Genomic DNA, 72,089 nt, shown 5'->3' with positions numbered 1-72,089 from the left:
TTGTGATATCTACAGGACAATGAGCATTGTGTTACTCCTTTCTTTTTTATCAATTATTTTCCATTTTCCAACAATGAAGATCAGTTTACATACAAACATATCCTTCTCATCGTAGAAGAACAGGTAAGTTTGAGGAAGTATAGCAATTACATTGGTACAAAATACATTACCATAGAACTAACATCATAAACATTAGAAACTTCTTATGGACACAAGCAGTCAGGTCCACAAAGCACTATACGTTCAAGGTCCAATGGCTTGCATAGGGTCACATGTCCAATCAGTCCTTCAAGAAAGAGATGGTTATGGACCAATTCCAGAGCATAAGTACTGAGTCCCGTGTTTTGGAAAGTACAGTGTCTGCTGTGCGCTTTACGAATTAACAAGAATTAAGTGCCTTTAGAATACCAACAGTGTTGGTGCAATACTTCTTCACCAATATAAGGGACCAACATGTAAGCATAAAGACTAGAGAGGCGAAGAACAGGGAGCATTGTCTTTCTCTTGGACATGTGTGGTGATTTCTTCTTTCTCTATCTTCTATTCTACTGGTCCTCAGTAATAGAGATTCCTTACATTGTCTACATAAAAGATCAGTCTGTTGCCCTTCAGCTTCTGCAAAATTACAAATTTCATGTATACCCTGGTAGCCTGTAGCTATAAATTTCTAGGCAGCCATTGAAGAGCTCTTGTTTTAACCATGCGTGATCCAGTCTAAACATCAACATTGTAAGATTACTTTATGTCACCAGTGAACTCAGAACTTGTCTTGTGCAAAATAAGAACGGGATATTTTTTTCTAAGATAAAAGACTCTCCAAACTTTTCTCTTCTCATACGTTGCTGTTTCTGAGTTATTTTGGTTTTCTGATCAGGTCTTTAGGTGGAATCAACATAGAAAATTGAACAGTTATTCCATCCAGTCTCCTCCTCACTTTAGTGATTCATGAACCATCAACTAACTAGAGTTCCATGTGGTGGTCTTCCATCTGCAGTCATGAAGGTGATTGATTCCTGTAAGTCCAGAACGATTGAAACAATGTTCCTCCTCGTGTTCTAAGGGCCATAGCGATTTTATTTTTCCACCTACAGGGCTAGTTGGGGTGTCATTTTTTTGGCGCCATGATCTCTAGATTTTATTGGTATCATACTGGTGTGAAAACTTTTGACAGTTTTTATAATTTTTATATATAATTAAAAAAAATCAGCATTCCTGGTGTTTTTTCCCCCGCTTTTCATTTACACTGTTTACCTACGGGAAGAATATTGTTATAGTTAAATAGCTACGTTAAAAGCCGCGATTGTTATGCATTGCAGCGTTTAAGGGGGTTAAAGACAGACAGCTGGGGGACCGCCTGGGTCTGGGGACAGTAATGTGTGCATTGCCGATCGCATTGAAACTGCCCTACACACATTAAAACCCCTTTTCAGTCAGGAATGTTTATATATGTTCCTGCTGGGCGGGGCATGTGCAACAGGAACATATATAGCCATACGGCTGACGTGAAGGGCTTAAACTTTATCTCTCAGCAAGCTTTGACTGCCATTGGTTGTGAGCGAATCGTCCGTCTAAACGAAGCGAAGGGCTTGGTTTGATCGGTAATCAGCCTGCTGCTTTTCAACTCTTTTATGCTCCTCTCCGGGTGTTGGGAAAAGCTGGATACAGTCCTAGGTAACAAATAGTAATATATGTGGATAGGATCAGTAATCCGGGCTCTGTATCATGCTCTAGTCGGTGAGGTACCTGTTTTTGTTTTTCCCCAGAATGCTTTTATTCACCACAAATCTTCTCCTGAACTTTTAGGTAAACCAAACGACTTGTGCACAGAAAAATAACCCAAAGCAGAATCTTCTACTTTATATGTTCCATGATCTGTGAGTTACCAAGACCATTACTAAGACATTGGCAGTCATAGTCCTGGGATCTCTGATGATATGGATGTGAAGAACCAATCCTGTATAAGCTTCACTCTTCTGGGCCTATCAGAGAAGCCAAATCTCCGACTGCCCCTTTTCTTTTTTTTCATGGGTGTCTACATTCTCTGTGTTATAGGCAATGTGCTTATCCTCATGCTCACCTCATCCCAATCGCGGCTCCACACCCCAATGTACTTCTTGTTGGGGAGTCTTTCCATTGTAGATGTTTGCTTCACATCTGTCACCATTCCTCGTACTCTTTACAGCCTCATCTCCCAGGACTTGTCTATCTCATTTCATGGTTGTTTCATTCAACTCTTCCTGTTCCTTTTGGCAGGTAACATGGACAGCTTTTTGCTGGCCATCATGGCCCTAGACAGATATGCTGCCATCTGTCAGCCATTGCATTACAGAGCCATCATGAGTAAGAGGACGTGCACCTGTCTGCTGATTTTTTCCTTCATTCTAGTGTGCTTTCATGCAACCCTGTGGACCATCATAACCTCTACTCTTCCCTACTGCGGTTGGGTTATCCACCACTATTTCTGTGAAGTTCCAGTCCTGCTCTCACTCTCCTGCACTGACACATCTTCTCAGCAAATGGCCAACTTCATTGAAGGTTCAGTAATAGTCATGGTACCCGTGTTATTCATCCTGGGCTCCTATGTTCTCATCATTGGAGCCGTGTTGAAACAACGTACATCCAAAGGCCGAACCTTCTCCACATGTTCCTCCCACTTGACTGTTGTCTTCTTATTTTACAGCTCAATTATTTTTATGTACTTTCGTCCAAGTTCCCTTTATTCCATAACCTACGATCGGGTGTTAAGTGTGGTGTACGGCATCATAATACCAACACTCAACCCATTTATATATACCCTGAGGAACAAGGAAGTAAGAAACGCAGTGAAGAAAATAATGCAATGTGGTAGTGAAGATGGTCGGACATGGAAGAAGGAAGCAGAAGATGAGGACTGAGAATATATCTGTGGAATACTTTTAATTAATTAGTATTTACAATGGTGAAATGTATGATTTGTCTGACCAGAACAGATATCGCAACAGTCCAGGTACAGTGTATGAAACTACCAATAAAATAGTCTTTATATGATGGTGCTGGTATGTCTAAGAGTCAACAGGATCTTTATGTCTCCTTGTTCAGACATACATGTTGGAGATGTTCTAGTTCTTATTCAGTTTATTAATCCCTTTTTACAGCACAGTCAAAATTGAGCAGACAGTGATTGTTGACCCGCCATGCTATATGGGTCACACCAGGGAACAGAGACTAAGAATCCTCTACGTATTCACCCTTTATCCCACTCCAGGGAACAGGACTACTGTGGCTAGAGCACAGAGACCAGACAAGGTTGTTGCGAGGCACCAGAGGAGAGATTGAGTAAACATAGACAGACGAAGGATCAGGACAGGCAGCTTGCAAGTCAGGAAACCTGAGTTGACTACAAGAGAGGCAGATGGTACAAATGAGGATCAGTCAGGAAGCATAAGAGGAAGAACAGTAACAGGTAAGGATACACGAGATATCAGTAGAATCGCAGAACACACCTTTGCGTGCAATACCAGAATCCAACAAAGCTCAAGCAAGGAGGAGTAGATGGAGCAATTTTAGAAATGAATTGGTAAAATGGAATAGCAGATGGAGACACGCTGGCCCTTTTAAGCCAAAGTAGGTGGCTGTGTGCACCATAGTGGCCAGGGGGTTAATTGAAGAAGCAGACAATGGGAGACAGGAGCGTGATGATAAGCAGAAGTTGGACCAAAAAAATTATTTTAAAACTGTAAAAGAACACACACAGGTAAGGATACATGAAAGATACACGGGATATCGGTACAATTACAGAACATAGCTTTGCTTAGAAAACCAGAATTACTGTATTTTGTAAATCCGTTTCTGTAAAAGGAAGCAATCAAAAAGTCATATATGATTAAAAAATGGTGTCAACAAAAATGAAACATAAGTCACCAGGCCCAGAAGGTATCCATCCTAGAGTTTTGCAAGAATTAAATACTGTATTAGACAGACCGATATTCCTAATATTTAAAGATTCTATAATGACAGGGATTGTTCCACAGGACTGGTGCATAGCTTATGTGGTACCAATATTCAAGAAGGGGTCAAAGAGTGATCCTGGAAACTACAGGCCCGTAAGTCTAACATCTATAGAAGGTAAAGTATTTGAGGGGTTTGTAAGAGATGCTATACTGGAGTATCTTAATGAAAATAATCTTATGACGCAGCACCAGCATGGATTTATGAGGGATCGGTCCTGTCAGACTAATCTGTACAGTACCAGGACAGGTTATCAAGCTTGCGGTTACTTACGCTAGAAAAAAGACATCTTAGGTGCAATCTGATCACAATGTACAAATATATGAATGGACAGTACAGAGATCTTTGTAGTGGTCTTTTTACTCCTAGGTCTGTAACCATGACAAGGGGGCATCCTCTACGTCTAGAGGAAAGAAGATTTCATCATCAGCATCGACGCAGGTTCTTTACTGTACGAGTGGTAAGACTGTGGAACTCTCTGCCACATGATGTTGTCATGGACGATTCATTAAATAAGTTTAAGGGAGGCCTGGATGCTTTTCTTGAACAACATAATATTACAAGTTATGGGCATTAGATTTCCGGTGATACGTTGATCCGGGGATTGTTCTGGTTGCCATTGGAGTCGGAAGGGAGTTTACTCTCTGTGATGGGGCAATTGTCGTCTGCCTCATAGGGGTTTTTGCCTTCCCTGGATCAACACAGTAGGATTTCCCTAGGTTGAACCTGATGGTCTCTTGTCTTCTTTCAACCTTATTTACTATGTTACTAAGTCCACACCAAGCTCTATCAAGAAAAAAAATAAGAAAGCTAGGGATTCTGTAATGGGGGTAATTTGGGGGAAGGTTTATTTTTCTTCCAGAAAAACAGTTTCTAAGTAAAATAAAAAATTGGTTTCACTGTAATCGTAATGACTCAAAGAACATTATATACTTAGGAGGCAACAATGAAAAAAAATTAAAAATATTTGTATGAGCTCTGTCACCACCACGAGATCTGGCTCCTTTGGATCAGTTTCTTTTTTTGTTTTTCACTTCTGTTTTTTAGAATTTCCAAACAGTTCACGTAATATAGCAAAGAATGGAGCAAAAAAAGCAGATTGTTTTTTTTCTTCTTCAGTTTTTAGGTTTCTCATGATGGTTCTGATGGGTTTGAAGTGACAACTTAATTGTAAGAGCATCTTTGGATGTGAATAGGGTAAAAATTGGTGTTTTATGACATTGTATGCAATTTTAAACATTTGGGCTATGTTCATACAACGTTTTTGTGGCAAAAAATACAGCCAGGTTTTTAAAATTATGACCATAAATAATGATCACGCTCTTTATTTATGGACATAAACATAAAAAAGGCCATATTTTCATCTCAAAAAACATTGTGTAGACATAGCCTTAAAGGGGTTGTCCGGCGATAAAAAATTATTCACAGAATAACACACATTACAAAGTTATACAACTTTGTAATGTATGTTATGTCTGTGAATGGCCCCCTTCCCCGTGTTTCCCCCTACCCACGCTAGACCCGGAAGTGTGGTGCATTATACTCACCGCATCTCGTGTCGTCCACGGTCTCCGATCCTCAGCAGTGACGTCTTCTTCGGGAGGCCGGCGGATCTTCCCGAGTGCCGGCCACCCTCTGCCGCGTCATCAGCCGCTCAGCCGCGATTGGCTGAGCACAGTTATGCTCAGCCAATCGCGGCTGAGCTTCGGATGACGCTGCAGAGGGCGGCCGGCACTCGGGAAGATCCGCCGGCCTCCCGAAGAAGACGTCACTGCTGAGGATCGGAGACCGTGGTCGGCACGTGACAGGTAATGTATAGCGCACCACACTTCCGGGTACACTGGTGGGGGTGGTGGGACACGGGGAAGGGGGCCATTCACAGACATAACATACATTACAAAGTTGTATAAATTTGTAATGTGTGTTATTCTGTGAATAATTTTTTATCGCCGGACAACCCCTTTAACCCTTAGAGGACCGGGCCAATTTCAATTTTAGCATTTTCGTTTTTTCCTCCTTGTGCTTAAAAGGCCATAGCAGTTGCATTTTTCACCTAGAAACCCACATGAGCACTTTTACACTTATACTAGAAGCCCCCATGGGGGACTTCTAGTATAAGTACACTGATCTCTCATTACAATCTATGCTGCATAGTGATACAGCATAGATCGATGTAATAGGCACTCGATTGCTTCCGGCTGCTGCAGCCGGAAGCAACCGATTGCCGAGCCGGGATCAGCGCCATTACGGCGCAGACCCCGGCGGGTGAAGACACGGGGATCGCTCCTCCGAGACAACGTCCCGGGGCGGCGATCTCCGCCACTAGACACCAGGGAACGGCTGCAACAGGTAATTGGATGCATCTGTCAACACCTGTGGGCGACCTAAGGGTTAAAGTAAAGCTGTCTCCAGGTCAATAAGACCTTTTCTGTACCAAGAAAATAGCTCTTAGCAATAATAAGTAAGTCTTCAAATGTCTTGTTGACTGAAACAATTATAAAGGCATTATATACTAAAGAAAACTGGGTCTAAAATGTCTGTGAGATTTTATTTTCAGGAAAAAAGTGCAGCCAATGTAATGTATGTAAATTGATGTAAACTTTCAAAAATGTATCTAATAAAAACTAGAGGTTATAAGTGTTACTATTGGTAATAAATGCATTGATCAATTGAGTCACCGTCTAAACCACAATAGGTTTTCTCCTAGTGTGGCTTTCATGGTCGTTAAACTAAAACTAAAAGTACAATGATTTCAAAAAGAGAAGTCAAACAATATATAATAAAGTAGAAGCGCAATCTCATTGTTAAAAAAAAACGTCCAGCAAGAGCAAACATGGCAATCACCAACGCTTGATGCACATAGAAATTGTATTCCATTATAAGGTCAGTGTACAAATTGTAGGAGGACAAACAGGCGGCGATCGTTTCTCCTGCTTACCCGCAAACTTCCTGTTAGCCTGTTAATTATTGGCCAGTAAAATTAGGATATTGTTGCATTATGTTCATGTGCAAAATAACTAATAGTTAATGGTAAACTATTATTTCATAATCTAAAAAGGGAACAGCTTTAACATATCAAATAAATATCGTACTGTTGTAAGGTCCCCTTCTTCTTCCACCCTAAATTTTATAGTTTTTTTTCTCCCACTGTCCCCTTCCAGTTCCTTGAACCTTCTTTCCCATATGGTCCCTTCCAAGCAATGTCACTCACTTGGCTTCCCCTCTCACCTTTGACACACTCTGGTTCTCACCCCACTCCCCGCACAGATCCCTGTTCAAGCTTTTTGCATATATACAGTAACAGAACCAAGCCGACTGCATATATATGTTAACAGAACCAAGTTTATTACATAGCTACAGTTAGAGAGCCAAGCTTACCACATGGATATAATAACAATGTTTCACAGAAACAATAATATAAATCTTTATCTCCTCTTGCTACATAATGTGTCCCCTCATACACGTAAATACAGTGTTGGCCCAATGCTCCGGGAAAACTATTTTTAGGCTCTTTGGAGGCCAGGCTCTTTGGAGTGTTTAAGGCCTTACTGTAGCTATGAGTGATTTGTACAGATAGATATTTTTTTCCAGATGCATCGGGGAGTAGTAGGGACTTGGTGTGGTGTTCCCCTCTATATCTTTTGTGCACATGGTTGTGCTGTATACATGAGGGTTACATTTCTCAGGTTTTATCACATGGCTGTATTGGCCTTAAGCTAAGGGTAGATGAGAAACGAGGGTGAGCAGTATAGATATATGTACTTACTCCATGGTCTTCTGCCTTATTATCCGATTTCTGGAAATATAAATTTCCTGTATTGGAGTCGTAGGATACGAAGAGACAAAACTTTTACCTTCCATTTTGTATAGGTTACCATTAATAATTGATTGCTGTAAACCTTTGGTCATTATAAAAAAATTATTGTGTAAAATATATTAATCCATGAATTTCAAAATTTAATGGGTAATTTGTTCTATTCCCAAAGCCGCATATTGGTAATTGGTCGGTATGTGAGATGTCGTATCCTCTGGAGTCACTCGGTGCTAATATATCTAGATGTGATTCCGACAGGACGGGATTCATGATCCATGATCGATGTGCGACTTGTGACATCTACAGGACAATGAGCATTGTGTTACTCCTTTACTTTTTATCAATTATTTAGCATTTTCCAACAATGAAGATCAGTTTACATACAAACCTATCCTTCTCATCGTAGAAGAACAGGTAAGTGTGAAGAAGCATAGCTATTCCATTGGTACAAAGTATGTTAGCATAGAACTAACATCATAAACATTAGCAACTTCTTATGGACACAAGCAGTCAGGTCCAAGGAGCACTATACATTCACGGTCCAGTGGCTTCCATAGGGGTCACATGTCCAATCAGTCCATCGAGAAAGAGATGGTTATGGACCAATTCCAGAGCATAAGTACTGAATCCCGTGTATTGAAAAGTACAGTGTCTACTGTTCGCTTTACACAGGGGTTACACAGGGGTTAAGTGCTTTTAGAATACCAGCAGTCTTTGTGCAATACTTCTTTAATCATATAAAGGACCAACATGTAAACATAAAGAAAATGAGAGATGAGACACGAAAAAGGGGGGGGGGGGCATTGTGTAACTCTTGGACATGTGTGATGATTTATTATTATTATTATTCTTTCTTTCTTTTATTCTACTGGTCCTTGGTGGTAGAGATTCTTTACATGGTCCACATAAAGGATCGCCAGTCTGTTGCCTTTCAGCTGCTACAAAATTACAATTTCCTGTATACCCTGATAACCTGTACCTATAAATTTTCAGGCAGCCATTGAAGAGTTCCTGTTAAAACCATGTGTGATCCAGTCTAAACATCATCCTTGTAAAATTACTTTATGTCACCGGTGAACTCAGAAAATCAGGAACTGGATGTTTTTTTTTCTAAGATAAGAGACTCTCCACACTTTTCTCTTCTTCTCATACGTCTCAGCTGTTTCTGTGTTATTTTGGTTTCTTGAACAGGTCTTTAGGTGGAAACTACATAGAAAACCATATAAAATTGCAGTTATTCCATCCAGTCTCCTCCTCACTTTAGTTTTAAAATGTTATTCATGAACCAGCAACTAACTACAGTTCCATGTGGTGGTCTTTCATTTGCGGTTATTTCATCATCGAAGGATGCATGGATGTCCAGGTCAAATTGAAGCAATGTTTCTCCTCGTCTTCTAAGCGCCATAGCACTTTTATTTTTTCACCTACAGGGCTGGTTGGGGTGTCATTTTTTGCCACATGATCTCGAGTTTTTATTGATATCATATTGCTGTAAGAGAAAAATTTTGACTGTTTTTATAAATTATTTTCCAATATATGATTTAAAAAGAAATCAGCAATCCTGGTGTCTCTCTCCCCCCCCCCCCCCTTACTTTTTATTTCCGCTGTTCACTGTGCAGGAACAACACTGTTATAGTTTAATAGATTGTACAATTTTGCACACTATGATATCTAAAATGTTTATTTTTTATATTTCTTTATATTTTTTATTTTTATAATGGGAAAGGGGGCGAAATAATTCTTTATTGGGGCATTTTATTAGGGTTCTTTTAAAAATATGTTTTAAAGCTTTTATTTATTTATTTTTACAAATTTTATATTGCATATATATGTCCCTTAGGGGACTTATATATGCAGTGGTCTGATTGCATATACTGATCTATGCTATGCCATAGCATAGTATACATTAATATTATCGATGGTCTGTGCATAGAGTCTGCCTGAGAGCAGACTCCATGCACAGATCGAAGATCTAACCAGGACGGAGGTAAGTGTCTTACCCCCGTCTGCTGGTACAAGTGACCAGGTCCCGCTTGGTCAGTGACAGGTGCTTATTCTGTGATTGACTACCTTAAACGCCACGATCACTGTGCATTGCAGCATTTAAGGGGGTTAAAAACAGGCAGCTGCGAGACCGTGGCTGCCTTTCATTATGCCTGGGTCTGGAGACAGTAATGTGTGCAGGGCCGAGCGCCTTGAAACAGCCCTGCACAGATTAAAACCCCTTCACAGTCAGGAATGTTTATATATGTTCCTGCTGCACGGGGCATGTGCAGCAGGAATGTATAAAACCATATGGCTGACTTGAAGGGGTTAAACTACAACTTTCAACATGCTTTGGCTGCCATAGGTTGTGAGCAAATCACTCATCTAAACTAAGCAAAGGGCTTGGTTTGATCAGCTGCTTGCTACCAGCATGCTGCCTTTCAACTTTTTTTTCGCTCCCTGAGACTCCACCCCAGGTATCAGGAAAAGCTGCATGCAGTCCTGGGAAACTGGGAGAAGTTTTTTCCTGACACCCAGGGAGGAGCGTCAGGGAGCGGAACAGAGTTAAAAGGCAGCAGGCTGATAAGCCACTTGCTGATCAATTGAAGCACAAAGCTTTGTTAAGATGGGGTGTTTCACTCATCTCTAATCTGAACTGTAGCTTTCTAACTGCTTGGAGCCATTGTGTGAGGACAGAAACCAATAGTAATATATGTGGATAGGATCAGTAATCCAGACTCTGTCTGACGCTCTAGTCGGTGAGGTACCTGTTCCTGACTGGTTTTCCCCAGGATGCTTTTATTCACCACGAATCTTCTCCTGAACTTTTAGGTAAACCAAATGTCTTTTGCACGGAAAAATAACCCAAAGCAGGTTTTTCACTTTAAGGTTCTTCTACATTATATGTTCCATGATCTGTGAGTTACCAAGACCATTACTAAGACTTCAGCAGTCATAGTCCTGAGATCTCTGATGATATGGATCTGAAGAACCAATCCTTAATGAGTTTCACTCTTCTGGGCCTCTCAGAGAAGCCAAATCTCCGACTGCCCCTTTTCTCTTTTTTCATGGGCGTCTACATTCTCTGTGTTATGGGCAATGTGCTTATCCTCATGCTCATCTCATCCCAGTCTAGGCTCCACACCCCAATGTACTTCTTGTTGGGGAGCCTTTCCTTTGTAGATGTTTGCTTCACATCTGTCACCATTCCCCGTACTCTTTACAGCCTCATCTCCCAGGACTTGTCCATCTCCTTTCATGGTTGTTTCATCCAGCTCTTCCTGTTCCTTTTGGCAGGTAACATGGACAGCTTTTTGCTGGCCATCATGGCCCTAGACAGATATGCTGCAATCTGTCAGCCATTACATTACAGAGCCATCATGAGTAAGAGGACGTGCATCTGTCTGCTGATTTTTTCATTTGTTCTAGTGTGCTTTCATGGAACTCTGTGGACCACCATAACCTCTACTCTTCCCTACTGCAGTTGGGTCATCCACCACTATTTCTGTGAGGTTCCAGTCCTGCTCTTACTCTCCTGCACTGACACATCTGCTCAGCAAATGGTCACCTTCATTGGTGGTTCAGTAATAGTCATGGTACCCATGTTATTCACCCTGGGCTCCTATGTTCTCATCATTAAAGCTGTGTTGAAACAACGTATATCCAAAGGCCGAACCTTCTCCACATGTTCCTCTCACTTGACTGTTGTCTTCTTATTTTACAGCTCAATTATTTTCATGTACTTTCGTCCAAGTTCTTTTTATTCCATAACCTACGATCGGGTCATAAGTGTGGTGTACGGCATCATAATACCAACACTCAACCCATTTATATATACCCTGAGGAACAAGGAAGTAAGAAACGCAGTGAAGAAGGTAATGCGATGTGGTAGCAAAGATGGTCGGAAATGGATGAAGGAAGCAGAAGATAAGGACTGAGAATATATTTGTGGAATGTTTTTAATTAATTAGAATTTACTCTTGTTTTTCCAAATAAGCTTATTACAAAGAGATAATATTTGGCAAAACACCTAATATCCTAGTCATTTCGAATCTTAATAGCCAGGGGTTCAATTGCCAAGTCAAACAAGAGTAGAGACAAGGGGCAGCCTTGTCTAGTTCCTCTCAATAGTGGGAAGGACTGCGATAATGAAGAATTAATAAGAATATGTGCCCCAGGGTCTGTAAACAACATCTTTAGCCATCGCATAAAATTCATACCAAATCCAATACGTTTCAACACAACCCATAAATAAGTCCACTCAACGCGGTCAAAAGCCTTGACCGCATTGAGTGAAACCAAGGCCCTACCACTAGGGGTAGCTCTGCCCTCCTGTATGTTGTCATAGGCTCTCTGTATGTTATAGTGTACCCCCCTCTCCTGTACAAAGCCTGATTGATTGTCATTTACCAGGGAACCCATTACTCTAGCCAATCTCTTTGCCGAAATTCTAGCCAGTATCTTGGCGTCTGCATTGACCAATTATATGGGTCTATATGACTCCGGGCTCAGCGGATCCCTTCCCTCCTTAAGAATTACCACTGTAACCGCTTCTCTCATTGAGTCGGGTAGACAATTTTCAGAATGAAAGGAGTTTAACATCTCCAAAAATTCCATATAGAAACTGTCTCCCATGTTTTTGTAAATCTCAATAGGCAGTCCATCTGGGCCCGGAGCCTTACCCTCACGCATCTCCATCACAGCCCTCTTAAGTTCTAATAATGTAATGGGTTCCTCTAATTCGCAGACCTGCTCTCCTGAAAGACAAGGTAAAGGAATATCATCCAAAAGGTTTCTATTTCAATTTTCTCATACCTTAACTCTGGAGTATATAGTATCTTATAATAGTTTCTAAATCCTTCTATAATCTCTTGTTGAGGTTACTACCCTCTCTCAAACTCTAATGGCTGCTATTCCTTTCTTACTTTGCTGCTGACTGATGACCCTAGATAAATATCTGCCCGGTCCTTCACCCTCTATACCCCCCTTAGCAATCAAAAACTGATCTCTGATTTCTTCCCTATATAATAATTCATCATCTAACATTTCCTTTTCCAACACAAATGGAAAGAGGAGTTGGGGGTGGACAAAATAGACTGGTCTGTAGTCTTATCAGCTGCTGGGAAATGTAGTCCCTGTCCTAATCACATAATTTCACAATTATTTATAATTTATAGGCGTTATTATACCCCCTCGAAGTTAGTTAAGATGAAAGTAAGGAGTCTAGACGTGTGTAAAAGGTGTCAGGTGAGAGAGGAGACTTAGGGGGACATTTATCAAACTAATTGCGCCTGTTTTTAGTCTAATATATCTAGTTTGCGCTCAAAATAAATCTAATATGAATTTATGAAGCTTTTTTAGACAAGACTATCCAAATTAGATGCAACTTTTTGAATTAGATTTTTTGTTGTTAATTAGATCGAAAGTGCCCAGAATTCTTTTTTAGCTAAATATATTAACTGCTCAATTTTTAAAAAAGTCGCATATATTGGCGCATCGCTACGTCTGCTCCGAACCAAGTGTATTTATTAGACTAATTAAAAGACCATTATTTTGAAGACACATTTACTATGCTATTAGACAATTTACATAAATTTGACTAAACACATTAGATTGGAAATTATGTCAAAACATCTTTGACAAAATCGTGTTTTTAGATTTTTTAGTAAATATCCCCCTTAGTGTATATGTTGTGGAGATGTCCAAAACTTTTTAGATATTGGAAAGGAATAGTGGCTGAATTAGAAAAAAATTACAAAAATAAAAATATGCCTGGAGCCGCTTATTTGTATACTTGGAGACCTTACAGGGTTAGATGGTCCTCCACAAGGGCAACGGTTGCTAAATCACTGTTTATGGGACAGAACTGTATCTTGAAATATTGGATCCAATCTAGGCCCCCCGATATAAAAGAATGGGAAAAGGGTATGAAACAAATGGAGTATTTACGAGCCAAAAAGTGCAATAATATCTTGATGTTCAAAAAGATATGGGCGCTTTGGCCATTGGGACAGCGCCTGTTATATTCTGATGGGATGGGGGGGGGGGGGGGTGAGAGAGAGTTAGGTGTTTTTTTTTTGTTTTTTTAGGGGGGTAGGAGGATGGATTAGGGGGAGGGAAGGAGAACTAGTAAGGAGTTTAAGAGTATGGGAAGGTGAGATAAATAGAAGCAGTTATGATGTAAGAAAGGCATTGGCATCATAGTAATACGGGGTATTTGGAATACTCTGAATCATCAACAAAAGCACTGGTTTGTAGAGCTATTGTAAAGTTTGATTTGTAAACGGGGTTCCTGTTCCCCTGGCGCCATATCATTGAATATGAGGGGTTTGGTAATCTGCTCTTTCCTTTTTTTTTGGTTCTCTGTTTCTACTCTTTTAAGGTGGGGATTCCGTACCGTCCGGCCTGTGCAGTGGGTGATGGACCGGTGGGCCCAGAAGTATGATGTAAATAAAATAAAATCTTATGTTGCAAGTGGATTTAGAAAGACATGGAAAGCATAATATGCACAAAAATAGCATATTTTGATACAATTTAACACAATTCTATGCAAATAGGCTATATTAAGAAACCCTTTTGTACCAATTGAACCAGGAATGAATGTACAACAACCGGATGCTCATGGTGGAGCTGACCGATCATAATATGTGGTCTTGAATGTTTTTGTGGTGAAAATACAGCCATGTTTTCATAATAAAGAGCGTAAATAATGATCATGCTCTTTATTTATGGACATAAAGATAAAAATACGGCCGTATTTTCACTTAAATTGTGTGTACATAACCTTAAAGCAAAGCTATGTCTCCAGCTCAATTAGACCTTTTCTGTACCAAGAAAATAACTCTTAGCAACAATAAGTAAGTCTTAAAATAATAAATAAGTCTTAAAATGTTGTCTAGTTGACTAAAACAATTATAAAGGCATTATACGTATATTGAAAACTGGGTCTGAAATTTCTGTGAGATTTTATTTTCCGAAAAAGTGCAACCCACGTAAGCCAGTGATATAAACTTTACAAAAAATTTATATAATAAAAACTAGAGGTTATAAGTGTTACTATGGGTAATAAATGCATTGATCAGTTGAGTCACCGTATACACCACAATAGGTTTTATCCTAGTGTAGCTTACATGGTCTTTAAGCTAAAACTAAAAGTCCAATGATTCTAAAAAGAGAAGTCAAACATATAACAATACATAATAAAGTAGAGGTGCAATTTCATTGTTAAAAAAAGTCCAGCAAGAGCAAACATGGCACTCACCAATGCTTGATGCACATAGAAATTGTATTCAATTATAAAGGTAAGTGTACGGATGTAGGAGGACAAACAGGCGACAATCAGTTCCCCTGGACACTTCCTGTTAGCCTGTTGTGGGGAATTATTGGCCAGTAAAATTACGATATTGCGTCATGTTCCTGTGCAAAATAACTAAAGTAAATGGTAAACTAATAATCTAAAAAAGGAAAAGGTAACAGCTTTCAAATATTGAATGAATATCTTTGACATCAGACTCTTGTAGCATCTCCTCCCTCTTCCACCCTAAGTTTTGCAGGTTTTGTCCTCCCCTTCCCCATCCAGTTACTTGAACCTTCTTTCCCATGACCTTTTCCAAGTAATTTCACTTACTTGCACTGCCCCTCTCCCCTTTGCCTCTCACACCCCTGCTCCCCACACTAGAGATGAGCGAACTGGGTTCGAGTCGATCCGAACATGAACGTTCGGTATTTGATTAGCTGGGCCTGCTGAACTTGGATAAAGCTCTAAGGTTGTCTGGAAAACATGGATACAGCCAATGACCATATCCATGTTTTCCAGATAGCATTAGGGCTTTATCCAAGTTCAGCAGCCACCGCTAATCAAATGCCGAAAGTTCGGGTTCAGATCAACTCGAGCATGCTCGAAGTTCGCTCATCTCTAGCCCACACAGATCCCTGTTCAATTACACAAGGACTCATCAAGCTTATTGTATATATACATCAACAGAACCAAGCTCACTACTACATAGGCACAGTAACAAAACTGAGACTATAAAGATACAGGAATAGAACCAAGTGTATAACATAAATATGGTATACAGTAGCATAAGGAAACAAGAAACTTCTTCCAGCACTCCAAAAAAATGAGGTAAAAGCAATCCTTTAATTTATAAATATTAAAAAGTTTTACTCCCCTTGAGAGAACCGTACCAACGCATTTCACACTTCTAGTGCTTAATCATGGTGTATTCGGTAAGATGCACAACTAGTGATTTAAAAACATGTTACTCACCGCACAACAACGCCCCAATTCCAGTGACGTTTGATCACATGATTGTGTTATGTCACCTGCATGGAAGAAGGGGGTGGGAGGACCCATACCAAGAAAAACAACCATATATGCATATTATCATGCAGAAAAGAAAAAAGGTTATATATACTCATACATAATGTTAATGGTAGTGATAATACGGTTAGTCACTTACGTATATAAACCATAATAAAATGTTTGTGATACATAACAAAGAAATCATGTCCACGTCATTCAATATACATAGTGATTAGAGATGAGCGAACCGGGTTTGGGTTCGAGTCGATCCGAACCCGAACGTTCGGTGCTTGATTAGCGGGGGCTGCTGAACTTGGAAAAAGCTCTAAGGTTAGATACAGACCCACCACAGACATGAAAATAATTAAAAGCAGCCCCCCCAACTGCCAAAGAACTTCCACAAAAATAATGAGTCTCTTGGTTACTATTTGCAAACAGTGTAAACTGCCTCACCACAGTAAGGTGGACTCATATCGAGGCAGACCCTACACTGTAATGGCCTCTCCATGGCATGTAATACGCCTATGCTCTGGGCATGCAAGATCCGTCTAATACCTGCAAAAATGATTGCACCTTCTGGGTGAGGCAGTTTACACTGTTTGCAAATAGTAACCAAGAGATTCATTATTTTTGTGGAAGTTTTTTGGGCAGTTGGGGGGCTGCTTTTAATTATTTTCATGTCTGTGGTGGGTCTGTATCTTGCTGTTGCGGTGAGCTGTTGCATTTTTCTGTGTTTTTGTGTGTTTGCAATTTCAGCCATGGCAACGTGCTCCTGCCTAGTGTGAACGGTGTTCTAGGAGAGCTGACCAATTTTTTCTTTTTTTCTGTGTTCCAGTTGGGGGAGTGGCTGCCTCTATTTGGTTGTGCACTCCACCTGTCTCACCCAGGTGGTGCAATCATTTTTGCAGGTATTAGACGGATCTTGCATGCCCAGAGCATAGGCGTATTACATGCCATGGAGAGGCCATTACAGTGTAGGGTCTGCCTCGATATGAGCCCACCTTATCGTGGTGAGGCAGTTTACGCTGTTTGCAAATAGTAACCAAGAGACTCATTATTTTTGTGAAAGTTTTTTTGGCAGTTGGGGGGGCTGCTTTTAATTATTTTCATGTCTGTGGTGGGTCTGTATCTTGCTGTTGCGGTGAGCTGTTGCATTTTTCTGTGTTTGCAATTTCAGCCATGGCAACGTGCTCCTGCCTAGTGTGAACGGTGTTCTAGGAGAGCTGACCAATTTTTTCTTTTTTTCAAAGCTCTAAGGTTGTCTGGAAAACATGGATACAGCCAATGACTATATCCATGTTTTCCAGATAGCCTTAGGGCTTTATCCAAGTTCAGCAGCCACCGCTAATCAAATGCCGAAAGCTCGGGTTCGGATCGACTCGAGCATGCTCGAGGTTCGCTCATCTCTAATAGTGATACAACAGATCGTTTTTATAATTCAGGCCATGTGGAAAGCGAGTATTTAGCCTGAAGATACTTTCTGCTTCAGGGTACAAACCCACACACCGTATACGCAGCAAATACGCAACAAATACGCAGCAAATACGCAGCAGTTTGATGGTGAAGATTTAATGCTGAGTTCAGTTATTTAGATCTAATCTGCTGCGTTTTTGTTGCGTATTTGTTGCGTTTTTGCTGCGTATTCGCTGCGTATCGCAGCAGTAAATACGCTGTGTATACGGTGTGTGGGTTTATACCCTCAATGTGTAACAGCTTGTCTCATTAGCTTCCCCCGCGTATGGGTCTCTCCACTTTCTTTATGCAATAAAAGCAGAAATTGGTAACATCACCCCTATGTACATCTGAAAAATGTTTAGCGGCTCTGGAGGACTTCGAGAAACCCATTTTTTGTGCTTCCGATAAGTGTTCTCTTATTCGGGTTTTCAACTTACGGCTTGTGCATTCCACTTATAAAAGATGACATGATTTACACTCAATGATGTATATGACGTATTTGCTGTTGCAATTGATGAAGTCCTTAATGCTGTAGTTCTCTGTTTTGTTGCTATTAGTGTACTCCTTTGTCTTTTTTGCAAATGCACACGCTCCGCATCTGTTTTGGCTGCACTTGAAAAAACCTTTTGGAGTGCTTTGCGTTACCGCAACTTCAGTATTTTTCAACATACTGGGTGATAGTATGTCTTTCAGGGAGCGACCTCGCCTTGATACACACCTGTATCCTTTATCAATAACTTGTGACAGGATTGCATCCTGTCTTAAAATAGGTAGTTTTTTTTTTTTTATGAGATTGACAATAGAGTAATATTCTGGAGAATACTGTGTGGAAAAGGTTATGATTGATTGTTGTGTGTTTTTATCTTTATTTTTGCTCTTGTTTTTTTCTTTTAAAAGATCCGTCCTTTTATTTTTGGTGATGTGGTATGCTCTTTTTAAGACCTTATTTTTGTATCCCCGTTCCTTTAAACAAATTGCTGTTTTTTGTAATTGTATTTCACAGTCTTTTTTGTCTGAGCAGGTTCTTATTACTCTTGTGTATTCTCCTACCGGGATCGCTAATTTTTTTGGAGTGCTGGAAGAAGTTTTTTGTTTCCCTCTGCATTATTGGCACTGCAACGCTGAGCCGGCGTCTCAAAAGACTCAAGTCCATGAATATATGAAGGAAAAAAAAAAGGTGAGCTGAATTGCGCATTTTTGGTCGCATCAAATCCAGAAAAAGTGTAATAAAATGATTCATATGCGCAATCAAGGTACCGATAGAAAGTACAGATCATGGTGCAAAAAATGACACCTCACACAGCCCAATAGACCAAAGGATAAAAGCGCTATAAGCCTGGGAATAGAGCGAAAGAACATGTTTTTTTTTTTTTTAAATGTTTTAATTTTTTAAAAGCCATGAATTAAGTTACACAAGTTACATATCGTTGTAATCGTATTAACTTGAGGAACATTTTATACACAATAGTTCCAATGGACATACAAATTTCTACCGCGGTCTCTATCTAGCAGAGTTAATTAACCGTATAGTAAATGTCCAAAACACAATATCACATTATAGCCCCTATACCATATAATTAAACACCACAAGGCTATAGTTTTAAAAATGATGCAAATTTTATTAACATGATTAAAAATCTCAGATTAATTTAATAAAGTGCAAAGGAATCTAGAAATAGCGACAACCAGCAGCCACAATCTCAACATGCAATGATCACCTATATAGGTAATAGTAAACATATAGCGAGTCAGTACTTGTATGCATGTGGTGTACCCACATGGCCTCCTAGGTCTATAAAGCATAAATACACATAACCTCATATATGAGCCCAAATCACAGCATTAATTACCCATATTGGAGTATGGTGTCTGCAACCCCGACGCGCGTTTCGCGTGTGTTGGCTTTCTCAAGGGGCGTGTCTTAACCTCCTGTTTCTTAAACTATTTATGCTGCAAATCAGGATTCCTTCTGGGGGGGGGGGGATGGGCGACGCAGGTCACAGGAGGAGCCAGGAATCACGCTACTTCCTCTAGGTCTATGTCTAATAGGGGGCCATGTTCTCTGTGCGCATGCCCGCTTGCCTTCCACCAGCGGGCGTGCATTCCAGTGACGTAGGCCTAGAGGAAGTAGCGTGATTCCTGGCTCCTCCTGTGACCTGCGTCGCGCCCCAGAAGGAATCCTGATTTGCACCACATGCGTACAAGTACTGACTCGTGATCATTGCATATTGAGATTGTGGCTGCTGGTTGTCGCCATTTATGGATTCCTTTGCACTTTATTGAATTAATCTGATATTTTTAATCATGTTAATAAAATTTGCATAATTTTTAAAACTATAGCCTTAGCCTTGTGTAATTAAAGGGGTTATCCAGCGCTACAAAAACATGGACACTTTCCCCCTACTGTTGTCTCCAGATTGGGTGGGGTTTTGAAACTCAGTTCCATTGAAGTAAATGGAGCTTAATTGCAAACTGCACCTGAACTGGAGACAACAGTAGGGTGAAAAGTGGCCATGTTTTTGTAGCGCTGGATAACCCCTTTAAATTGAGGAACATGTATAATAAGTCAGTTTTAGCGTAGGGCGAATGGCGTAAACACGAAACCGTCGTTTAGCTGTCTGGCCTCCCCTTAGTGCAATGACAGCTGCTGGTACATTATTCTAGTTTGGGGTTACTAATTGGCCTTTGGGTCAGTATTCAATTGAAAAGTCCATTAAAAACGGTGAAAGGAAGGTGAAAACAGGAAAACAAAAAAAAAGTCCACTGTTCACAATAGACGTGGGAAAATAATTGACATGATCATTATTTTGACGTCCGCGTAGACAGGGTCTATTATTTTATACATTGTGTACATTGGACATACATCATCCCATTGACTTTACTGCATTGAATTGAAGTCAATTAACCCCTTGCCTCCGCAGCCTGTTTTGGCCTTAAAGACCGGGGCCTCTTTTGCAAATCTGACCTGTGTCTCTTTATGTAGTAATAACTCTGCGGTGCTTTTAGCTATTGCGGTTATTCTGAGATTGTTTTTTTCGTGACATATTCCTCTTTATGTTTGTGGTATACTTTGGTTGATAAACTCAGTAGTTTTTTGTAAAAATCACAACATTTGCGCAAAAATTAGAAAAATTTACAATCCTTTATATTCAAAATTCTCTTTTTCTGAGAAAGATAGTCATGCCACATGAACTAATTATTACTGCAACATCTACAACATGTCTTCTTTATAGTGACGTCATTTGGTGAACGTCCGTTTATTTTTTATGATGTTAGAGGGCTTCCAATTCTGCAGCGATTTTTCAAATTTTCAGGAAAATTTTAAATTCAGACTTGAGACCAGTTCATTTCTGAAGTGGATTTGTGGGGCCTGTATGTTAGTTACCCCCATAAATCTCTCCACTGTAAAAACTGCACCCCTCAAAGTATTCAAAGTAACATTTCATAAGTTTATTAACCCTTTAGGTGTTTTGCAGAAATTTAAGCAAGTTGGAGGGGAAATGTAAAATTTTCATTTTTATGGCAGATATTACATTTTAATTTATTTTTTTCCTCTAACACAGCAAATACTAACTGCGAAATACCACTCACTATTTATTCCCCTTATTCCAATGTTTCTATAAATGCCCCCTATGTGGCCGCAGTGCGTCACCTGACTGAACCACAGGCCACAGAAATGACAGAGAACTGGTGAATTTTGGGGCCTGTCTTTATTTCAGGTTTTTTTAGCCATTATACCATGTCACAGAGGCCTTGCGGTGCCAAAATATTTGTGTAAGACAAGTTGACGTTTCCATCGGTACCATTCGGAGGAACATGTGATACCCTGATAATTTTTTATAAAAATTTTTATGAGGTGTTATGAATAAAAAACACAATTTCGCAACAGTTTTTCACCATTTTTTGTACGCCTTTTACTATACGTCACATATGACATGTTATCCTTATTCGTCAGGTCGGTACGATTACAATGATATCCATTTTATATAGCTTTTGTTATAGTTTATGGCATTTATACTTTATATACTGTTTGTGTCTTGCATATTGTAAGAGCAGTAATATTTTAATTTTGGAGTTAATGTGGGGGCTTTTTTTTTTGCAGCATAAGCTGGCGTTCTTAGTGGTACACCTTTTGGGTACATGTGACATTCTGATAGCTTTTTTCTATATTTTTTAGGGGGCGGGATTAACGAAAAATTGTCATTTCGGTTAGTTGTTTTTTATTTATTTTTTGAATGGCGTTAATCGGGTGGTATAATTAATGTAACGGGTTAATAGATGGGGTCATAACGGACGCAACAATACTAAATATGTGTATCTTATTTATAGGGGATCATTTATAAAGGGGGATGGGGAATGTGTATATATTTATTTTAATTAATTAAATGTATTTATTTATGTATTTATTTAATTAATTTATTTGCTTTAAAGGACAACTCCCACAAAAAATTTTTTTTGCTCATTTAACACACATTACAAAGTTATATAACTTTGTAATGTGGTTAAATACCCGGCCTGGCCCCCTTCCCCCACTTTCGGACCCCCGACCCCCCACCCCGGAAGTTAAGGAATGTATACATTACCTATTACGATCGTCACGGTCCTCTTCTCCGGGGCGGCATCTGGTGACGACGACGTCAGAGCCGAGGGGCGGTCCGGGTCTTCTTCCTCCTCGGCGTCTTCATGCAAAGTGAATGGGGATGCGCACCAGCAGCCTTTTCATTGGCTGGAGCGCATCACATGGCTTCCAGCTTGCTCAGCCCTGATTGGCTGAGCTTGCTGGAAGCCATGTGATGCTCTCCAGCCAATGAAAAGGCTGCCGGTGCGCAAGCGCACTGGCAGCCTTTTCCATCCCCTGGACCCGGAAGTTGGAGACATCGCTGGATGGCGGAAGGCGGCGACGGAGAGGCGGACGGCGGGCGAATCGAGTGGCGATCGTCACCGGAGAGATGGTGAGTATGGTGTCTGTGTGTGTCTGTGTTTTTTTTTTTTTTTGGGGTCCCGCGGGAGTTGTCCTTTAATTATTTATTTATTTATGTATTGTGTGTGTTTGTGTCTTTACTTTTGCAGGTACATATATAATGCATTACAGCACATAATCAGTGCTGTAATGCATTATAGAGTGAATGAGTGTCAGTGTTACACACTGACACTCATTCAAACGATCAGGTCCCTGCAGCTGATTCAAGCGATCAGTGCAGGGACCTGATCGTATAGCAGCACAGGGTGAGTGTGCCGAATCCGGGGGGGGGGGGGGAAGGGGAGCTGACAGGGGGGAGCACGGAGGGAGCTGGATCGGTGCGGGGGTGAGCTGACAGGGGGGAGCACGGAGGGAGCGTGATCAGGGCAGGGGGGAACTGACAGGGGGGAGCTGGATCGGGGCAGGGGGGAGCTGACAGGGGGGAGCACGGAGGGAGCTGGATCGGGGCAGGGGGGAGCTGACAGGGGGGAGCACGGAGGGAGCTGGATCGGTGCGGGGGTGAGCTGAGAGGAGGGAGCTGGATCGGGGCAGGGTGAGCCCGGACACTACACCAGGAAGGAAGCGGGGCCTAGGGGGAGCATTACAGCAGTGGCGGCAGGAGGAGGCAACGTGCCGCAGCCTCCTTCTGCCGCCCGATCACCAGGACATATCAAATCCTCCCATGGACGCTGCGGTCGCAACGACCGCAGCGTTTATGGGGTTAAATGCCCGGGGGGAGCACGGCTCCCCTCCAGGCAGTGGCAGCAGGAGGAGGCTGAGTGACACAGCCTCCTCCTGCTTCCCGATCTCAAATAGGGACAGTGGGGGGAGGCAGGGAAACCATGACGTCCAGGGACATCATGATGCGTTCTGGCACTGCTTTTCATGACATCCCTGGACGTCATATTGGGGGAAGGGGTTAAATCAGTACAACAACGGACGTCTTTTTAAATAAGAAAAGCGGACGCCTTTTTTTTCACTTTATGACGTTGTGTGAACATAGCCTTTGAGTCCGGGGATACGGAGAGACTGAAGCTTTCCCTTTCTCTCTGTATAGGTCACTATGAATCTTTGGTCTCTTTAAACCCAGACTTCTCATTATGTAAAACAAACAAATCCACGAATTAATTAAAATTACCCATTTTAATCTAATCGTAATTTGTTTTATTCCCAAAGCCGCATATTGGTAAATGGTCGGTATGTGAAATGTTGTATCCTCTGGAGTCACTTGGTGCTGGTATATTTAGGTGTGATTCAGATAGGACGGGATTCATGATACATATGAGGATCGGGGAGTATGTGCAACTTGTGACTCCTATGTCTCAGCATGAAAGGTTTGTGCACAGGACAATGAGCTTCGTTACTCCTGGCCATGTGCGGTCATCCATCTTTCTTCTACCTGTCCCTAGTAGTAGACATTCTTTACTTCGTCTACATAAGAGATCTCCAGCCCATTGCTCTTCAGCTGCTGCAAAACTACCATTCCCTCTCTACCCCGGCAGTCTGTAGCTATAAATGTATAAACTTTATAAACATTATTATCCTAAAATTACTTTGTCACCAATGAAATAAGAACTTGTGTTGTGCAAACTGATACATCTGGGGGGGTTTTCTACTTAGGTAAGAAAAAGTTTTCTTCTTGCATTTTTCTTTGCTGTTTCTATGTAATCTTGCTTTCCTAAAAAGGTCTGTAGATGGCAACTTTTTTCTCCACTATTAGGATATGTTCACACTAAGGAATAGGCGAGAAATTTCAAGTGGAATCTGTGCTTAATTTTATGCGTACTCCACTTTAAATTCCACTAACATATGTACAGAGCAATGTCTCTTTGTGTTCAATGGGATTTTCACCGTGTTGTTTACACAGTGGAATTTACGTACGGAAGGTTGCGCCGCGGATCCTCTTTCTGCCCAAAGAATTGACATGTCAATGTCTTCGGGCAAATTACGCTAAAGAAATCCCATAGGCTTTGATTTCCTTTTGGACATTGCTCTCTAAATATTTTACAAGCAGAATTTGAAGCGGAATACGCATAAAATTGAGACTTTGAATTTCCGCTTTGCGCTTGAATTCTGCTCGAATTCCGCTCCTATTATGCCCTTATTCAATGCATTGTTTGAATCAACGGCTATTAATTACAAAGATTTCAATGGAAATCATTGAAGACTGAAAACAACATCTGTTATTGTATATAAAATTCAAGCAAAAAAGACCATGACTTTAAATCGAATCTGTTAGGGCCAAACCAGGTACAGAACTAAAGACATAGGCAGATAGGGAGATAAAACAAATGATGCCTTTGTCTTTGCTGATGGACATTTGCAGAGTTATAAAATATCATGTTTCCTTGGAAGCTGACGTGCCATGGAAGTGATGCTGAACCACAGCATGCATGCCTCCTTCCCCACAACCTCCCTGTCTTGACTGATTGACATACAAGGCTGAGCCACCAGTCCTATACATCAATTAGCCAAGGCAGAAAGAGGTAGGGGAAGGAGGAGGCATGCATGCTGTGGTTCAGCATCATTTCCATGGCGCTTCAGCTTCCAAGGAAACATGATATTTTATATGGAGCTCTGTGCCTGGCATTGACCTGACAGATTTCATAGAAGTACACTATGTGGATATGATCAGTAAGCCAGGCTTTATCTGATGCTCTAGTCGGTGAGGTACCTGCTTCTGACTGTTTTGCCCCAGAATGCTCTTCTTCACCACAAATCTTTTCCTGAACTTTTAGGTTAACCCTTAGACGACCCTGGACGTAGGGTTACGTCATGGAAGTCTGTCCCCAGACGACCCATGACGTAACCTTACGTCCTGGGTGTTTCTCCCGCTATGAAGCGTGCTCCGGAGCGGAGCGCGCTTCATAGCAGGTGGGGGCCGGCTGCAATCAGCAGCCGGGACCTCACCGGCAATGACACGCTGCAGCGATCGCGCTGCCGCGTGTCATTAACCCCTTAAACGCCGCGATCACGGCGCGACCGCAGCGTTTAAGTGTAAGTGACAGGGGGAGTCCCCTGTCACTTACCGATCGGGACCCCCGCAGTGTGACTGCGGGGGTCCCGATCGTTGAAACGGACTGCCGGAGGTCTCTCACCTGCCTCCGTGTGGTCCGATCGGCGATCTGCTACACTGAGCCTGCACAGGCAGGCTCAATGAGCAGATCGCCGATAACACTGATCAATGCTATGCCTATGGCATAGCATTCATCAGTGTAGAAATCTAAGTATTGTATGTACAAGTCCCCCAAAGGGACTTCAAAAGTGTAAAAAAAAAAAGTTCAAAACACTAACACACTACCCCAAAGCCCCTCCCCCAATAAAAGTCTAAATCACCCCCCTTTCCCATTATATAAATAAAACATATAAAAATGAATAAATAGATAAACATATAATATACCGTAGCGTGCGGAATTGTCCGATCTATTAAAATATAACAAGCGTCATTGTGACCGGTAAACGGCGTACACGAAAAGAGGGGAAAAAGTGCGCAGATTACCGATTTTATGTTACATTATATATTAAAAAAAAATCAATAAAAAGTGATCAAAACGTCCGATCTTCACAAATATGGTATTAATAAAAACTAGAGATCATGGCGGAAAAAATGACACCACATACAGCCCCGTAGGTGAAAAAATAAAACCGTTATAAGCGTCACAATAAGCCCATTTTATTAATATTTAATTGGCAAAAAAAAGGATTTCATAAAAAAAAATATATATAACATTAGAGAATCTGTGTAACCTGCATATGGTTGTGTTCGGACTGACCTATAGAATAATAGTGTCATGTCACTGTTACCATTACGTAGACACAGGAACCCCCCAAACATTACCATATTGCATTCTTTTTTACGATTTCACCTATTTATATCTTCATAAATAATATATTTGGAATTCCATCATACATGTTATGGTAAAATGAATGACGCCATTACAAAGTACAACTATTCCTGTAAAAAACAAGCACTTACATGGCTTGTAGATAGAAAACTGAGAGTCCTAGAGCTCTTAGAAGGGGAGGAGGGAAAAACGGAAACACTAAGATCAAAATTTGCGCGGTCCACTGGGTCATTTTGGGCCTGGTCCTCAAAGGGTTAAACAATAAGTTTTATGCAGGGAAAAATAATCGGGTTCTTCTCTTCAAGGTTCTTCTACTTTAGATGCTCCATGATCTTCGGGATATAAAGCCCCTCAGCACTGATCAGTACAGAGTTCTTGCTCCTACGAAGACTCTCTATTGCATACAGCATTACGAATAATCCTGAGCTCTCTAATGATATGGATTTGAAGAACCAATCCTTAATGAGTTTCACTCTTCTGGGCCTCTCAGAGAAGCCAAATTTCCGACTTCCCCTTTTCTCTTTTTTCATGGGCATCTACATTCTCTGTGTTATAGGCAATGTGCTTATCCTCATGCTCATCTCATCCCAGTCTCGGCTCCACACCCCAATGTACTTCTTGTTGGGGAGTCTTTCCTTTGTAGATGTCTGCTTCACATCTGTCACAATTCCTCGTACTCTTTACAGTCTCATGTCCCAGGACTTGTCCATCTCATTTCATGGTTGTTTCATCCAGCTCTTCCTGTTCCACATGGCAGGTAACATGGACAGCTTTTTGCTGGCCATCATGGCCCTAGACAGATATGCTGCAATCTGCAAACCATTACATTACAGAGCCATCATGAGTAAGAGGACGTGCACCTGTCTGCTGACCGCGTCCTTCTTTATAGTGAGCTATAATGCAACTCTGTTCACCGTCATGACTTTTACTCTTCCCTACTGTGGTTGGGTCATCCACCACTATTTCTGTGATGTTCCAGCCATGCTCTTACTCTCCTGCAGAGACACATCTGCTCAGCAAATGGTTGTCTTCATTGAAGGTACAATATTAGTAATGGGACCCATGTTGTTCATCTTGGGCTCCTATGTTCTCATCATTAGAGCTGTGTTGAAACTATGTACATCCAAAGGCCGAACCTTCTCCACATGTTCCTCCCACTTGACTGTTGTCTTCTTCTTCTACAGCACAGTTATTTTCATGTACTTTCGCCCCAGTTCCCTTTATTCAATAACCTACGATCGGGTCATAAGTGTGGTGTACGGCATCATAATACCAATGCTTAACCCATTTATATATACCCTGAGGAACAAGGAAGTCAGAAATGCTGTAAAAAAGGTAATGCAACGTAGACAGAGAGATGGTCAGGCGTCGAAAAAAGAAGCAGAATATGAGGACTGAGAATATTTTTGTGGAATGTTTTGAAGGGGTACTCTATTGACTAAAATATATATATTGCTAATATATTGCTTCAATAAAATATCACTTGATTGAAATAAATGTATAGTTTTTGCCTTATACATTATAAATATTTTTGGCTATACAGCGCCTACCTAAAGACTGACCTGCTTATGTAAAAATGAATAAGCATAGGTAGGCATGACCGAAGGAGGCGGGTTGGGCTGAACAGTGTTCTGGGGGGGTTGAGGAATGCCCCCAGTGCTTCTAACAAACTAATTTACATATTCCTGTTTGATTGAATTATTGAAAATAGCAGGACCGACTAACGGGAGAAAACCTACTGGGCAAGTAAGGTCTAAATAAATGTTACACCTGTCTGTCTTTTGCTTTGTAAGGTCTCAGGTCCACTACTTTCCTCTTCCCACAGTAATACTATGTAAGGGTTTGTTCACATGGTTATTAAAAAACACCATTTTTTTTTTTTGAGGTGGTTTTTCAGATAAAGCCCTTTTTAATGCCTGGAACATGTACAAATGCTCCTAAGAAGTGATATGTCACTTCATTTTAAGAGGCTTTTAAACTTTCTAGCTTCTTCCATTGAAATCAATTGGACATTGAGGGGGAGATTTATAAAACCTGCCGTAACCCCAGCTTGGTTTGTTTGAAGGGGTTGTTCAACTATCAGCAAAAAAATTTAAAAAATTTAAAATTGCAGGTGTTATGTCTAAAGCTTATCTAAATATCCATGCCAAGTTTCGCTGCTATATGATCTTTTTTGTGGCTTCTGTGGAGCTGTTCTCTACCATCCGTATTGACTTCACTTCCTGTTTCATATTGTGTTTGCCTGTGAGGTCTAAAACTACTGAGGCCAGCATTCCTTGTGTGCAAGCCAGCCCCCGCAGTAACGCCCACCGCTGCTAAGCCAGCACTCTCAGTAACACCCACTGTTGCTAAGCCAGCCCTCTCAGTAACACCCACTGTTGCTAAGCCAGCCCTCTCAGTAACACCCACTGTTGCTAAGCCAGCCCTCTCAGTAACACCCACTGTTGCTAAGCCAGCCCTCCCAGTAACACCCACTGTTGCTAAGCCAGCCCCCTCAGTAACACCCACTGCTGCTAAGCCAGCCCCCTCAGTAACGCCCACCGCTGCTAAGCCAGCCCTCTCAGTAACACCCACTGCTGCTAAGCCAGCCCCTCAGTAACGCCCACCGCTACTAAGCTAGCCCCCTCAGTAACGCCCACCACTGCTAAGCCAGCCCTCTCAGTAACACCCACTGTTGCAAAGCCAGCCCCCACAGTAACGCCCACCGCTGCTAAGCCAGCCCCCTCAGTAACGCCCACCGTTAAGCCAACCCACTCAGTAACGCCCACCACTGCTAAGCCAGCCCTCTCAGAAACACCCACTGTTGCAAAGCCAGCCCCCACAGTAACGCCCACCGCTGCTAAGCCAGCCCCCTCAGTAACGCCCACCGTTAAGCCAACCCACTCAGTAACGCCCACTGCTGCAAAGCCAGGCCCCTCTGTAATGCCCACTGCTGCTAAGCCAGCCCCCTCAGTATGCAGAGGCAAGGCAGGAGCAGGGCTCGGCACTTTGGAGAGGGGGGGTTGGATGTGGAGGGATGGCCCCTCACACACACACAACAGACAAGCTGGCAGGACGCTATACAGTGCAGACAAGAAGCGCCCCTCCCCCACCTCTCAGTTCCTCACATAGCCTCGGCCTCCTGCACTGAATAGTGCAGCTTTGTGTCGGGACATAGGAGGAGGGGAGACTGTCTGCAGCTGGGAGCAGGTCCTGGAGCAGAAGACTTATTTCATTATGTGGACCCCCCTGCAGTAACGGTTAGTCTGTATGTGTGTGTACAAAAAGTATGCATGTCAGTATGTATTGTCTATGTGTGTGTGTACTGTATGTATATATTTATGTATGTAAGTATGTGAGTGACTCTGTATTGTTCATGTGTGTACTATGTATGTGTGTGTTTGTGCGTTTCTATCCGTGTATATCAATGTAATGTGCATATTTGAATAATATATACAGTGGCCTAGCTATCATAAAGGCAGGGTACACGGCAGGGTACACAGCCGGGGGGGGGGGAATCCTCCCCATGGCAAAGCGTGGCCTGCCTCCATGATGCTAGGACACGCATCTCAGGGCCTCCCCAACTCCCACCCCCCAGGACTTCATCTCCCAGCATGGTATGTGGTAATGTATAGGACTACATCTCCCAGCATGGTGTGTGTGTAGTAAATTACAGGACTACATCAACCAGCATGGTGTGTGTGGTAATATACAGGACTACATCTCCCAGCATGGTGTGTGTGGTAATATACAGGACTACATTGGAAAAAATTTTCCAGGGACACTTTAGCATTGGTAAGGGGTGTGACTTATTGTGGGTGTGGTCTGTGTGGCCTACAGTGGGTGTGGTTTGCGGGGTGTGGCTTTTCATCAGTAGTTTATTATGATGTTCTGCCGCAGCTGTGCTATATGCTGGAATTTGTAGTACGAAAACTACAGCTAAAAGATGATGTCTGTAAGTAAGTGTCTGTACTGTGAACGGTGCTACACTGACATCATAATACACATAGAACATCATAACACACACCTCAGCTGCTGCAGCACATCATATGCTCCAGCTACTGAAGAACCTCATAACACACTTTAGCTGCTGCAGAACCTCACAACACACCCCAGTTGCTGCAGAACCTGATAATAGGTCTCAGCTGCTGCAACACATTGTAATACACACCTCAGCTGCTGCAGAACCTCATAACACACCTCAGCTGCTGCAGAACCTCACAACACACCCCAGCTGCTGCAGAACCTCATAATACGCCTCAGCTGCTGCAGAACCTCATAACAAATCCCAGCTTCTGCCGCACATCATAATACAAGGTGAAGATATGTCTGCACCTAGGAAAGCAGGATGATGTACAATGAGCTCTAACACCTCACTCTGTCTCTTTCTCTCACACTTCCCCCTCACCCCATTCTCTGTCTCCATTTCCTGCTATCTCTGTATATCTCCCCCCTTCTGTCTCCATTTCCTGCTATCTCTGTATATCTCCCACTTCTCTGTCTCTCCTGCTCAGTATATCTCCCCTTCTCTGTCTCTCCTGCTATCTCTGTATATCTCCCCCTTCTCTGTCTCTCCTGCTCAGTATATCTCCCCTTCTCTGTCTCTCCTGCTATCTCTGTATATCTCCCCCTTCTCTGTCTCTCCTGCTCAGTATATCTCCCCTTCTCTGTCTCTCCTGCTATCTCTGTATATCTCCCCCTTCTCTGTCTCTCCTGCTATCTCTGTATATCTCCCCTTCTCTGTCTTTCCTGCTATCTCTGTATATCTCCCCCTTCTCTGTCTTTCCTGCTATCTCTTTATATCTCCCCCTTCTCTGTCTCCATTTCCTGCTATCTCTGTATATCTCCCCCTTCTGTCTCTCCTGCTATCTCTGTATATCTCTCCTGCTATCTCTCTATATCTCCCCCTTCTCTGTCTCTCCTGCTATCTCTGTATATCTCCCCCTTCTCTGTCTCTCCTGCTATCTCTGTATATCTCCCCTTCTGTGTCTCTCCTGCTATCTCTGTATATCTCCCCTTCTGTGTCTCTCCTGCTATCTCTGTATATCTCCCCCTTCTCTGTCTCTCCTGCTATCTCTGTATATCTCCCCCTCCTCTTTCTCTCCTGCTATCTCTGTATATCTCCCCCTTCTCTGTCTCTCCTGCTATCTCTGTATATCTCCCCCTCCTCTTTCTCTCCTGCTATCTCTGTATATCTCCCCCTTCTCTGTCTCTCCTGCTATCTCTGTATATCTCCCCCTTCTCTGTCTCTCCTGCTATCTCTGTATATCTCCCCCTTCTCTGTCTCTCCTGCTATCTCTGTATATCTCCCCCTTCTCTGTCTCTCCTGCTATCTCTGTATATCTCCCCCTTCTCTGTCTCTCCTGCTATCTCTGTATATCTCCCCCTTCTCTGTCTCTCCTGCTATCTCTGTATATCTCCCCCTTCTCTGTCTCTCCTGCTATCTCTGTATATCTCCCCCCTTCTCTGTCTCTCCTGCTATCTCTGTATATCTCCCCCTTCTCTGTCACTCCTGCTATCTCTGTATATCTCCCCCTTCTCTGTCTCTCCTGCTATCTCTGTATATCTCCCCCTTCTCTGTCTTTCCTGCTATCTCTGTATATCTCCCCCTCTCTGTCTCTCCTGCTATCTCTGTATACCTCCCCATTCTCTGTCTCTTCTGCTATCTCTGTATATCTCCTCCCTTCTCTGTCTCTCCTGCTATCTCTGTATATCTCCCCCTTCTCTGTCTCTCCTGCTATCTCTGTATACCTCCCCATTCTCTGTCTCTTCTGCTATCTCTGTATATCTCCCCATTCTCTGTCTCTCCTGCTATCTCTGTATATCTCCTCCCTTCTCTGTCTCTCCTGCTATCTCTGTATATCTCCTCCCTTCTCTGTCTCTCCTGCTATCTCTGTATATCTCCCCCTTCTCTGTCTCTCCTGCTATCTCTGTATATCTCCCCCTTCTGTCTCTCCTGCTATCTCTGTATATCTCCCCCTCTCTGTCTCTCCTGCTATCTCTATATATCTCCCCCTTCTCTGTCTCTCCTGCTATCTCTATATATCTCCCCTTTCTCTGTCTCTCCTGCTATCTCTGTATATCTCCCCCTTCTCTGTCTCTCCTGCTATCTCTGTATATCTCCCCCTTCTGTCTCTCCTGCTATCTCTGTATATCTCCCCATTCTCTGTCTCTCCTGCTATCTCTGTATATCTCCCCCTTCTCTGTCTCTCCTGCTATCTCTGTATATCTCCCCCTCTCTGTCTCTCCTGCTATCTCTGTATATCTCCCCCTCTCTGTCTCTCCTGCTATCTCTGTATATCTCCCCCTCTCTGTCTCTCCTGCTATCTCTGTATATCTCCTCCCTTCTCAGTCTCTCCTGCTATCTCTGTATATCTCCCCCTTCTCTGTCTCTCCTGCTATCTCTGTATATCTCCTCCCTTCTCAGTCTCTCCTGCTATCTCTGTATATCTCCCCCTTCTCTGTCTCTCCTGCTATCTCTGTATATCTCCCCCTTCTCTGTCTTTCCTGCTATCTCTGTATATCTCCCCCTCTCTGTCTCTCCTGCTATCTCTATATATCTCCCCTTTCTCTGTCTCTCCTGCTATCTCTGTATATCTCCCCCTTCTCTGTCTCTCCTGCTATCTCTGTATATCTCCCCCTTCTGTCTCTCCTGCTATCTCTATATATCTCCCCCTTCTCTGTCTCTCCTGCTATCTCTATATATCTCCCCTTTCTCTGTCTCTCCTGCTATCTCTGTATATCTCCCCCTTCTCTGTCTCTCCTGCTATCTCTGTATATCTCCCCCTTCTGTCTCTCCTGCTATCTCTGTATATCTCCCCATTCTCTGTCTCTCCTGCTATCTCTGTATATCTCCCCCTTCTCTGTCTCTCCTGCTATCTCTGTATATCTCCCCCTCTCTGTCTCTCCTGCTATCTCTGTATATCTCCCCCTTCTCTGTCACTCCTGCTATCTCTGTATATCTCCCCCTTCTCTGTCTCTCCTGCTATCTCTGTATATCTCCCCCTTCTCTGTCTTTCCTGCTATCTCTGTATATCTCCCCCTCTCTGTCTCTCCTGCTATCTCTGTATACCTCCCCATTCTCTGTCTCTTCTGCTATCTCTGTATATCTCCTCCCTTCTCTGTCTCTCCTGCTATCTCTGTATATCTCCCCCTTCTCTGTCTCTCCTGCTATCTCTGTATACCTCCCCATTCTCTGTCTCTTCTGCTATCTCTGTATATCTCCCCATTCTCTGTCTCTCCTGCTATCTCTGTATACCTCCCCTCAGCACACATTGTTATGTGATGACATGAAGCCTGAGCAGGAATAACATATACACTTCTGCCCCTCAGTCTGAGTCACACATACAAGCACCCAGCTTTCCCAGGTAGCAGAGCTGTGTATATAACAATCAGTAATAGACAGATATATGTGTGAGGTAATCCCACTGGCCTATAAGAAAGTAGAGGACTTGCCTGTGTGAGGAAAGAAGGCGCACAGCCATTACTGACATCTATATAGGAGAGATTCCCTCAGCATGGTCATGTGATCAGTATCCCAGCCTGCCTGCTTATTGGCCAGCAAACACCATGTGACTAGCAGGCCAATCAGAAGTGACAGGACAACTGATGCAAATTAGCCATTAGGAAGGGGAATTGTTTACAAGCCAGGACAGAGAATCCCCAGCCCAGAGCAGTGACTGCACACTGACAGGCTGACACAATGACTGCACACTGACAGGCTGACACAAAATGGCTGCACACTGACAGGCTGACACAATGACTGCACACTGACAGGCTGACACAAAATGGCTGCACACTGACAGGCTGACACAAAATGGCTGCACACTAACAGGCTGACACAAAATGGCTGCACACTGACAGGCTGACACAATGACTGCACACTGACAGGCTGACACAAAATGGCTGCACACTGACAGGCTGACACAAAATGGCTGCACACTGACAGACTGACACAATGACTGCACACTGACAGGCTGACACAAAATGGCTGCACACTGACAGGCTAACACAAAATGGCTGCACACTGACAGGCTGACACAAAATGGCTGCACACTGACAGGCTGACACAAAATGGCTGCACACTGACAGACTGACACAATGACTGCACACTGACAGGCTGACATAAAATGGCTGCACACTGACAGGCTGACACAATGACTGCACACTGACAGGCTGACACAAAATGGCTGCACACTGACAGGCTGACAGAATGACTGCACACTGACAGGCTGACACAAAATGGCTGTACACTGTCAGGCTGACACAAAATGGCTGTACACTGACAGGCTGACACAAAATGGCTGCACACTGACAGGCTGACAGAATGACTGCACACTGACAGGCTGACACAAAATGGCTGCACACTGACAGGCTGACACAAAATGGCTGCACACTGACAGGCTGACACAAAATGGCAGACAGAGATAAGAGGGGTCACAAAATGGCGGCAGTTAGATAAGAGGGATCAACAGTAATAGAAAAAATAGCAATTACAGAACTTCTTGGGCAGCCGCTGAGAACAGAAATATGGCTGAAAACAGCAGAACAGATGAAGCATTCCTATGTGAGTAATGTATATGCTGGGGAAAGGAATAGAAATGTGGGTAAATGTTTTTAGTGGAGTACCCCTTTAAGGTTTGGTTTGGAAGAACCCGAATTTGTAGGAGAAATTCGTTGAACCTGTTGAAACCTGCCAAACTTTTGAATAGTTCACTTATCTGTAGAGGATGCCTTTGTTTTTTCCTATGGGGTAGGAACCCCCTGTCTTCAATCCTGGATGTATCAGGTTGTGTGGAGCGTCATCCTCATGGACTTCTCATTTACTTGTACCATTGGCTACCATGTTATATCCCTCCCTTCCAGCATTGCTCAGGACCAAGACTGAATTAAAGGGAGGGCACTTGGGGCACATTTTCTGGTTTAGATTGATGCACCTGTTCAGCATCCACATATAGAATAGGCCTCCTTGCTGTGCTGCGTCCACATACAGTAAAAGTGCCCCCCCCCCATGCAGCATTCATATATTGTAAATGCCCCCCTGAGCATAATCCACATATGGTAAATCACCCCTCCAGCTGTGCAGCATCCCCCACATAAAAAAAAAAAACAAATAAACAAAACAAAAGCATGCTCACCTCACACATCGCCCCCTAGCAGCATCTCTCTTCTCCTGGCGCTCCGGTCCCAGCAGTTATTCAGACAGCTTCCAGTGCAGGCAGTTGGACAGACAGTTGCTTGCATCGGAAATTCACCGCTTCAGCCTTGGGGCCTACACTCTTCTACTCCGAGCAAGTGATGTCACTCGCAAATTGTAGCAGCCATGCCTGCTTATGACAGGTCTGCTACTAAGGCTGGAGGTACAGAGTGGCCTCTAGTGATTGCAGCCATAATGAGCAGCCATTGGCTTCTCATGCTGTCAAACAAGATGCCCTATTTAACTATAAGCATGTCATTACACATGTTTACAGATAAAGGGGTTAGCACAGCATCTGCCCAGGTTTCCCAGGTGCTGGGACTCCTTTTTAATTGATGGGGTGATGTACCCTGTGGCATTCACGAGGCGGCTGGGCACCCTCAGGGCAATAATGACCTGTAGTCTGTGACACCCCACTCTATCAAGCACTTGGATTCATAGTGCAAGCCATCGCATGTGCTACCGGCTGGAGTATGCCCCTTGCAAGAAGATAGCAACCAACTTTACAGCCAGTTGCCTGGAACATTTACCCACTCTACTCTGGATTGGTTCCATCCATATGGACATCGAGACAAAGCTGTAAAAGAATACCTCCTCGAAATGTCATCTAACATCAGGTTAGTAATACGGTTAATACATTTTTTTGTTAATTGGTACAGGTGGTGCATTATTTTTCCTCAGTACACGGCTTACATACTGTAGGCAGCGCTCGTTCAGTACATTTCCTTGTGATTGATTAGTGCATTCAGACTATGAACTCAACTTGGATAACATCCTGCGGATTCTGCCGCTCGCCCCTGCACCCCCCACTTGGATAACATCCCGCGGATTCCACCGCTCGTCCCCGCGCACTCCCACTTCACTCTCCACCTTTGCTCTTTCTCCTATGCAGATTCCACCATCCACCCAAAGAATTGACATGGATGGAGAGTCACGTAGGAGTGTGCGGGGCAAGCGTCGGAATCCGCGGGATGTTATCCGTGTGGATTCCTTAGCATAAACGCTCCTTTAAAGAGATACTAAGCAGGAGTGTATTAATGAATTCTTGATCCATATTCTGTGAATGATTATTTTTGTTTTCTTAGTAAATGGCCCCCATTTAGTCACAGCAGAATTCTTAGTGTTGTTTGCGCAACTCTCAAGGCCTCATCCTGGTAATTGGCATACTTGGGAGATGTTGTATCCCCAGGAGTTGCTCAGAGATGGTATATCTAGCTGTGATTTAGACAGGACGGAATTCATGAGGCCAGCGTGGACGTGAGCATGCTCGGCCCGTGATCTGCAGAATGATAAGCTTGTACACAAGTTGAGCATTGTGGTTGCGATCAGGGCCGTATATACACCTCCTGCTGCCCCAGGTACTGAGGCTGTAAGATTTATCATCACGATTCACTAGTTTCAGAACAATCCTAAATATTAGGCTGCAGCCAAAAATAGATTTAGAAAATTTTTTGTTTTTTCTCATATTGTTTCTTGTTGCTATTTTTGTAACTTTTTTTTATTATACTCCTCCCCCGCCTGTGTGAGGGTTGTTTTTTTGGTCTGTAGTTGTTAGTCTTAACTTTTTGATTGCTTTTTTATTCAATATTTTATAGGATTTGAAGTGACCAGAAAAACTAATTCTGGGATTAGGTATTTTTGGCGTAAGAATAGCGTCCACTGGAGAGGAGCGAAATTACATTATGAACAAAGCGAAGAAATTTGTTATACTGCCTTTGATATTTGTGCAGCTCCCTGCCGCTCCACCTAGGGTGCCTGTTAAAACTGAATCTGTTCCTTGGAAACTGGAATAAGTTTCCCAGGACTGGATCCAGGAAGATCAAAGGCAGGCGGTGTGCGGAGCAGATGAAGTGCTTCCCTTTCATTTGTAATATAAATTCGCTAAGCTCTAGAGTCCACCATGCAGAATCAAGCATGTTCTATATTAACCCCTTCAGCACAGGACAAATTTTAATTTTTGCAAATTTTTTTTTTCTTCACATTTTAAGAACCAGGGGTCATTTTACAAACATATATTAGTGTTTTGTTTTATTTTTTACAGTACCAACTGTACTTTGTAATGATGCTCTTTATATTTTACCAAAATTAAACAGTGAAAGGGAGTTAAATTGAAAATATAAAAACTGCAATCTCACATATCTGGAAGGGGTTGTTTTACACCGTTCACTGTATGGTCAAACAGATGTGCTATCAATATTATTCCACAGGAACATTGCAATGATACCAAATTTGTTTAGTTTTTACTACCTTATTACTATGTTAAAAAAAAATATAAAAACAATCGCCATATTCTGATCTCTATTTTGGAGCTCATCTTTTGTATCTTTTGATGTGTAGATTTTTTCTTTACTATTTTCGTGTAGATAGGATTGAATTATTTTTTTAATTTTAGTTGAGATGTGATATGACCAAAAAACAAAAATGTGGCGTTTAGTATTTTATTTTTTGCTTAAGACATTCACCTTTTATCATTAGAGGTTCTATCAATATTTTTTTTTTAAGTTTTGAACTTTTTTTTTGTACACTTTTTAGTCTACCTAGGGAACTTTCATGAGCAATCATAAGATTGATAATATTGTTCAATGCAACGTTTTGGCATTAAGTGAAGGCCTCCGGCTGAAGAAGTGACGGAGTGGCCCCTCCTTACATTGCGAGGGTGCCAATCGGACACTCAACAGGTCCAGCAGCTGTTATTTGGACACTTAAATTCCGCGTTTGTTATAATTTGCAACGCTACTGGTGCGTTTACACAGAGATTTATCTGAAAGATTTTTGAAGCCAAAACCAGGAACAGACTGTAAACAGAGAACAGATCATAAAGGAAAGACTGGGATTTCTTCTCTTCTCAAATCCATTCCTGGCTTTAGCTTCCAAAATCTGTCAGATAAATCTGTCTGTATAAACGCACCATTAAATGGGTAAATGACTGACATAGCTGACATCGTTGATATCTGTCAATAGGAGCGGGTGTCTGTACAAGCAGACCTCGTGTTCTCCATTACTGTGGAGTTGTGCCTTTGTTATAAGGCATATCCAGCATTGTGCAATGGAGTGGTGGTAGGGGGTGATGAATGTTATATATCCAACGAGCTTTTGTGGTTATATGAGGTATTACTGAAAACACAGAAAGGCGATGTTCACAGACTGCTGAAATTTAGTGGCTGTCTGCCATTTAATGGCAAATAATTCCTGTTATTTTAAAACAATAGCTGTAATTATTGAAATACTGTTGTATTTTTGCCTCAAAATGATGGCAATATATGGGCAATAAAATACATAGTGTGAACATACCCTATAACTAGTCTGAGAGATTGCACTTTGTATCTGCCTTGTATCTTGTATCTGACCTTGTGCATTATGGGTACTTTAAAACTATATGGATATGGTTAATTTCATGCTGGTACTATGGCTCCTTTTCTTTTAGTTAAATTATTATTATTATTATTATTATTTTGTATTACATTTTTGTTTCGGATTAACTAGTGTCTACTCTTGCAGAAATTTGTCTTTGGAAATATTCACCAAAAAGCTGCATGATCTGTGGTTTTGTAGAAAGATTTCCCTCCAACTAGGACTCCAAATTGCGTACACCCTCATCTGTTCTAGTCTTATGATCGTTGACTGAGGATATGGGTCTTAAGAATCAATCCTTTTTAAGTTTCACTCTTCTTGGTCTCTCAGAGAAGCCAAATCTCCGACTGACCCTTTTCTGTTTTTTTATGGCCCTCTACATTTTCTGTGTTATGGGCAATGTGCTGATACTCATGCTAATCTCATCCCAGTCTCGTCTCCACTCTCCAATGTACTTCTTGTTGGGGAACCTTTCCATTGTAGATGTCTGCCTTGCATCTGTCACCATCCCCCGAGTTCTTTATAGCCTCCTCTCCCAGGACTTGTCCATCTCATTTTACGGTTGTTTTGTTCAGCTCTTCTTGTTTCACAGTGTTGGTAACATGGACAGCTTTTTGTTGGCCATCATGGCCCTAGACAGATATGCTGCAATCTGTAAGCCATTACATTATAGAGCCATCATGAGTAAGAGGGCGTGTATAGGCCTACTGATTTTCTCATGGATTATCGTAAGCCTTAACGGGACTCTTCACGCGACCATGACCTCTGCTCTTTCCTACTGCAGTTGGGTCATCCACCACTACTTCTGTGATATCCCGGTCTTGCTTTCACTCTCCTGCACAGACACATCTGCCCAGCAAATGGTCCTTAACATCGAAGGCTCAGTAATGGTCATGGGACCCATGTTGTTCATCTTGGGCTCCTACATCCTCATCATTAGAGCTGTGATAAAACTACGTACATCTAAAGGCCGCCACCAAACCTTCTCTACGTGTTCCTCCCATTTAATTATGGTTTTTCTTTTCTACAGCACAGTTATATTTATGTACTGTGGTCCAAGTTCCCTCCATTCTGCAGCCTACGATCGGGTCATAAGTGTGGTTTACACCATCATAACACCGATGCTCAACCCATTCATATATACCCTGAGGAACAAGGAAGTAAAAAATGCTGCAAAGAAGGTAATGCAACGTGGCCTGAGAGATGGCCAAAATTGAAGAACAAAGCAGAAGAGGACTTCTAGTTTTAAAATTGACCTTACTATTCTACAGTTTTGGGTGTTTTTTTTGTTTCTGTTTTACTGAAGTCTGGCGGATTACAAAATCCAGCAGCCGGCAGGGGAAAAATTGATTACAAGTATTAACTTACCTCTCCCTGTGCCCACTGTAGGACCAGCCAAGGGACCCCTGCCAGGCTCCAAGATCTCCGGAGCTGACACAGGATGCTGCTCCAGTCCCTGATTGGCTGAGCAGCTAGTCCATCAGCCGGGACAGGCCTTTTCCCCCAAGCCGTTATGTCATCACAGCTCAGAGTAAAATGCCTTCTGGCAGGGTTATCGATGCCAGTCTCAACGCTCACCGCGGCCACAGGGAGAAGCAAGTACGTACAGTACTTGTAATCAAATTCCCTTATGCCCCTGCTGGCTGACGAGTTTTATAATCTGCCGGACTTTAAATATAATATATAGAATATGGTTAATGAGTCATCTACATTATTCAAACAACAAGATTAGATATCAAAGAACATAAAACTATTAATAATACAAGTGTGAAACCACCCATAAAAGTGTTAACAAGCTTTATGAAAAAATAATGGATGGGATGGAAACTGGTTAAAAAATTGGAAACTTGATGGACTCTTTTAATGGCTAAGGTATCTGTATGGACCCATTACAAAACAGGAGTCTGCCATACTTATAGGGGATAAGAACATTTAATCACACCTAGACCCTGCATTCGGTACCCTCTGCCTCATATAAGATGATGTACAATAGATGCACAATATCCAGAGCACCCTGTTGCTATTTACATTGGGGCCCCGTAGCTTAGTTAGGCTACATTCACACATCCATAGTCCTCTTCGTAGCTGCGGATCCACAGCTACGGACAGGACTACAGATGAGCACCTGCAACTGTCCACAACCATTTCTGTGGTTGCACGAACACCTTCATCCACTATAGGTAGCTCGGGCCACACAATGGCTAGCATTTTCTTTTTTTTTTTGTGGCACAGATTGCAGGCCAAATATGGATCCATAAAATCACGGATGTGTACAAGGGCCCCAGAGGAATGAATGGGTACGTATAGAGGAGGATGTGTGAAAAGGGCTAAATGATCATGAATGATGAGACAACATGAACTCCTTTGCTACATTACATAAGGTCGTATGAGGTAGGAAGGTTTTGGATGACCCGACAGATTATTTTATATTGGTATATTGAAATTAAAATCCCAAGGTCTATCAACTCTCTTACATTTCTACATTCTATATTTGCTGGCTTGTGTACATGTTCTGTCAATTAAAAACAAAAATGGTCTCTCTCTGCCATGCTATCTTCTTGGTTACACCCTCCCTGACATCCTCTTCTTTGGGAGGGGGGGGGGGGGGCTTCTTCATCTATTTTCCTAATGAGTGGGGCCTTCTTCATCTATTCTTCTCCGGGGTGGGGCCTTATTCATCTATTCTCCTCATGGGTGTTGCCTTCTTGACCTATTCCCTTTGTGAGTTGTCTAATTAATAAATGTGATTATTTATTTTTACCCTATGGTAAACATTTTTTCATTTCCATTGGACCGGCGCCAAGCTGACCCATACCTGGAGAGGAGGTGTATTGTTGTATCTTTGTGATTTGGGCCTTCTTGACCTATTCTCATCATGGGTGGGGCTTTTTGACCTATTTTTTTCATAGATGGGGCCTTTTTGACCTATTCTCTTCATGGCTGGAACCCTCTGGCTTGTTATCTGTATGAGTGAAGTTGTTATCTGTGACCAAACCAGATATATAGGAAAAAACATGCAAGAGGAAAAAGGGTAAAGGATATGCATCCTTGTCTGCCATAGAAATCTCAACAATGGATGTATATCAATTCAATAAAAAAATAAAACTAAAAGCAAGGTAAAACAACAACAACAACAACAAATTACTATAGATAGGGTGTTGGGGAAGTTACTGATACACCGTTTTTCTTAAGACGTTATGTAAGCAGAAATGAAATAAACAGCAACATGACAGCTGGAAGCCACATTTCACAACTGTGCACAATGGTAATCAATAGTTGCTATAAAATAGAACCCACATTTTTTCATTGTATAAAGTAAAGTTGTCCATGAACCAAACCCATATGAATATTATCTCAGTAAATGGCCACCATTTAGTCACAGCAGAATTTTAAGTTTATTAATTTCAGCTTAATTTCCTCTATTCCCAAAGCAATGTACTGGTAATTGGTTTGTGTTGGAGATGATGGATCCTCTCGGGTTGCTCAGTACTGATATATCTAGACTGGATTCAGACTGGACGGTATTCATCATACAAAACAAGCAGGAAACGTGTTTATCTATGTTGCTCATGACTATAATGACGCTCAGCATTGCAGGTGCGTGCAATAACCACAGGTTTATTTGTTTGGTTTCATCAATGAATTTTTAGTTTGACCAAATTCATGGAATATTCTCAGTTTTATATATGGAAGCAAATATCCCAGGCCTGGTTCCTTGATGTTCTTATTCTTGGAGACCTTGGACAGCCACTTCAATGATCTGTGGATAATGAAGCTCCTTGGAAGCAATTCGTAGAGAGAGAATTCATTCACACCCTTAACATATCTAGATACTTTGTAATATTTCTCTATCAGGTAATGTTCTGTGATGGTCTAGCTTTTAGATACTGTAGCTCCTAATGTACATCACTGTACATTGAAGACTCAATATTGTATAGAGATTAATAAATCGTTTCTAAAAAATGAGGTATCAGCTGTCGTAGTCTAAGGATATGGATCTACGGAACCAATCGTTCATGAGTTTCACTCTTCTGGGTCTCTCTGAGAAACCAAATCTCCGACTGCCCCTTTTGTCTTTTTTCATGGGCGCCTACATCCTCTGTGTTATGGGCAATGTGCTGATCCTTATGCTCATCTCAACCCAGTCTCAGCTCCACACCCCAATGTACTTCTTCTTGAGGAACCTTTCCATTGTAGATGTTTGCCTGACTTCTATCACCGTCCCTCGGACTATTTCTAGCCTCCTGTCCCAGGACTTGTCCATCTCATTTCATGGTTGCTTCATTCAGCTCTTTCTGTTCTACATGGTGGGTAACATGGACAGCTTTTTGTTGGCCATCATGGCCTTAGACAGATATGCAGCAATCTGTCAGCCATTGCATTATACCACCATCATGAGTAAGAGGACGTGCATCTGTCTGCTGACTTTCTCCTGGTTTACAGTGAGTCTCCACTCCACTCTATACACTACCATAACCTCTACTCTTCTCTACTGTGATTGGGTCATCCACCACTATTTCTGTGATGTTCCAGCCATGCTCTTACTCTCCTGCACCGACACTTCTGTTCAGCAAATGGTCATCTTCTGCTCAGCCGTATTAATAGTCATGGGACCCATGTTAGTGATACTGGGCTCCTACGTTCTCATCATTAGAGCCGTGCTAAAATTACGTACATCCATAGGCCGCCGACAAACCTTCTCTACATGTTCCTCCCACTTAAGTGTTGTCTTCCTCTTCTACAGCTCAATTATTTTTATATACTTCCGTCCTAGTTCCCTCCATTCCACAGCCTACGATCGGGTCATAAGTGTACTGTACAGTGTCATAGCACCAATGCTCAACCCATTTATATATACCCTGAGGAACAAGGAAGTCAGAAATGCTGTAAAGATGGTAACGCAATGTGTCCAGAGCAGTGGCCTAGCTAGCGGGTCAGTCTGGGGGTGGTTAAGTCTGAGTGGGCCCCCAACCAACATTACCCATAGGGAACCTAAGCAAATGACACTGCTTTCTGAATAATAAAGGGTATATTCTGCTACATTACCCATAGTGAATAAGTATAAAATATTAAGTACAAATAAAATACACATATAAAATTAACATATTGCAATTTTCTATAAGGGTATAAACCCACACACCGTATATGCAGCAGATATGCAACAAATACGCAGCAGATTTGTTGGTACAGATTTGATGCTGTGTTCAGTTATTTAGATCTAATCTGCTGCGATTTTGCTGCGATTTTGCTGCGAGTTTGCTGCGTATCGCAGCAGTAAATACGCTGCATATACGGTGTGTGGGTTTATACCCTAATACTGTAAATGTCTAAATAGGCAACAGATACTAAATAACACCAGTATACAAGAAGCAAATATTATATTATTATATCATTATATATATATTATTATATCATTATATCATAATATCATTATACATGTTGCAACCATACTGTTACTGAGTAATCTAGTATATAGGGACTGATACTACCAATAGTAACAGATATTGGTACTGGGTGACCTACATTATACTGAATGCAAGATGCTGGAAAAGCTGGGTGATTTCTCTCATACTGACTACAAGATGCTGGAAAGCTGGGTGACCCCTTTCACCCCATTCCACCCCCCTCCCCCGCTACATGGGGTTTAGCATTGCCTGGTCTCTTCTCTCTCTCTTCTCCTTCAGGGTGGCGGGCAGCAGTTATCTGTCAGGAGAGGGCCGGTCTGTCTTTGGCCTCTTCTTCTGGCAGGTGGTGAGTGGCCCTGTTGCTGCCCCCCCCCATGTTGCCCTATGAAACTGGAGGCCAGACGCCGCACCCAGAGGTCTCAGGGGCAGAGGGCCCTGTGGCAGGTGCTGATGCCCTGGAGGGACTTTAGTGGTCCCGTGAGCGGCCCCCCCCCCCCCCCCCCCCCCCAATTTCACTACTGTGTAGAGAGAAGGTCACAAATGGACGAAAAATGGTGAAGGCTGAGAATTATTTTGTGTAAAGTTTTCAACAATGTATTTTAGTATTCGGGAACAAAGTATAAACAATGCACCACCACGTTTGTAAGGTAACATCCCCTTAAAGTCAAAGCGGGATATTTACCAATTTGTGCCTAATTTTAAAACTTTTTAAAAAGTCACATAGACTGCTGCAGGCCTACATCTGGTCAGTATCAGGGGAATATGTTTGCACAATAGGGGGACAGCTGCCGTCTGATTCCATTAATAGGATTAGGACAAAGCAGATCGACCTCCATTAATGGAATACCTTGATAATATGTCAGCAAGATCTTTGATAACATATCCACTTCAGTCTCTAAAGGTGCCCATAAACCTTATACTAAAATCAGCTGACTCCACCACCACCCGTCCGTTCAGCGGACTTTCTAAGGTGTATGGCAGGCTATTGACCAACAAATAATGTCAGTGGAGAGAAGGTCATCTGTGATGGATTTTTAAAGCCCAACCGTATTGTTCTCAGAGAAATAAGCCAGCACCAGAGTTGTCTGTATGTGCCTTACATCTCCACCCCCATAGGGAACACATGAACATATTCGGGGACATTTATGATGTCCAGCGTTTTTTACGCCGGGCTTACAAATGTCCCCGCAGCTTCAGAGCTCAGGGGATTTATGTAGAGGTGCATTGCCTCTAAATAAATCCCGATCGCACGGAGCCTGTCTGTGCAAATATTTTGAAACCTACGCCAGCTCAGAGCTGGCATAGCTTTCGGTATCATTTTTCCAACGGAAAAATGATAAATGCGGCGCACACAGAGTCTGCGCCACCTCTGTGTGCAGCCCTCTCCGCCCCACTGGCGAAGATGGGGCAGATGCAAAAAAAATTTTCGCAAATATACCATTTGCAAATATTTTTACGCTGATCTGCCCCATCTGCGCCTAAAAAAGTTATTTACACCTTTTCATACATGAAATAGAGAGAAATAAAGAATGCTCCCACCTCACCATGAGGAACTAAAATGAATCACAAATGTAGTATTGTCCGTTATCATTGTAATCAGACCGACCTACAGACTCAAAATAACATGTCGGTTTTACCGTTAAGTGCACATAAAATGGTTCCCCCCAACATATTGCAATAATGTGTTTTCTTTTTCAATGTTACCCAGATTTATTAAACAGTATAAAATATAGACTGGTGGAAACTACCCACAGCAGCTCAGCTTTCATTTTACCAGAACTGAAAGCTGAGATGTGATAGGTTGCTGTGGGCAGTTTACCCCTGTATATTTTATACCCTTTCATAAGTCTTACCTTATGTGTTTATCATGAAATGTGCGGTGCAAAAACTGCTAAACTGATTCCGAAAAAACAAGCCCTCATGCAGCACTGTATTTGAAGAATTTAGAGTCATCGCTCTTAGAAGGCAAGGAGGAAGAAATTGGCTCTATCCTGCAAAATATGCTATATCATTAAAGGGTTAAACAAAGGATTATTCAACGAAGGGATCTTTTGAATCCCGAAAGCTCACAATTATTAAAATTTTTTGTTGGCCAATAAAGGTAACACTCCTTTGATTGAAAGTATTTACCAGCATAAGGGTTAAACAAGACAACATCTAGCTAGTCAAGGCTGACTAAGACACGGGTCAACGTTTAGGAAGAGGATTGTCCCATGGAAGGTGGACCTTCAAAGTCTGTAGCCAATCAGTCCAGTGAACTATTGCTACAGGCCATATGCCTTTCTCTGGTGATATCACAACTGTGCACAATGGTAATCAATAGTTGCTATAAAATAGAACCCACATTTTTCATTGTATAAAATAAAGTTGTCCGTGAATCAAACCCATATGAATATTATCTCAGTAAATGGCCACCATTTAGTCACAGCAGATTTTTAAGTTTATTAATTTCAGCTTCATTTCCTCTATTCCCAAAGCAATGTACTGGTAATTGGTTTGTGTGGGAGATGATGGATCCTCTCGGGTCGCTCAGTACTGATATATCTAGACTGGATTCAGACAGGATGGTATTCATCATACAAAACAAGCAGGAAACGTGTTTAGTCTAAGTTGCTAATGACTATAATGACCCTCAGTATCGCAGGTGTGTGCAATGACCACAGGTTTATTATTTCATTTGTTTGGTTATTTATTCCATTCCTTTTTTCTTCCATTCCGTTGAAGTAGAGACACAACATTAAAATTCAGTTTCCCAGTAGTACAGGATAATTTTTCCCAAGTAGTACAGGATAATTTTTAAACAAGCCATATGGGTCTCATTAAGATGCGGCTGTAGACTACAAGGTCTCCCCTGTCCCCAACTTTCTTGACCCAAATTTTTTATAATTTTTTTGAGTTTTTGTCACTGATTTTTTTTGTGTGACCAAAGAACTCATGGAATGTTCTTAGTTTTATATGTGGAAGCAAATATCCCAGGCCTAGTTTCTTAAGGTTCTTATGCTTGGAGACCTTCGACAGCCATTTCAATGATTTGTTGATAATTAAGCTCCTCGGTGGGATTTGAACCCAGGACCCCAGCGCTGCAAGGCTACAGTGCTAACCACTGAGCCACCGTGCTGCCACTAACCACTGAGCCACCGTGCTACCAATCAGGTATTAGGTGTCCTACTCTGAAAATATGGATCTACAGAACCAATCCTTTATGAGATTCACTCTTCTGGGTCTCTCTGAGAAACCAAATCTTCAACTGCCTCTTTTGTCTTTTTTCATGGGCGCCTACATCCTCTGTGTTATGGGCAATGTGCTTATTTTCATGCTCATCTCAACTCATACTCAGCTCCATACTCCAATGTATTTCTTGTTGGGGAATCTTTCTATTGTAGATGTTTGCCTGACTTCTATCACCGTCCCTCGGACTATTTGTAGCCTCCTCTCCCAGGACTTGTCCATCTCGTTTCATGGTTGTTTCATTCAGCTCTTCCTGTTCCACATGGTGGGTAACATGGACAGCTTTTTGTTGGCCATCATGGCCTTAGACAGATATGCTGCAATCTGTCAGCCTTTACGTTACACAATCATCATGAGTAAGAGGACGTGCATCTGTCTGCTGACTTTCTCCTGGATTATAGTGAGTCTCCACTCCACTCTATACACTACTATAATCTCTACTCTTCTCTACTGTGATTGGGTCATCCACCACTATTTCTGTGATGTTCCAGCCATGCTCTTACTTTCCTGCACTGACACTTCTGTACAGCAAATGGTCGTCTTCTGCTCAGCCTTACTTATAGTCACGGGACCCATGTTAGTCATACTGGGATCCTACGTTCTCATCATTAGAGCCGTGCTAAAATTACGTACAGCCAAAGGCCGCCGACAAACCTTCTCTACATGTTCCTCCCACTTAAGTGTTGTCTTCCTCTTCTACAGCTCCATTATTTCCACATACTTTCGTCCAAGTTCCCTCCATTCCGCAGCCTATGATCGAGTCATAAGTGTACTGTACAGTGTCATAGCACCAATGCTCAACCCATTTATATATACCCTGAGGAACAAGGAAGTCAGAAATGCTGTAATGAAGGTAATGCAGAGATGATGATCAGAAAGGGATGAAATATGATGAAGATTGAGAATTATTTTGTGTAATGTTTTAAACAATGTATTTTTTATATTGAGCTTTGGGAAGAAAGTATATACAATGTAACTGTCACACCACCTTTTTTAAGGTATTTTCCCCTTAAAGTAAATATCTCATTCCAATTACGAGGCTTAAAATATGACTGGGAATGTATACCAAGCTAGAGATCACCCATCTATAGACAGCTGTTTCAGGGTTACTGATCCTCATCAGCTTTCTATTAATGGGTTTCTATTCAGACGGGAAATAGTAGTTAATTTTTTTAGTTTCTTTAAACTTACTTAAGTAGAGGTAATTGTAATATTTTTTTTTATAAATAGAACATGAAATAACCATAATACAGACACCCAGAAAAATCTATGCAAAGCCAATAGAGGGACAGATGCCACCTGATTAAATTAATAGAATAGGGTCAAAGCAGATCAACCGCCATTAATTGGACATACCTTGATAATATGCCAACAAGATCTTTTATAACACAACCGCTTCAGTCTCTAAAGGAGTCGATAAACCTTATACAAAAATTAGCTAAATCCCCCATCGTCTGTGGGTTTGGCTGACTCTAAAGTGTATGGCAGGCTATTGACTTTTCACCAACAGATAATGTCAACGGGGAGAACGTCCTCTGTGATGGCTTTTCAACGCCCAACCGTATTGTTCTCTGAGAGCTACGCCATCACTAGAGCTGTCTGTATGTGGCTTTCCCCCTCCACCACCACACATGAACATATTGTCTTGTCAAATCTTCATGTGTATGGTGAAGCCGGGAGGGAGAACTGTAAGACAAACAATCGTTTCACCAGTTATGGAAAATGTTTGGCCAGGTTAAGTGACTCCAGTGTAAAACCCATACATATATGATCTGAAATACAGAGAAATAAAGTCACAGGTGACTGTGGGGGTCCAATTCAGTTTCCCTGATTGGTAATTAGTCACAAAGAAAGATTGGTGGAGGAGAATTTCCAAATGATTAGTTATTTGATGGAAGAAACTCCAAAATTTTGTTATAAAAAATTGTTAAGTTGAGGAGGTAAATGAGGACAAGTTTGCACATGGTAGCGTGTGGAAACGGGAAGAGGATATAGGAACTATAGATCAAGAAGAGTGGAAAGAAGCTAGCTGGAAAGTATGCATCACTTAATGGGGCTCAAAGTCACACAATTTTTTATAAAATATAGACTATGTTATTGACCTAAAATACTATTAAGAATGGCTCAAGACCAAGATTGAGTTTGTCCCCGCTGTGGGAGGAGTAACATGGGCATCTTCCATTTGTATTATGAATGTGCAAAAATCCCGAAGGGTTGGCAGGAAATATTAGATACTATCAGAGATCGACTCAAATTGGAAATGGTAGGGTCTTCAAAGTTTTGGCTATTACAGCTATGGAAGGATAAGCGAGGAGGTCAAATTATGACAATTCTAGTTAAGAAACTTCTATTTGTGATAAGCCTTCTGGTAACCAGAAAATGGATGTCCAAGAAAACCATAGTCTGTCAGTTAAAGACTTCCTTTATGTCGTACGGTAGACAATTAATTATGAGTATTTTTTCTTTTTGTGCTCTCCCCACCGCAGGGATTGGTGCATGGTGAAATTAAAAGTGTGTGTGTGTGTGGGGGGGGGGGGGGGGGCTGGGCATAAATAGGCTGCTGATCAGTAGGATTCTAGGAGGAAGGGGACAATGCGATTTTTAAAGAAGAGGTAAGGGTCTTGGTGGGTTTATTGTAATTCTCAAAGAATAGGCCCCTCCCTCTCTATTTTAAAATCTCTCTTTTCCTGTGGTTGCTACTCTCCTCCTCTCTTACCTCTTATGGCTGTTGGTGAGGAGTTTTGGAAGTAATTGTTGGAGAGCCTGCTGGAACATTGAAGTTAGATGTTGTTAAAGAGAAATAAAATTTTAAATCAAATAAAAATTAATTATATATAATTACATGTATAGAAATAAAAATATAATAAAAATATATAAAAATATAACCCCCCTTAGTAAAATTCAAATCACCCCCTTTTCCTATTTTAGAAATAAAATAAAAAAAATTAAAAAGTATTGCTGCGTGCATAATTGTCCTATCTATTCAAATGTAATGCTACTTTTTTTTGTACAGTGATTGTCATAAATGGAAATTTAAAATAAAATTCCTAAATTGCAGATTTTTTTGTCACATGATTTATAAAAAAAGAAAGTTTTAGGAATTAGAATAGGACAATATTAACTATTTTTATTTTGCAAGTAAAAGAAAAAATGTTTTTAGGCTATGTTCCCACACAGTATTTTGCAACCAAGACCAGGAGTGGATTGAAAACACAGAAAGGCTATGCTCACACACTGCTGATATTGAGTGGATGGCCGTCAATTACTGTTATTTGCCATTAAATGGCAGCCATCCACTCAATTTCAACAGTGTGTGAACATAGACATTCTGAGTTTTCGATCCATTCCTGGTTTTGGTTGCAAAATACTGTGTGGGAACATAGCCTTAAAGTAGTAAAATAAGATAACAGTTTTACCGTAAAGTGAACACAACAATGAATCCCCCAAAATATTGCCATAATGTGTTTTCTTTTTAATTTTACCTAAAAAATAATAATTTTTTCGTTTTGCTCTATGTGTTTATGGTGAAATGTGATTCCGCAAAAAATAAGAGTCATGGTTCTTAGAAGGTACAGAGGAAGAATAAAAATGCTCTGTCCTGCCAAAATAGGCTATATCATTAAAGGGTTAAACAAGAAACATCTAACCAGTCAAGACTGACTAAGACACAGAAGGGGGTCATCCCATGGGAGGTGGGCCTTCAAAGTCTTTAGCTACTGCCTTTAGGCTATGTTCACACTACGTAAGTGCAGCGGAAATCACAGCTGTTGTTACAACGGCCGTGATTCCTGCGGTACTTACGTAGTGCTGCGGCCTGAGGGAATCCCGGCCGGAGTATATACACATAGTATATACTCCGGCCGGGATCCCTAGCGGCGTCGTAGAAAAATGACATGTCAGTTTTCTGCGGCCGCTATTCAGTGAATAGCGGCCGCGGAAAACTGTCAGTTCACACAATAGAGCGAGCGGCTCTGGCCGCTGCTGTGGGGGTTCTATTGCGGGCGCGCACTGATGCTCCTGCATCAGAACTCTGCGGCCCGAAAGTTTATGAGGATAATCTTTTCAGAGACCGGCCGGTTCACAGAGCAGCCGGTCTCTTACGAAGTGTGAACATAGCCTAAGGCTGGGTTCAAACACAGTATATTTCAGTCAGTATTTGGTCAGTATTTTGCCATGTCACCCAGGAGTGGATTGAAAACACAGAAAGGATCTGTTCAGACAATGTTAAATTGAGTGGATGGCCGCCATATAACGGTAAATAACTGACATTATTTCAATACAACAGTCGTTGTTTTAAAATAACAGCAAATATTTGCCATTAAATGGCGGCCATCTACTCAATTTCAACATTGTGTGAACATAGGGGGAGATTTATCAAACATGGTGTAAAGTGAAACTGACTCAGTTGCCCCTAGCAACCAATCAGATTCCACCTTTCATTCCTCACAGACTCTTTGGAAAATGAAAGGTGGAATCTGATTGGTTGCTAGGGGCAACTGAGGCAGATTCACTTTACACCATGTTTGATGAATCTCCCACACAGCCTTTCTGTGTTTTCAATCCCGTCCTGGTTTTGGTTGCAATATAAGGACCACAATACTGACTAAAATATACTGTGTGTGAACCCAGCCTTAGCTAGCGAGCCAATGTGGCAGTGGATGATTGGCTCCAGATGTCCCGTATTTTGTGAATTTTATTAGGATGTTTCCTATGTAATTAAACAACTTTCTCATGTGGTATTATTGCATTTATTTGTTTCTTCCATAATCGTAACTCTGAAATAGGATGTATGATGGTGCTGAGGTTGTTATTCCATGGTGCATATCCGTCAGGACACATTACTTATTAAACATATTATATGAATGTAACTATTAACAGGGGACTTAGGAGATTCTGATTAGTCTGGACCATCATACTAGAAATAAAAGCAAAGATGGATATCTACTACAAGGCTTCCACTGTTGGGGGGGGGGGGGGGCGGGGGGGGCGGTCAACTGCAAATTTTTGCTGTGCTTGGAGTCTCACTGAAAAGGAAATTGAGTAAACAAAATAGCTATCACAAAGTTTGCACTTGACAGATGAAAAGGCGGCTTTGGTCTTCTGTAGGGAAGCCGAAAAATCTGTGAAGGTTAGGATACTGGAGTTTTAGTAAGTCAGCTTGCCTATTTTTCGCCTTAAAGGGGTTATCCAGCGCTACAAAAACATGGCCACTTTTCCCCTACTGTTGTCTCCAGTTCAGGTGTAGTTTGCAATTAAGCTCCGTTTACTTCAATAGAACTGAGTTTCAAAACCCCACCTCCTGATGCCTCACCTACCCCATCATTCCCCCTACTCAACAGTACAGATGGAGATGCCACAGTGCTTTAAAGGGGTTATCCAGCTCTACAAAAACATGGCCACTTTCCCCCTACTGTTGTCTCCAGTTCAGGTGTAGTTTGCAATTAAGCTCCATTTACTTCAATGGAACTGAGTTTCAAAACCCCACCCAAACTCGAGACAACAGTAGGGGGAAAGTGGCCATGTTTTTGTAGCGCTGGATAACCCCTTTAAAGCACTGTGGCATCTCCATCTCTACTGTTCAGTAGGGGGAATGATGGGGCAGGTGGGGCATCAGGATGTAAAGGTTTAAATGGGACCCAGTGGATTCGACTGTGAAAGCCGGAGAGGAACAGGCATCTGGTGTCTGGTTCATCTTACCAGTGAAGGACCACGTAGAAGGTTGTACAGCCACTAATAGTTGAGATGAGACCTGGGTCAATGTTAACTCTTGCTCTGGTTTTGGTTCTGAGGAGGAGGCACTGTGTATACCGTCAGGTTTGCATGTAACGCGAGAGGGTTTAGTGCCATGTTAGTCTGGCGGCTTTGCACAACCTTTTGGAGATGTAGTAGACAGCAAATAATCTGCAGGATTAGTTGTTCATACTGGCTACCAGGGCAGCCTCTGGCCATGCCCCCCCCTATTATTTATGTGTGTATGTGTTATAGATATATATATTATATTTTCACTTTTTTACGATCAGGAAAGATTACCCATGTATAGATGTTTCCCTGCTCTTTACTGATAGGGACAATAACCCCAAAATAACTGTCTATAGATGGGTAATTTATTTTCCTGGCTTAGCATACATTCCCAGTCATGTTGCAAGACTCCTACTTGGATTGAGACATTGACTTTAAAGTAAGGTTACCTTAAATAGTTGGTGTGACAGCTGCATTGCATATACTTTCAAAAACATTTCACAAAAATATTCTCAATTCTCATCTTCTGCTTCTTTCTGGATTTCTGATCATTTTTCTGGCCCCAACACATTACCTTCTTCACAGCATTTCTGACTTCTTTGTCCCTCAGGGTATATATAAATGGGTTGAGCTTTGGTGTTATGACGCTATACGCTATATTATCCTATATTAGGGTATGTGCACACTGAGTAATTTTGACGGAAACTCCGTCGTGGAATTCTCAGCTCGCACTCACGGACTGCAGCGGGCACACGGGTCTCCGTCCGTGTCATAGATTTCATTCTGTGCACGGGCGAATTCCGCCCTCCATCCCAAGAATGAACTTGATCATTCTTTGGACAGATGAAAGAATCCGTGCATAGAATGGAGTCTGTGACATGGACGGAGACGCGCGGGCCGCCACAGTCTGCGAGCGGGCACAAGCTGAGAATGGAGCTGAGATGGAGTTTCCGTCAAAATTACTCAGTGTGCACATACCCTCACTGGGAACAATGGACTGTAAAATAGCTCTACTCTGAGGAATAGAAGAAGAGAAGAAAGGAAGAAATAACTGAACAAGTGACCTTATAAATCTGTGGTTATTGCAGACACCTGCCATGGTGGTCTTTATAGTCATGAGCAACACAGACCAATCACATTTCCTGCTCCTCATTTTGTATCAGGTATCATGTTAATTATGTTTTAGTCTAGAGATGGTGCCATGGCCCAGGGTGTTTAGTTGGTATACAGCCGGTGGTCATGGTGGCCAGGAGTGTCGCTATCCACCTCTTGACACACGGGCACCAGCTTGTGTAAGAGTAGCACAAGATGTGGGTGCAGGTGCGGCGGAAAAATGAGCACTTCGGTGCAGTTCAGCACTTAACCAGAAGGTGACTTTTACTTAAGAACTTCAGTGCAATACAGATTACAGTAGTAAACAGCTTGCTAGGTGCAAGTACAAGTAACAGTGCTGCTTGAGGTAGTGACTTGTAGAAAGAAGGTAGAAGAAGTGTACTTGACTCTAGTGAGGTATAGGGGCTGTCTTGGAAACCTTTCCTAGGTAAAAGTGTACTCTCCCGGGATAGTGTAGATTGTGTAGTATTGCAGTAGAGAATCGTCATACTCACGGTTAGAGGAAAGAAGTAGATAGAAGACCGCCTTTTGCCAAACCAGCCCAGAGACTGTCTGGTTCAGTAGCAGAGTCCCAGGCTTGAACAACTAAGCGAAGCTAACCCCTCAAGATTACCCAAAAAAGTTGAGCAGTTACCAGTAGTGTACTTCGGCTTAGGATCTTTGTCCTACTGAGGATCAATTCCTTCACTTTACAGACTGTCTTGACTTGTTAGAAGTATCCCAGGTGTAGGAAAGGCTGACCCATGAGACCATTACTCCACCTTTGGATTTAGAAATGCAACTTGTGCTTATCCAGTGCTACAAAAACATGGCCACTTTCTTCCAGAGACAGCCCCACTCTTGTCTTCAGCTTGGGCGGGGTTTGCTGCTCAGTTCCATTGAAGTGAATGGAGGTTAATTGCAAACCGCACCTAAACTGGAGACTAGAGTCGTGTTGTCTCTGAAAGAAAGGGTCCATGTTTTTGGAGCACTGGATAACCCCTTTCGGAGGAAAAACTGTGTCTGTCTGTCCCACACCAACTCCACTACAAAACCCTCCCACCAGGAACTTACTGACTTTTATAGGGGTGACCATGTCCAACCTCCTATTGGTAGGGAAGTGTTAGAGTGAAGTGAAGGAAGAAGTGGGATTGGTGGGTTGTGTGTGAGGTACCTGCACCAGTGATTAGTCAAACAGTGAACAGAACAAACAGTAGTTAACCCTTTTTTTTAGCTGTACATACAAGCGAATAGGGGAGAGTGACACACCAAGTAGTGATGGTGCGAAAGGCAACAATCATCCCAGAGTGTGACACCTAAGTTACCTTTCAACTGGTGGCAAAAGACCCATAGTGGGACACTATAATGGCCCTCCAGCTGTCGAAAAATTTTAATTTCCATTATGCCTGCCTGGACAACCAATGATATGGATTTGCCCAGGTATGAAGGGAATTATAGTTTTGCCAAAGGTTTTGCCATCCCTGTTCTACATTATATTTAATTTGTATTGGTTAGTTTGATTAGTACAATAATGATTTTTATGTCATGGGGGTTTTAGACCTTTGTGGAGGTGATACCTTTCACTAATGCAAATGCTTAAAAAAAAAAAAAAAGATGTAAATATTAAATATTAAAGGTGAATTTTAGTGAATTTTAACACTAGGAGCATCAAAATTATTCCACAAAACCATGGTCAGTCCTCATCGTCTGCTTCTTTCTTCAATTTTTGACCTTCTCACCGGCCACATTGTATTACCATTCTTGCAGCATTTTTGACTTTCTTGTTCCTCAGGGTATATATAAATGGGTTGAGCGTTGGGGTTATGACACTGTACACCACACTTATGACCCGATCATACGCTGGAGAATGGAGGGAACTTGGGCCACAGTACATAAAAATAACTGAGCTGTAGAAAAGAAAGACCATAGTTAAGTGGGAGGAACATGTAGAGAAGGTCTGATTGCTGCCTTTAGATGTACGTAGTTTTAACACAGCTCTAATGATGAGGATGTAGGAGCCCAGGATAACCAACATGGGTCCCATGACCATTACTGAGCCTTCAATGTAGAGGACCATTTGCTGGGCAGATGTGTCAGTGCAGGAGAGTGAGAGCAGGACTGGGATATCACAGTAGTAGTGGTGAATGACCCAATCACAGTAGGAAAGAGTAGAGGTCATGGTGGCGTGAAGAGTCCCATTAAAGCTCACTAGAAAGAATGAAAAAGTCAGCAGAGAGATGCACGTCCTCTTACTCATGATGGCTCTGTAATGTAATGGTTTGCAGATTGCAGCATATCTGTCCAGGGCCATGATGGCCAACAAAAAGCTGTCCATGTTACCTGCCATGAGGAACAGGAAGAGCTGGATGAAACAACCATTAAATGAAATGGACAAATCCTGGGAGATGAGGCTATAAAGAGTACGGGGAATGGTGACAGATGTGAGGCAAACATCTACAAAGGAAAGACTCCCCAACAAGAAGTACATTGGGGTGTGGAGCCGAGACTGGGATGAGATGAGCATGAGGATAAGCACATTGCCCATAACACAGAGAATGTAGGCACCCATGAAAAAAGAGAAAAGGGGCAGTCGGAGATTTGGCTTCTCTGATAGGCCCAGAAGAGTGAAGCTTATAAAGGATTGGTTCTTTAGATCCATATCATCAGAGATCTCAAGACTATGACTGCTGATGCCATAGTAATGCTGTAAGCAATAGAGATTCTTGGTAGGAGTGAGATCTCAGAATGACACTGCAAATGTATATGGTCTAAGCATATCTGATGAACCCTATAATAGTGGACAAAAAGATATCACCTAAGGACCTGTTTAGTAAAACAAAATAACATATAAAAAGCTGAGGAGTACAATAAGAAGATGTAAGAAGAAAACGTTTTGGACAGACTAACTTACGTTAGTAGAAAAACATTCTATCAGTTTGCACGAAAACATTTCACCAGTGACTTTTGTATCTTTTAGATGATGACGTTTAGGTCACTCCAGACATAGTGTAAATCGGAGAGTAAAGATTCCTTGTTTATAATTCAGCCATGTTTCTCTCCACCTTATAGTGTAATGTGGCTCTTCCATGGCTGCCTGGAAATTTATACACACAGTGTCACGTAAGGAAGGTACAGTGAACCCTATCTGAGCCTGGTCCTCTGTGCCTGCCCACTTGACGTGCTATCCTAGGAGGCAGACCCCAACTGGGAGACAGAACCTACACTACTGATGTGCTGGGGCTGTCAGGGGAGAGAAGTCAATTGTCCGAATCAATACCAAAGGTAATGTCTAGAGATGAGCGAACCTGCCGGATTTCTGGTTCGTACGAACCAAAAATCTCTGCATCTGACTCCAGCTGTCTGCCGCCTCCGTGCAGCGGGGGGATACAGCGTAAGGAACGCCTAGAAAACTGGGATACAGCCTATCTTTTGTAATGTCTTAACCTCAAATCAGTCAGGAAGAATATCAATAACAAGCCAAAAGATCAGAACCGAGAGAGCAATAACAGAACCAAATCAGAAGGGAAAACCAAATAACAAGCCGAAGTCAGAATCACAGATCGGAGTGCAGTACAGAATCGGAAGAAAAAGTCAAGGTAAGGGGAGAACAAGCAGAGGGTAAAAACACAGGATGCAATATCAATAGGAAAGCTAGTGAAGCTGGGAAAGTCAAAACTATCACGGGCAGCTATGAACCTTAGCTACCCAAATAAATTAAATCCCTTGCCAAACAAGCTCCTAATAGGCCATCCTTGGACTCCCCCTAACATGGATTGGAGGCCAGGCATTCTTGACAGCAGAGACCGACCTCCAATGTTGTGTGGGGGGCAATTATACGGGAGTGTGGTCAGTGACATGACACAAAGGCTATCAGGGTATAGATGGAATTGTAATTTTACAGCAGCTGAAGGGCCACAAGTTGGAGATCTCCTTTTTAGATCAGTGATTTGTACTTTGATTTTAAAGCAATGAAAAGAATCTCTGCTCCTGAGGACAGATAGAAAAGAGGAAAAAGAGAAGAAGAAATCATCACATGTCCAGTAGTAACACAATAGTCATTGTCCTGTGCACAAACCGTTCATCCTGAGGGAATCACAGACATAGGTGTCACAAGTCGCACATACTCCCCAATCCGCATATGTATCATGAATCCCGTTCTGCCTGAATCACATTTAGATATACAAGCACAAGTGACTCCAGAGGATACCACATCTCACATACCGACCAATTATCAATATTTGGCTTTGGGAATAGAATAAATTACCCATTAAATTAAAATTCATGGATTAGTATATTTTATACAATGAAATGTCTGGGTTTTCAGTGACCAAAGATTCATAGTGACCTATACAGAAAGATGGGGAAAGGTTTCTCTGAATCCCCCGGCTCCAATACAGGAAATGTTATATTTTCAGAAATCTGATAATATGGCAGAATGATATGGAGTAAGATCTCATATCTGTACTGCTTACCTCCTTTTCTTATGCATAGCTAAGGGTTACATATTTTTGCAGCAGGTTTGGTTCTGTTCTTATATGTATGTAATAAGCTTGGTTGTGTCACCATATCTGTGCAGTAAGCTTGTTTTTTATAGCATTTATCTAGCAAGCTTAGTAATGTTCATCTATGTTGTTTATACAATAAATTTGGTTCATTTACCATACTAAGGCCAGGTTCACACTACGTAAAAAACATAGCCGTATTTCTTAAGAGCCGTGTTTGCGCAAACACGACTGTTGTTATGAAATACGGCCGTGTTTTTTACGTAGTGTGAACATAGCCTAATGTTGTAAATTTACCTAATTTGTGCATTAAGCTTGTCTTTTTTTACTTTAACTATGTAAAAAGCTTGGTTCTGTTGCCATATCTATGCAGTAAGCTTCTCTTTTTTATTTTACCTATGTAATAAGTTTGATTCTGTTCATGTATTTATTAGAGATGAGCGAACCTGGAGCATGCTCGAGTCCATCCGAACCAGATAGTTCGGCATTTGATTAGCGGTGGCTGCTGAACTTGGATAAAGCCCTAAGGCTATGTGGAAATCATGGATATAGTCATTGGCTGTATCCATGTTTTCCAGACAACCTTAGAGCTTTATCCAAGTTCAGCAGCCACCGCTAATCAAATGCCGAACGTTCGGATTGACTCGAACTCGAACCCGGTTCGCTCATCTCTAGTATTTATGCAATATGCTCTTTCTGTTGCTATAATATATATATATATATATATATATATATATATATATACATACATACATACAGTGGTGCATTGGATTATGAGCATAATTTGTTCTGGGACCGTGCTTGTAATCCAAATCCACTCTTAAACAAAAGCAAATTTTCCTATAAGAAATCATTGAAATGCAGACAATTGGTTCCACATCCCAAAAATAATGATTTTTTTTTATTTATGTAAAACAAATGAAACAAACATTTAGAAACAGCAGAATATGTCATATAAGTTACTGTACAATAATGGAGAAGATGGGAAACACAAGGGCTGACAAAGTACGAGCTGGCTGGAGATGGCTGCAATCAGCGAAGACCATAAGAGACCTGCAGGCGAACACCAAGCAAGTGGACAGGTAAGTATGGTCTGTTTTTATTTTCTTTTTTTGTGCTTTCTTGTGTGGCCACCACGTGTACAAACTCATTAAGAGCTTTGCAAAAAGTTTGGTCTTGTATTCACTGATTCACTACTGTTGTACTGCTCTGTAACATTATTATTAAATATGATAGTAATTTGATATGAAGCACACTAGATAGAGGTAGGAAGAAAACCAAAGTTACTGCATATGTAAATATATATATATATATACCAACTTTGCTATATACATACTGTCACAAAACAAGCTTACTGCATACAAATATACACAAAAGAAGCTGGCAGAAGACACAGAGGATCCGTGTTCTTCTGCTGCTAGACAAATCTGTAAATATTTTCTGTGAGGAGTGCGTCTCGAACAGTGGGGTGTACTTCACTTGCTGGTATAGAGCTTCCAAAAAGTCCTGTGTGACGCCATCAGCAGTAATATCTGCATACAGACCAGGAATCCCATCAGACAACTTAGATTTACTGCATATGTCAATAAGTTAGATAGTGGTTACTTCTATTGGCAAAAATTTACAATGCTGACCTATATACTGTAGTAGGGGGACTATTGTTGGCTATAGGAGCACAGATAGACCATATTTACATTATTATATTTTTTGGGGAGTTCAACAGTTGCATACAGTTAGTTTTCTGTGTACTAGCTTTCCATAGACATGCTCCCTATGTATGTCAATTGCTTTCTCCCCCGCCAACTTATCACAGCATGTTTACCTTCCGATGCTCCTGTTTTTTGTTTCTAACAGCAACACCGGAACAACAACATGCTGTGATAAGTAAATATACACAAAAGAAGCTGGCGGGAGACACCAGAGACCCATAGTATAGGCTCTGTTTTGTTTTTTTATGTGTTTTAAATTGCAGCCGCCATCTTTACAAACTCCTTACAAACTGCAAAAAATAACTTTTTGCAAAGTATGTAATGAATCTCAGTTTGCTCCTCACCCCTTATGGCATAGATACAATCAACAGCACTGATCTTGTCCTCAGTTTGTGTAGTATTACTGCTCAGTTTTATTGAAGTGAATGGAACTGAGTTATAATAGCACAAAGAACCTAAGGACAGATGCGGTGCTATTTTTGGAAGAAATCAGATGGGGTTTTTTTTTCAATTCCTAGATAACCCCTTTATCTGCACTATGCTTACTACAAAACCTAACATATTGCATATGTAAAAACTAGATTTACTTCAGATGGTAATGTAACAAACCCAACCTTAGATAACAACATAGATTCTTTAACAGAACTTAGCTAGGATCATAGGATACTCCTCTGAGAATGTCTATAGTTTGGTAAGATAGGGTCAAGCCTTTTTGAGAGTAAAAATGGCAAATAGAATCTCCAAAACTTAGTACGTCTCCAATTTCATAGATATACATTTGGTTAATACAGTATGTAAAAAATGTTTATCAGTTCCATTAGGGACTAGTATGGAGCCATGGGGACTTTGTGTGCTTTTGCAGAATTTTAGCTTTTGTGGGTTATTTATTCTATTCCCGAAGCCATATAATGGTAATTGGTTTGTGTAATGCCGTATCCCTCGAGTGGCTCACGGCTGATAAATGTAGTGTAGGTTACTGAATAAATGATGGATGACAAGGAGCAGGGAATGTGCTTGCCTTATGTGGCTCCTAACCATAATGACCCTCAGCATGACAGGTGTGGGTAGTGATCATAAGCTTCTTCTTGCAGATGTGGAATTGATTTTTTTCTTTCTTCTTCTTTTATATCTTTCCACAGTGGTAGAGACACTTTACACTGCCAGACAATGAAGTGCGACATCAGTGGTTACCAAATGTACTTCCAGCTCTTGCAAGTGTACAAATCCCGCCTGTATCATTTGTAAGTGGGTCGTCATATCTGGTTCTATTCTATGGGCCGCCACTGTCCCGGAGGGTCTTGCTCCAATATCCTTTTATTTTCATTTATTTTTTTATTCACCACAAATCTTCAGAATTTTTAGGATTATGGATATTTCTTAGTTGTATGGATGGAAAAAAAATAACAGATCTGGTTTTACGAGGTTTATATTTTGTTTAGGTATTTATCTTTGGAAACATCCATCATATTCTATATTCTGTGGATTATGATGCCCCTAAGAACTGATCTGTATTGCAGGCCCCAGTCTTGACATCTCTGTTGATATGGATCTAGGAAATCAAACCTTCATGCGTTTTATTCTACTGGGCCTCTCAGAGAAGCCCTCTCTCCGACTGCCCCTTTTCTCATTTTTCATGGGGGCCTACATCTTCTGTATTATTAGCAACATTCTTATCCTCATGCTCATCTCAACCCAGTCTCAGCTCCACACCCCAATGTACTTCTTTCTCGGGAACCTTTCCTTTATAGATGTTTGCCTGACTTCTATCACTGTCCCTCGGGCTCTTTCTAGCCTACTCTCCCAGAACTTGTCCATCTCGTTTCATGGCTGTTTCTCTCAACTTTTCCTGTTCCACATGGCGGGTAACATGGAAAACTTTTTACTGGCTATAATGGCCTTTGATAGGTATGCTGCAATCTGTCAGCCATTATATTACACAACCATCGTGAACAGCAGGACTTGCGCTGGTATGCTTACTTCTTCTTGGATTATAGTAATCCTTAACGCAACTCTGTTTACAGTCATGACTTCCAGTCTTCCCTACTGTGGTCGGGTCATCCACCACTACTTCTGTGATATCCCAGCTATGCTCTCACTCTGCTGCATAGACACTACTGCTCAGCAAATGGTTGTCTTCATTGAAGGCTCACTAATGCTCATGGTGCCCATGTTGTTCATCTTGGGCTCCTATGTTCTCATCATTAGAGTCGTATTGAAACTGCGTACATCCACAGGTGGCCAACGAACCTTCTGCACATGTTCTTCACACTTAACTACTGTCTTCATCTTCTACAGCTCAGTTATTTTCATGTACTGTCGTCCAATTTCCATCTATTCTGCAACCTACGATCGGGTCATAAGTGTGGTGTACAGCGTCATAACACCAACACTCAACCCATTTATATATACCCTGAGGAACAAGGAAGTCAAAATTGCTGTGGAGAAGGTAATGCAATTGGGTCGGAGAGATGGTCGCAAATGGATGAAAGAAGCAGATGATGAGAACTGAGAATATTTTTGTGGAATGTTTTTGAACATTATCCTATTAATATAATATCGATATTTTATTATTGGATAGATTTTTATTGCATTTTGGAAGTTAACACAGAGAAACGTAATTCATTGTGCTATTACAAATTTACTCTCCTAATAATCTCATCTAGGGAAGGTGCAGTAGAATATTTCCAAGCTAATGTTTAGAGTTTTAAGTTTTAAAGTGCTGACCTATAAGAAAAGATTTTAGATCGAAAACAGAAAGAATAGGACAAGACCACCAGGTAAACCATGCCCTCTCCATCGCATGTTTGAATGTGTGGGCCCAACAGGAGTTAGCCATAAGAGGGTAAGGTACCATATGTTCCCACTAGGGATGGTCCGAACCGAGTTCGGTTTGGGTCCGTACGAACCCGAAGCCTCGGTAATGATTCCCGCTGTCTGCCCGCTCTGTGGAGCGGGCGGATCCAGCAGGAGAACCGCCTGGAAAACTGGGATACAGCCATATCGGACAGAGAGCGGGAATCTGCTGCCGAGCGTTCGGGTTCATACGAACCCGAACCTCGGCAGGTTCGGACCATCCCTAGTTCCCACATTAAGGGCCCTCTCCTTTAAGGGACAGGTGTGTATGTGAAAGAAGGAATTTTTTTACTTTCAGTTTAAGCCTATGTTTACACAGTATTTTTTTAGGCTGGAAACACATACGGCAGTTTTATTGGAAAACTGTCACTACAGTTTGTGTGTCAAAACCAGAAGAGGATCCAACAGAAAAGAGAACTACAAGTCCTCCCTTTATATTTTTAATCCTATTTGAATCCACTTCTGGTTTTGGTTTCCAGCCACATCGTCTGCAATTAAAAAAATGTCAAACACAAAAAGAAAAAATCCCATGAAGGATCAAAAAATGCGGGACAATCATAAGTAAATATATCGAAAATTTTTATTTAGACAATTCATATGAATAAAATACAACACGATATCAAGAAAAAAAGAGAGAAAAAAATACGAAAAGGGAAATAAAAAAAACCCCCAAACAGATGGAAAAAACATACAGACAGTGAGGGGAGATATAAACGTTCTTTATAGGATCATATATTGCACATGCTACCAAAGATGTATGTAGTTTAAAGAATGCAGGCAGCCTCCACTAGATGGCGCACTAAATATTATTATATACAGCAATTAGTAATAGATATATAGCCGGGCAGAAGCCCTAGAGAATAAGGGAGATACACAAATAAGTATCTTCCCACACAAAAAATGACTAGTGTCCGATATTTGTAAGCAATGGAGGATGAGTGCATTCAATGTAGTCCCACTCACCCACTCACCCTACGCGCATTTCGCGTGGCTTTATCAAGGGATCCCATGGAATAGGACCCTTACACTGCAACAATGTTTACATACAGCAGTAGGGGCACTGGTATTTACACAAAGGACAGGTGCCCTGAGCTTTGTGGATGGTTAGAGAAGAGAGGGACGCCTTGATTTACAGAACACAGTGTAAATCATTTTGTTCCAGCTTGCAGGCACACAGTCCAGACCTTGTCAGGCTCTCTTTCTTCAGTACATGGTAAGCCCCAACCCCACTTCCTGAAATTTTGTCACATTCTGTCTGTTACTAGAGACAGATTTTCCCTGATTACATGCAGTGGACAGCAGATTTCCATGAAGTGAGACACCTAATGGCCAAGACTTTGGAGCTGTTGTTCTGGGGTATAGAAAATTTTGTTGAGATACAAACATGTTAAGAATCACACAGTATATCAAATGGGAGGACATTATTAAAAAACAATGACCATTAAAACCCACCATTCTGAGTACCAGAGACACGGCAGTCAGGTGCTTAGTCAAGGTCCCCAGGCTTAACGTAAATTCTAGTTTGTCCTATTAACAGATTATTTAGTGGTGCAGCTGCCATAAGGACCTGTAGAGGTAAGGAGCAATACCCATACCAAGTGGCTTAAAGAGCCCGGGCAAAATCAACTTTTCCACTATCCACAGGATACATCTAAGATAGTTAGATTTTTGGTGGTTTCAGAACTGGGACAAACAGGTAAGTAATGCTGTATGCTTCTGCAGCAGGTTTATTATTTTTTTACCTGATGTCAGAGTATCCATTTAAAGGGGTAGTGCGGCGCTAAGAAATTATTCACAAAATAACACACATTACAAAGTTATACAACTTTGTAATGTATGTTATGTATGTTAATCGCCCCCTTCCCCGTGTTCCCACACCCCCGCACGTGGACCCGGAAGTGTAGTGTAACATACATACCTGACGCGTGTCGTCCCCGTCCCCTATCTTCTGTCAACGACGTAATCTTCAAGAGGCCGGCCGAATTGCTGCAGCCGCCCCTGATGCCGGCCCCCCTCTGCCTCGTCACCGGCTGCTCAGTTGTATAACTTTGTATTGTGTGTTATTTAGTGAATAATTTCTTAGCGCCGCACTACTCCTTTAAGATTCCAAACTAATGATAGTTGTAATGGAAAAAGCCAAAATAAATTTATTGCAGTGTCGCTAGTATTGTGAACACAGTATAACATCTATACTTCTGACCCACTTACAAGTTTTGTTGTTTTAATTATGAATTATTAAGATATAAGTTTTCTAAGCCAGTTAGTGGAGGACCGGGTCTCTGGGGGTGGGACATTCAGACCTGTGTGGGAATGCAAATTATTTCCATTTTCTCAGTAAATGGGCCCCATTTAGTCACAGCAGAGATTTTAATTTTATGGTTTATTTGTTCTATTCCCAAAGCCAAGTACTGGTAATTGGTTTGTGTGGGAGATGTCGCATCCCCTCGGGTGGCTCAGGGCTGATACATCTAGCTGGGATTCAGGCAGGACAGAATTCATGTTAGAATAAAAGAAGTGGAAGATACGTTCGGGCTGCGCTGCCTGTGACTATTATGGTTTTCAGCATGACAGGTTCGTGCACAAGACAGAAGTTCATTCTTGCAATGTGAGATTATTTCTTTTCTCAGAAATACCGACACTCTACATTACATTACAGTGTGTGGTCAGGGCTAGGGTACTGTCATTTGCCTCTATCATCCTGTCCATCCACACCATTTATAGATCACTTTTAAAAGGCTTTTCAATATTACAAAGTTGTATTGTACCCTCTTGGTTGAATTAAAAATGGAATCAAAAAAATTTACTCGCCTGAGCCCTCTTCCTCACCCCGTCCTATCGGCCCTGGTTCAGCAATGCTTTCTGCTTTCATATTGACATGAAACATGGTCTTTTCCCACATATCAACCTATATGTGGTGGTCTTGTAGGTAACTCCTCTGTGTAAGGGCTAATCCTGCACAGGCTGTGGGTAATGATCAAGGCCCTAGAGGTGACCACCCTGCTGAGAAGGGAGTCAGCAGTTAAATTAACAGATACAGTCCTTGCTTGTAGACTCTTTGTACACTTTATTCAGGTAAGGAACTTTAAGCTTGGTGGTTACATTGAACATGTTCACAATGCTTAACAGTGCTCACTCAGTTGGCAAAGTCTCTACACTTGGTTTCAGAACACTGGCATGATGGTATTCAATCTTGACATCAAGGGTTCAACGTCTAGGTGTTTTCACTAGGCCATAGTACCAAGGGGTCACAAGTCCTCCGGATGTTTTAGTTGACCAACAGCCAAGGGGCTCAGATTGAAGACCACTGCTTTGCATGATAGTTTTGTACAAGTTGTAATTCATTGACAGCCATGGTAGAAATAATTATTTCTCTGGAGAGGACATTCACAGTCCATAGAAAAATCATGTAGACATCATCAATAAGCTGGACTGCACATTCGGCTAGGAGGCCTCCACTGTTTTTTTTATTATATAGCTCCAAAATGGTTTAATTTTTTCTTTTAATTCAATGCAAATCTCCTGATGACATTTTCTAGTTTAATTGAAGGAAAAAATAACATTGATCTAGTTTCCAAGGTTCTTATATTTGTAGACAATTCACCATTCACCAACCAGAACCTCGAGAACTGAGCCACATTGAGAATTCACTCCAACCTTGAGGTATCTAAATATGTTTTTATATGTTCTTATAATAAATGTTTCTATATTTTCTAACCTTCCATGACCATGATTATACACATCTCTTACGGATAATATGGACCATTGATGGACCTTGAAGGTCACAATGTTGTCTCATATCACCTGCAGCCTTCATTATATAGTTTCACCAGCTGCACATGGCAATGGAATTTCAGAAGGGGACATTCTTTATATATATCACCGTCCCTTGAAGACTCTATGTTAAACACTTCTCCAATAATTTTGACATCTCTAAAGATATGGATCTACAGAATCAAACCTTCATTAGTTTCACTCTTCTTGGTCTTTCAGAGAAGTCAAATCTCCGATTGCCCCTTTTCTCATTTTTCATGGGCACCTACATTCTCTGTATTATAGGAAACATGCTTATCCTCATGCTCATCTCATCCCAGTCTCAACTCCACACCCCAATGTACTTCTTGTTGGGGAACCTTTCCTTTGTAGATATTTGCCTGACTTCTATCACTGTTCCCAGAGCTATTTTTAGTCTCATCTCCCAAGATTTGTCCATCTCATTTCATGGTTGTTTCATTCAGCTCTTCCTGTTCCACATGGTAGGTAACATGGACAGCTTTTTGCTGGCCATCATGGCCCTAGATAGATATGCTGCAATCTGTCAGCCATTGCATTACACAACCATCATGAGCAGAAGGACCTGCAGCCGTCTACTGACTTCCTCATGGATTATAGTAAGTCTTCACTCCACTTTGTTTACTGCCATGACATCCACTCTTCCATACTGTAGTTGGGTCATCCACCACTATTTTTGTGATGTTCCAGCCATGCTCTTACTCTCCTGCACCGACACTTCTGCTCAGCAAATGGTCGTCTTCATTGAAGGCTCACTAATAGTCATGGGACCCATGTTGTTCATTTTGGGCTCCTATGTTCTCATCATTAGAGCTGTGTTGAAACTAAGTACAGCCAAAGGCCGTCGTCGAACCTTCTCCACATGTTCCTCCCACTTGACTGTGGTCATCTTCTTCTACAGCTCAGTTATTTTTATGTACTTTCGTCCAAGTTCCCTCTATTCTGCAACCTACGATCGGGTTATAAGTGTGGTGTACAGTATCATAACACCAATGCTCAACCCATTTATATATACCCTGAGGAACAAGGAAGTAAAAAATGCTATTAAGAAGGTAATGCAATTTGGCCGGACAGATGGTCAGAAACGAATGAAAGAACATGAGGTCTGAGATGTATGTATATTAGGCTTTAGTCACATCTCGTTTCTTTTATGTCTCTGTTTCATGCCAGGAAAAGTTCTAAAGGGATATATTAGGTGGAATCTGTGACCAATGTCTCAAAATTAAAATAGTCTACATATAATTCATGTTGGTATCTCCTGGTTTCTACGTGTTCTTTGTGGCAGACACAGGTAGTGAAGATGTTCCTGTTCCTATTGGAGTCTGTACATTTCACTAATAAACCTCCGACATTGATTGGTCTTTGTTAGGATTGCTATAAATTGCCTTTACTGACACTGCTGTTAGTACACTGCTTTGACCTTCTCCATGGAAATAACAGTTGGGGTCTGTATCCCCTATTCCCCCTATACCAGAAGACTAGGAAGGTTTGAAGTTCAAGGACGATGTGAATTTGGATGTTTCAATCCATGGTAGGTCCCTGAGCAGTCATCATAAAATCATGTCTGTTAGTTATCTAAGAAAAAGTCCAGGTTTCCATCAGCCAATTTGACATTCACAGAAGCTTCAGCTCTACATTTTCTGATCTTCTGTATTGCAAAAAAAAAAACATTATAAGGCAGCCTAGTCTGTAACAAAGCAAGAAAGTGTCAGAAAAGAAACCCCTCATTCACCAATTTATTTAAAGGAGAAGCCCCATGAAAATAAAAAATCACAGGTAGGCAGAGGGCTGCAGAACCATAGTAAAGTAAGTATACTTACCCATCCCCGAAGCGCTGCCTTACCGATTTCTGACAGCTGCTGGCCACCTGAAGCTCCTGCTGCTGCAACATCAAGTACCCAGCAAATGGATTGCCCACTCAGCCAATCATTGATTGGGGCAGGATAGTCACTGGCTGAGCGGGCAATACATCAGCAAGCTCATTAAATTGCAGCAGCTGGCCTGTGAGGCTGCAGGAACTTCTTTTGGATCCTACATTGTTTAATGCCTCATTCTAATGCCTTAATGCTTCTATTTTTGCTTATAACCATGGTTTTAAGCAATAGTACATTAGGTAAGCCACCTCTGGCCTAACATTTCTGGGTAGTGTATTTAACAGAAAGCTATTGATGCATACAACATCCCTAGCTTACTGTCCCTGTTTTCTCTCAATAAAGCCCTATGGTAATAGCATTAAGGCACTTTGCAAGGGAGTACAGACATCTGTCACAATGGCGGACAAAGACAGACATCCCTGCTTTCTTGCCAAGTATGTTATGCTACTAGCACAACACTCTTTGCACCAGATGTAGTGTGCCAGCATTACTGGGCTTTTGTCTTCTCCTGAATCACGCATGACCTGATGATATAGCTTTCAATATGTCACTATTATGTGTAATTAAACAACCATTTTATCATATCCAAGTGCCTAAAAGTTATCTTCCATTGTAGCAGACATCACATAAAGTCACCAAAATGAACCAAGACAAGCCTTCAGGTACATCTACCGGTATATACGCATGGATTCTATTATTATGGATTATATTAAATTTAAAGATACAAAGATGACTCTAAAAAAGTCTCATGATGCATAGATGTACATTGCTCTACAATAGTCTATAAGCCTCTATTTAGCGTATTGTGTCTATTCTTGAACTTATTCACATGTAAATAAACTTTTGGGGGGAAATCTATCAAGGGTTTTGCGCCTAATTTTAGGTGAATAATTGGATTTTCCACCCATTTTTGGTCTAAATTCTATTTATGAACGAGTAGTCGATTATTCACCCAAAAGTTTGCATAATCCGGGATTAGCGCCTAGTTCATCATTTGCGACTTTTTTAAAAGTCGCACAAAAAGGTGCAGGCCTGCATTCGGTCAGTGCCAGGTGAATATGCTTGCGCAATTTTTGCATTTTTGCTACATTTTAATAAATCAGTCACAAACAATATACACCAATCCTCATTAGAAGAGTCACACACATTAGACTACTTGCTAAATGTCCCCCTTTGTGCCTGTCCTACAAAACATGAACAAGGGTCAGTTCATTCTGCAAACATTTACTTTCATGACGTAACTAGATGATTAGTATAGTGTGCACTACTACCACCCAAGTGCATGCCCCTTTCATATAGAGCTAATTCTATAATCAACCCCTTTTTTTTTCTTCCTTACTTTGTAAAACCCACATCTGCTTTCTCTATCTACAGAGCTATCTGAGGAATAGTTTTTTGTGGGACCAATGGTACTTTGTGAGCACTCGTTTTACCATATCAAGTACTGCTAAACTGAAAGAATAATAATGAAAATAGACAAATATTTTTTTTACACAATTCAGTCTACAATAAAACTGCTATTCTGTATTGTGTGGGTCATTACAATTACAGTGATATAGTATTTATATAGCTTATGGTTTTGTTTTAGTAGTTTAAAAAAATAAACTTTTATAAATAAACTAATTTCTATAAATATGCCCAGCATTGCCCCATTCGGACCATGATAGGTTTTTGCTGTTGTTTTTTATTTACACTTTTGTAGTCCTCCTAGCAATCATTAGCCCATACACATTAAAGGGGTTATCCAGTGCTACAAAAACATGGCCACTTTCTTTAAGAGACAGCATGACTCTTGTCTCCAGCCCAGGTGCGGTTTGCAATTAAGCTCCATTCACTTCAATGGAACTGAGCAGCAAAACCCTGCCCAAGCTGGAGACAAAAGTAGGGCTGTCTCTGGAAGAAAGTGACCATGTTTTTGCAGCACTGGATAACCCCTTTAATGCAACGCTATTAGTTCAGAATTCTATTATCACAGCTTTTCTATGTCAAGCTATAACAGTAGGTCAGTCGTGGCAGACATGGAGGCCTAGTAAAGGCTTTGAACTGCCATGACAACAGATTGGCTCCTCACTATAGCATTGCAGGGAGATAATCCGACCCATATACCACCAATGATGCCCCACCAATGTTGATTAACTGCCACTGTCAACTTTGAAAATGCCATTTAAAAAGATAAATAGTCGTCATTGGAGATCACTCTGTGCAGGCTATGAGTGGCAGCTCAACAATTACACTGTGAGAAGAAACTTTAAAGTGTCCCTGTTGTTATAACTTTCAAAATCGAAATCAACAGTAGATGTGAAATAAAGCAAGTTTGCAATTTACATTCATTTTTTTGTTGTTGTTGTTCAGCTGTAAAACAAAGCTGAACTTACCAGAAATCCAGGTCCAGTCTTCTAAAGGCAGCTATATAACAGCTATACTTACTGTATCTAGGTCCACTCTCCTGAAGGCTGCTATATAACAGCTATACTTACTGTATATAGGTCCAGTCTCCTGAGGGCAGTTATATAACAGCTATACTTACTGTATCCAGGACCAGTCTCCTGATGGCAGCTATATAACAGCTATACTTACTGTATCCAGGACTAGTCTCCTGAAGGCAGCTATATAACAGCTATACTTACTGTATCCAGGTCCAGTCTCCTGAAGGCTGCTATATAACAGCTATACTTACTGTATCCAGGACTAGTCTCCTGAAGGCTGCTATATAACAGCTATACTTACTGTATCCAGGTCCAGTCTCCTGAAGGCAGCTATATAACAGCTATACTTACTGTATCCAGGTCCAGTCTCCTGAAGGCTGCTATATAACAGCTATACTTACTGTATCCAGGTCCAGTCTCCTGAAGGCAGCTATACTTACTGTATCCAGGTCCAGTCTCCTGAAGGCAGCTATATAACAGCTATACTTACTGTATCCAGGTCCAGTCTCCTGAAGGCAGCTATATAACAGCTATACTTACTGTATCCAGGTCCAGTCTCCTGAAGGCAGCTATATAACAGCTATACTTACTGTAT

General features: G+C 41.6%; 6 protein-coding genes across 6 annotated transcripts in view; 5 read left to right on the top strand and 1 right to left on the bottom strand.

Moving 5' to 3' along the window:
• Window positions 1-2,894, top strand: part of LOC138766599 (olfactory receptor 1E5-like) — a 4,772-nt gene extending 1,878 nt beyond the window's left edge. Inside the window, exons 2-4 of the mRNA XM_069944190.1 lie at window positions 16-123; window positions 1,764-1,803; window positions 2,053-2,894. Of these exons, the coding sequence (XP_069800291.1) occupies window positions 16-123; window positions 1,764-1,803; window positions 2,053-2,894 (990 nt within the window). The remainder of the gene's footprint in view (window positions 1-15; window positions 124-1,763; window positions 1,804-2,052) is intronic.
• A 23,895-nt stretch (window positions 2,895-26,789) lies between these two features.
• On the top strand, window positions 26,790-27,749 carry LOC138766598 (olfactory receptor 1L4-like). Its single transcript, XM_069944189.1, has one exon. It carries the CDS (start codon window positions 26,790-26,792, stop codon window positions 27,747-27,749), a length of 960 nt encoding a protein of 319 aa, XP_069800290.1.
• Window positions 27,750-42,869: 15,120 nt separating this feature from the next.
• On the top strand, window positions 42,870-47,346 carry LOC138766597 (olfactory receptor-like protein DTMT). The gene is made up of 3 exons (XM_069944188.1): window positions 42,870-43,810; window positions 44,562-44,628; window positions 47,212-47,346. Exons 1-3 carry the CDS (start codon window positions 42,870-42,872, stop codon window positions 47,344-47,346), a joined length of 1,143 nt encoding a protein of 380 aa, XP_069800289.1.
• Window positions 47,347-47,460: 114 nt separating this feature from the next.
• Window positions 47,461-48,378, top strand: LOC138766596 (olfactory receptor 1L6-like). Its single transcript, XM_069944187.1, has one exon. The coding sequence runs from the start codon at window positions 47,461-47,463 to the stop codon at window positions 48,376-48,378; it is 918 nt and encodes a 305-aa protein (XP_069800288.1).
• A 7,698-nt stretch (window positions 48,379-56,076) lies between these two features.
• On the bottom strand, window positions 56,077-57,000 carry LOC138766595 (olfactory receptor 1E5-like). The gene has a single exon (XM_069944186.1). The coding sequence runs from the start codon at window positions 56,998-57,000 to the stop codon at window positions 56,077-56,079; it is 924 nt and encodes a 307-aa protein (XP_069800287.1).
• A 2,815-nt stretch (window positions 57,001-59,815) lies between these two features.
• LOC138766594 (olfactory receptor 1L4-like) lies at window positions 59,816-68,303 on the top strand. The gene is made up of 6 exons (XM_069944185.1): window positions 59,816-59,925; window positions 61,692-61,793; window positions 62,848-62,998; window positions 64,671-64,761; window positions 65,087-65,101; window positions 67,462-68,303. Exons 1-6 carry the CDS (start codon window positions 59,816-59,818, stop codon window positions 68,301-68,303), a joined length of 1,311 nt encoding a protein of 436 aa, XP_069800286.1.
• Window positions 68,304-72,089: the final 3,786 nt, after the last annotated feature.

This window comes from Dendropsophus ebraccatus, chromosome 10 (genome assembly GCF_027789765.1).
Source record: "Dendropsophus ebraccatus isolate aDenEbr1 chromosome 10, aDenEbr1.pat, whole genome shotgun sequence".
In the NCBI taxonomy this organism is placed as follows: domain Eukaryota; kingdom Metazoa; phylum Chordata; class Amphibia; order Anura; family Hylidae; genus Dendropsophus; species Dendropsophus ebraccatus.
Note: the sequence above shows the minus strand (reverse complement) of the source record. Positions and strands in the feature narration are given on the sequence as shown.

Bases quoted from the DNA above. Each gene is read 5' to 3' on its own strand.
- LOC138766595 (XM_069944186.1), bottom strand. From the start codon at position 57,000: ATGGATCTAAAGAACCAATCCTTTATAAGCTTCACTCTTCTGGGCCTA.
- LOC138766598 (XM_069944189.1), top strand. From the start codon at position 26,790: ATGGATTTGAAGAACCAATCCTTAATGAGTTTCACTCTTCTGGGCCTC.
- LOC138766596 (XM_069944187.1), top strand. From the start codon at position 47,461: ATGGATCTACAGAACCAATCCTTTATGAGATTCACTCTTCTGGGTCTC.
- LOC138766597 (XM_069944188.1), top strand. From the start codon at position 42,870: ATGGATCTACGGAACCAATCGTTCATGAGTTTCACTCTTCTGGGTCTC. The intron at 43,811-44,561 runs GTCAGTCTGGGG...CTTCTCCTTCAG, and splicing joins AGCAGTGGCCTAGCTAGCGG to GGTGGCGGGCAGCAGTTATC. The intron at 44,629-47,211 runs GTGAGTGGCCCT...GTGTGACCAAAG, and splicing joins GCCTCTTCTTCTGGCAGGTG to AACTCATGGAATGTTCTTAG.
- LOC138766594 (XM_069944185.1), top strand. From the start codon at position 59,816: ATGGAGAAGATGGGAAACACAAGGGCTGACAAAGTACGAGCTGGCTGG. The intron at 59,926-61,691 runs GTAAGTATGGTC...ATCTTTCCACAG, and splicing joins AACACCAAGCAAGTGGACAG to TGGTAGAGACACTTTACACT. The intron at 62,999-64,670 runs GTAATGCAATTG...GTCTGTTACTAG, and splicing joins TCAAAATTGCTGTGGAGAAG to AGACAGATTTTCCCTGATTA.